This window comes from Lytechinus variegatus, chromosome 5 (assembly GCF_018143015.1).
Source record: "Lytechinus variegatus isolate NC3 chromosome 5, Lvar_3.0, whole genome shotgun sequence".
Taxonomy (NCBI): domain Eukaryota; kingdom Metazoa; phylum Echinodermata; class Echinoidea; order Temnopleuroida; family Toxopneustidae; genus Lytechinus; species Lytechinus variegatus.
In genome coordinates this window covers 18,935,861-19,002,739 of record NC_054744.1, presented here as the reverse complement: position 1 = coordinate 19,002,739, position 66,879 = coordinate 18,935,861, and the positions used below count along the sequence as shown (strand labels likewise).

Below are 66,879 nucleotides of genomic sequence, written 5' to 3'. Positions count from 1 at the left end.
CCCATTGGTAAGGAGCTTGGCCATGCACATTTGACATCCACTTCAGTTCCTTGAACAGTGCCGATGTTCGGTAACATACTCATAAGACACGAAGGTGTTGTATCTGCATCAACGACCACAACACGGGTTTCAAAGATCATCTCAAATTCTCTCTGTTCCGTTTCAAAGCCGCACTGATACCTTCCTGCATCGCTCGTGTGAACGTCAGAGATACGAAGACGACTCCTCGACGAATCGACGACGACGCTTACACGACTAAACATTGATCCTATATTTTCATAGACGACCTCGCCTTTTGCCAACCATACATCGTTGTCGACGAACTTCCAGATAATGTTCCTGTTGGCGGAGTCACTGATGTCACAGATAATTTCAATGGTGTCGGATTTGAAAGTTGATATATATTCCCTTGAATTTTGACAAAGACACATACTGTAAAGGCTAAATAATACGATTAATAATGTTCTAGTGTTTGATGCCATCTTGTTCATCGTATAGGAACAATTAAAGCCTTGGTTAGTGGTAGTCCGGTGTTTATCTTAAATATGCACGAATAGCTTATTCTCTATGTCCATTTAATGGGGCGAATAACTTAAATAGTCTGTCTGGACAAACGAAACACGTTTTATAATCCCTTCTTGGATTCACTGTAGAGATCAAGAAGAACTGTCACATTCTAAAACCACACATCATCCGAAATTACAAGTCAATATTGAATATAGAATTGTATAAACCGCACACCAACGAAGTTAAAACATTGTCAACAGTTGAACAGGTATCCATAAACCACATTCGAAAAGATGCAAGAGTTGTTGACTAGGTTGGCCGTCAGGAATCCTACTGGTCGAGTCTGGTTTGTGATGCACAGCCAGAAAGGTGTTATATTCGATCACTTGTAGCTATCCGGACCTATCCGTGATTCATAGCTATGATAACAATACCAACGAAACCATAGCGGAAATATGAGCAGAGTAAGTAGTCACCTAAGTGTGGCACCACCACTCTTCTTTATTTTGGGATAAAACGTTGACCTGTTGAGTTGAGCTTTATCAAGTTTATCAGGTCAATCGGTATGGGATATTTCCACTGATCACTCCCATTACGTACGAACAGGATAGTAAGATTTTGATTGCTCTCACATTTTTTTGCAATATCACCATGTAAATAATATACCTATGTTTTATTTCAGGGAGGTCGGGATCGCTTTCCTTCCCTCAGTAAGAGCTTGAAGTTATTAATATTTGGCTAACCTACATCCTCGAATAACATGTTTGCATAAGAGTATTTTGGATAGAAAAACATATAGATGCGTATTTATGATTTGGCAAAATTATATGATGTGCTCACCAAGGTCGACCAAAAAGTATGCATCGTGTATACATCATAATCTAGGCCTATACATGATATGTAATAGCGTTAATTCTGAACTAGAGTTTATGAGTCAGTGCTTGATTTTTATGTTCTGGGAAATCGTATTAATTTTAAGCGCAGACATGATAGATATCTGAAGTTTTGAGAAATTCCCGCTTATCAGAACACTGAAGTTTACAACAATGACAGGAAGGCGTGTTACTTCATCTTGATACCAAAGAAAATGCTGCCGAACGAAACGAACAAACGCCATCCCTTGCGCCCCCCCCCCCCCCACTTAAGCGTATTGCTGATCAGAAAATTCGTTGAAGAGGCAAATTTTGCTGGTTAGGGCATACATGTAAAACGAGCTCTTTGATTTTAAGAAGCATAATACCCCCCCCGGATCAGGAAATTGCATATTGTGTATAAAATATACAAAATGTGCGAAAGCAGGCAATATCTGTTTTTGCCTTCATAAATTCCTCATATTTGTCCAAAATTATGACATCGATGTTTGGTGGGTTTATAGTAATTTGTAGGTTATATTTGGGAAGAAAGCCTATGGATACATATGAAAAGCAGTTGGATGACTGTAAAACTTCATCGTGGGGGGGGGGTCTGACGACTAAGAGAAAGATAACTGGAATCCACCTCCCTCAGGTAACCTACCCATAAAAAGGGTATGAATAAAACGCTTGGTCGTGCGTATGCACAACATTACACGATTATTGAGTGCTCCCCCCCCCCCCACCGAGTTAAAGACGTACACTGTACATTGCGAATAAAAAAACGGGACAAATTTTGAAAAGTCTATATGTGTTAATAGGTGCTCTGAAGTCTTATCTTTAAAATGCAATTAAAAAAAAATAGTTTCGTTCATGCTTGAGCAAACACAGAATGTTTTTGTTTGGGGTCAAAAAGGAGGCTTGTGCCAAAATGGCATAGAATTATCAATATGATGATCGGACTTCTTGCTAGTCAGCAGACTTCCTCTTAAACTTTTCATTATCTTGTCGAATTATGTTGAATTATGCGGTCAAAATTCATTTTCAAATCTGTTTATTTGCTTAAATTTTCTGTTGGTGCTCCTTTTTAATATGTTCTCTAAGAGGAATTCTGCTGATTAGCAAGAAGTCTGATTATCAAATTTCTTATTTCCGCCATTTTGGCGCAAGCCTCTTTTTGAACCCCCGACAAAAACGTTTCGTGTTCACTCAAGCATGAACAAAATTTATTTTTAATGGCATTTTAAAGATAAGTTTTCAGAGCATCTATTAGCATCAAAATACAGATATCATGATTCGAAACAAATATTTTACATACTTTTCAAAACTGTCCCGTTTTTATACGCACTGTATAGTCCACTATTCCTCCTCATCATATTCATTTCTTGACAAATGTTTATATTTAGCTATCTGTTTAGGTTCTGACATTTTTATATAATCAAATCGTAATTTGTGAAATTCAGAGCTATCGTGTGTCATTCCTGAATTTCGGACTAACCCGGTTGGGCTATCGGTGTACTAGTCGTTATTATCAGAATGACAGGTGAACCAAATTATTCTATTTTCAAGCTTACTTGTCTAATGAAGTATCTATCTCCTTTTTGAGAGCATGTTTCATCAACCCCCCCCCCCCCCTCCCCCTCTTTCTCCCACTTTCTCCTTCTCTCTCTCATTTTCGATAGTTTTTTTTATCAATCAATAATTCGTCACAATATCGTGACGTGATCTCTATATTTACTTGATATGTCCTGAGTAACTATTCGTTATTGGTAGGTCTGATTGATAGATTGTATTTCACCAGTATTTCCTTTCTTAGTAAAACGTGTTTTGTTGCAATAGCAAGTTATATTGTGGTTATACCTCCTGAAAATAAAAAAAAAAGTCATCAGATTATTTTTATAATCCCAACATTCCCAATATGACCTAAATAGTAATTTAGCCAGGTATGTTGTGATACCGCTTGGATGCTGTTAAAAAATATATTGCCCATTTCAAATCGGTCAAGGCGAAATATCCTTGATGAAGTAAAAAGTGCTATTGCCTTTTTAATTATACTAAACAAAAGTTAACTGTTAGTGTAATGGTCAACTGAGCATTTGGAAAAGTGATATATGCTGCGTCATACTTTAAATCAGAAAAAAATCGTTTAAATAAAACCTATAAACAATTCTTTTAAAATAGATACCGACAAACGCTCCCTTTTCCTCTTCAGAAATTACCGAATGCAAAATAAATAAAGCATATTTCAAAAATAGTTTTAATGTAAGCTTGCAATAATTATGCGTTATCACAGTTATTTATTTTTTTTTTTGGGGGGGGAATAAATACCATTTAGTTTCATTCAATTCGTCAAAAATATAATCATGATTATAATAACGACCAATCATATCACACCGTTTCCAACTATGTTACACAATTACTGCGGACAATTTACCGAACAATGGCTCAAATTTTCGCACTACTACAAACTTGACAATCCTTACACTGCAGTTGTGTATCCACCCAAGACTCAAGGGTGAGATTCGAGGCGCCATGGTTTCGATCCTCGGACCCATGTGTGAGGGTGTGTGTATGTGTGTGTATTTGAGTTTTTTCAGACGTGTATCAATAAGATATGATTATCTACGTCTGGGAACGACCTTTAACGTCACCATCCGAAAGACGTGACCAGGGCTCGAACCTCTGCATCAATTTGTGACTTCCCCACAGCTTGGATTACAGGCACACGCCGCAACGCCAATTCAACCCGATGCAACAGGGTTTTTATACAGACACTGGAAAACGTGGTCACTGATCCATCGCCTGTGTTATTACCTACATGTTGGTAACTATAACATCAATGTCAACGGGTCAATCATTATTATCCGAGGAATTTTTGTTGCAGTGGTAGACCATGCATTTTCCCAAAAAAATTGATATAACTTCTGCCTCTATCCGCCACCTTCTACCCGAAAGTAAAGTATCCTGAAACTTGATCTTGTTGGTAATTTCCAAAGACATAGTCATTCCCTGACCTATTTTGTCATCTTTATTTTTTTCATGTATAGTATAGATATTGACTGAGGTAATGATAGGGTACGATAACCGGAATGGTAACCCCGATCCGGAAGGACGACCAATCATGACAAGAATATCATGAACATGGGTGTCGATCGGTATTCTTGGTTGGGGGGATGATTGACACAAATGTTCTTGTGGATGGGGATCTTCCAACATTATCCCCACTAAAATCACAAGTTAGGACATTTGGGAGTGGTTGATATGCATGGTGTTCTTGGAAATTCCTTCATTGTTGTAATGTAGTGTACTTATAAAGTTTTTTTAACATTCAATTTTTGTTACAAGTTAGCCTATACTAAACTCATACGAAAGAAAAAAATGACAAAAAATAACCATGTACATAGTAATCTGTTTATTGAGCATGATGTATACACAGGGGCGTCGTTCCATTTTTCAGATGGGGGGGGGCAAAATCATGAATCAACGTTCCAAAGGCGCTCGATCACACAAATTGAACAAACTCACCCACACACACCTCACACACACACACACATATATATATATTTATTTATGACTCATGAGAAAGAGACACATATCTCACCCTCACCAACAATGCGAGCGCAAAGCGCGAGCTGAAATTTATTTAGTATGACATGAAAACAGGAAAAATGTACCTGTTTAGGTTTGTTACTCATGAGGAGGATAGATACATGTGTATCACTAGAGAGCGAGCTGAAATTTCTTTATATTCTGACCTGAAGATTGATATTCTCAGCATTTTTGGTACCAATGATTAAGATGGGTATCTAGAAGAACAATAGATGCGAGCGCAAAGCGCGAGCTGAAAATTTTGATATTTCGATCTGGAAAAAAGACAGTTTAATGGACGCTTTTAATAAAGAACAAGATATACATGCGTATCCAACAAAAGATTATTGCAAATCGAAGCGGGAGTTCTTATGAGGTTTATAACTGAAAACGGGACATTCTATTCACCTATTTAATCATGAAAAGTATGGGTTTTTGGTACAGAAATGATGCGAGCGTAAAGCGCGAGCTGAAATTTTTTTTCTCAATCTCGCTTGCTGATTTCAGTGTAGCATTACAATCTTATTTTACATTTTAAACTGCACATGCGGAATTATTGAAGGCAAAACGATGTGTTTGCCCCCCCCCCTATTTTCATCGGTTTGACGATCGCCACTTGCCCCCCCCCCCCAGGATCGACGCCTCTGTGTATACAACTTCTCTCTTAAATCTAACCCGACTGGCAATATCTTTTTTCTTCTTAATGCATGATGATAAAATGCAGATTCGGACCAATTAAGACTAGCACAAACCGTGTGGCTTTTCGTGCGCCATCGGGCTTACCGTCATTCCTTAGATGATTTATCTTGTCACCCTTTTACTCCCGTTTATTTTTCCACCCTTTTGAATTAATTGATTTATTAAAATTAATTTATTCACCACTGGTGGGATGGAACACCCTATCAACAAAAGTTGTTTTTCGTTGGGATCCTTTTATGTTATGTGTTAAAAAAAACATCACATGTATTTCATTCTTTTTCATCTTGAACCGCCACCTATCTTATTTATTTACTGCCATTATCTTTATATTTTCTATGTAACCAAATGTATTTCTTGTATTATGTTAATATTTTTTTATCTTGTGAAGTATGAAAAAAATAAATTCAATTCAATTCATCTGTTTAATAGTCCAGAAAAAGATTGTTTTTATTTAATAACAATATACACAAATTGCGAGGGAAACAAACTGATTGATGGCATACTATAATCATCACTATAATCATCATGATCAAACTTTTCGTTTTTTCATCATCATTATAAATTTTCTACCCTAAATTATTGGGGGAATGATAATACAGGCCATCCCTCACTTGAAATATTGGGGGATATATCCCCCGTGATCGACACCCATGATCATGAATATCAAACATGAACCGCGGAACGAATTTGAAGGGGGGGGGGCTGAACATGCACAAAATGAAATAATTGGTCGTTTTTATGTTTTTGTACATGGTTACTGAAACAAGAGTTTGGAGAGATGAAATTATGGTATCCGTATTTAAAAATGTTGCTTAATAAGCAAATGGGAATCTCGGCAAAATTGAAATAAAAAAAATGAAATATATCATTTATAGAATAATTACGTAAAACTATTTCAACAATTAGATGTCTGTATTGAACAGGTAATAATATGTTCTCGCTCTCTCGCATCTTCATCCCTCCATCCACAATATCTGCCCCCTCAAATATTTTTTATTCATTACGGCTTTTTTGAATAACTATACACATGTTCCATTGAAAACGTCCTAAATTTGTTTTTGTTCTTTTTAAGAAAAAGAAGAAGGAAGAGGGGCATTACAAAAGAGAGAAAAGAGGTAAATAGAGGCCACAAAAAAAACCCGAATGCATTTTCCAGACAACATAATTTGAATTATTTAGGATATTCAGTCGGTAAGTCTTTTCTAAACCAGTAAATTACATTTCTTCATCATAGGTGCTATTGTACAATTCCACAAACACTCCCTCTAATTTCTGTACGCTTGTCTTCGTCCTCGTTTGGCCTTTTATTATCTCGGTTTCTGTTTTGAATATTATTTTTGTCTCTTTTCCTTCTATCTACCCACCTTCAAATAAACCTCTCTGCCCCCCAACCCCACCCCTCTCCATCTACATAACAGTCACTGTATGTATCTATATCTCTATTTTCCACTCTGTCTGAAAATAATTACAGTACATACACTCATCTGACCAGCAATATTTTCTTTGAACTAACAATTAGCTCAGCTATTTGAATCATATGAAAAGTGCCGTGAACTCGTGTTATTATACCCTCATCTTTACTTTGCCAATTGATATTTATTCAAAGTTCAAAATGAGTTTATTTTAGCCCATGTACTATTGACTTAGTGAGGAATTCCACCGGAAACGAAAACCTAGAACTTAGTACTACATCAGAATACTTTTCAGTTGAAAACTAATTATATACTGCAAAAATAATAATAGCACTTTTTAACACTATAGCCCAGAGCATACTATGCGATCCGATACGATGCGGGTTTCTTTTTTAAAAAATCGCATTTCGCATCAAATATGAAAGTTCCGAGAAGAAAACTTACTTTATTCGAAGTTTGGCACCAGTAATTTTGATAATAAAGTATTGTTTTCATTTGACATTAATCATTAAGAAAGATTTTTGAAAGATCGTTATTATGTAATTACTTTAGAAGACCTGGAAAATCATTTGAAATCAATAAAAGATCAGGCTAATGTTGTTATCCTAGAAAAAACTGGAAAATGCTAAAGAGAAATTTAGCAAAATCTTTAGCTATGATAATGAAGGAGTTAAGGTTCGATCTTGGGCCTCTTGGTATGAATGCAGAGAAAGGGACTCGCAATATTTTAACCAGTTGATGCAAAGTAAGAAAAAAATAATCAAGTTGAAGTTCGAAGACAGCGTGCCATAATTGAAGTGACTATTTGAGTATTGCTGACATTTGAATAGAAGACACAATTAAGGTTGTGGTACAGTATTTTAACAGGCAGAACTTATCACCAAAGAACGATTAAAGAACAGTCAAGGCAGGGGTCATGGGTGGCTGCCCAGTCTGATTTCTGGGCAGGGTAAATGAAAAAGAATTCAATTTGATTTTAGATTCTCTCCCTCCCCCCCTTGGTTCTGTCCCTAGTATATGACGATAAAATAACTTAAAACGATTAAGAGTGAAGACACGAAACACCTTGTAGACTTTTCAATGCGCCTTTATTTCCTTTCCAACGTGTCCAGCATCCTGATAAATACCATTCTAAAACATCGTCAACAGCATTTATAGACCTTATGCAGGTGACGTCATACTCTCAGAGAGCCCTCCATTAGAGGATACAGAAACACGCGAAGAAGGAATTATCTAAGGTTCGCCAGTTGCAGATCACCAACCCATGCAAGACAATGGCTTTCGCCTTTAAGATGGCGGCGCGATGACGTATGCATAAGGTCTACTGGCTGTTGACGGACAAATTGTATGGGGCAAGACAATGGTAAAGTCAATTTATTTCCATGAAAGCTGAGCATGTGTACTGACGAGTTGTCAATTCGACAGTTACCGTTTTAACATTCATGTAACCGTGGTAACTGTGAACTTAGCCCATTAAAATCAACGATGGTTGCCATTTTCCTCAGAGAGGTGACATGTATAATCACCATGGTCACATCTGAGTAAAGCATTTCAATACTGTTATGCGTGTTTATATTTCTGACTAAAAAATCCAATATTCTCTTTTGAAAGGGACTTCATACATCTCTAATCGATAACCGCTATCTGAAAATCAAGAAAATCAACATAGTACAAATAAGTTCTTTCAATATGCTCTCATGATTACTGCGAGTACTGTTAATATTACTTTACAAATTTCATTGCTCTTGAGTAGTGTGGGTATTTATGGAAAAAAAATCGTTGATCGTAAACAAATATCATTACCAAATCAGGGACAATACCGCAATCCGTACACATAGTGTAAGTGATGTATCTATACACCCATGTACTAGTACTTCATTGCATATTTGAAATTTAAAAAATAGGATGCTCAATAATTGGCGGGCCATGAGGTCGCATGATCCTTTGTCTACTCGTGAACGGGAAAAACTAAGCCAATTCAATAATTCATCATTCTCCTAATTCATTTTCCATTACATTTTTCGACGAAAAAAATAAAAATCATTAGCCAATTTTTTAAAGCAGATATTAATTAAGAAATCATCTTTTGTAATTTAAACCATAGCAGCAGCATCTCAGGTTTGACGCAGTCACTCAAAAGTCGCATTCATCTATTGAGGTGGCCCCGTATCTATACGTTTTTGTATTGGTGGGACAGGTGTCACATGATCGCTGGCCAGCTTCCGATTGGTAAGATCGACGATCACATGGTATGCAGGGAACCAATCCAGAGGGTGAGAAGGATCCAGGGGAACATTGGTCTGAAAGGTGAAGATGGAAAAAGTTTAAAGAAGTGAAACTTTAAAATTGTATCAGGTACTCTCCCATTGTAATATCCATGGATATCATCTTCAAATAGTGAATTATTTGAGCTACTATTTGAAAACAATATCATTTCGTTAGGGTTTTGAGGGGATATTTAATTAAATTTGTCAGCACTGACAATTGACAATTTGTCATTTTGTCATGCGCCAGTGCTTCTCAGCTGATAAAAATCAAGGATTTCTGACACGTAGTTTTATCAGACTTCACTGCTTAACAGATGACAAAGACAGATGGAAGACCCACCCCCCCCCCCTGTCTAATAGCTGTAAATAACTCATTCGACTTCGTTTAAAAAAATGTTATTGAAACATTATGCATATGTGGGTCTCATTTCGGCTTAATAGTATCATTGCAATGTTACATTGTTTACTAAAGTGACGAACGTCAAAACAAAAAATACAATACATTTCTTTTTCATCCAAACTCAAACTGCACACTGACGTCCTTTTGACATGACTATATAATTACAATTGGTATTCAAGCATTCTTTGAAATTGTTTTAACATTACCTCGACAGTCGTTAATGTGTTTGGCGCCCTCTTCAGACGTTGTTTGACCATATGGACATAGTTTGCACGAAGACTGTGCAGATTCGTCTTGGTAAGACCCACTGGTACATGGGATGCATACATCCTTAGCTCCATCCGAGAAAAACCCTGGCGGACAGGCAACTAGGAAAAAATATGTTTGCCTAGTTAGATACTTGTTGGTTCCCTTTCTCGACATGACTTGTATAAGTTTTTTATCAATTCGTTGACTTTTTGTAATCATGTCTGTATATTGCCAGTACCCCCCCCCCCCGAATGCACTTACCATGTGATTTTGTTCCTGCTACTGAAACGGTATATCTAGGAACATACATACATGTATTCAAGATCAAATCAGCAGCAAGATCAATGATTTGGTTGAATTACTTTTGTATGACACTATGATGAACATTTTAAATAAAGAACCTGTTTATGAATATCTTTTATTATAACATTTGTTTTAAAAATGTTTGAACCTTAACTTACCACACTGATTTGGTGATCCTGTTCTTGAAACATATCCTTTTTCACAGGTAGATATGACCTCGCCAAGAACCAATGATGAGTCATCAATTGGCAGCTGAGCAATCCGTTCCACCGTGTCAGCATCTACACCTGCTACAGTCCCTGTAAGGATAATCTCGTGGACCAGTTGAGCAAGATGCTCCTTGATTTCGACCAAGCTGTCATCGGCGTTTCGGGATGGAACGTCGTCTATGGAATCGTCGACGATGTCGTACCTTGTCGATATGTCGAAAGACACCATCGTCACATTGGAAGCCCAGGAGGCCCTGGGTACGTTAAGACGACCTGCGCCGGACAACCTGTCTGTGGACATCGCATCATTTCTGACCATTCTTCGACGTCTTTGGGCAGGTGGTGGTGACAGGATGTCCAATGGTCCACAAGTGACAGATACGTCCGTGACAGAACACTGCTTGTGTTGGCAAAGATCGCTAAACGTTGAGGCTTGGATCAGGGTGGTTAGGGCCGAAGCAATGTTCTGTTGGGTCACCAACTGACCACAGTCACCTTCGTAATAGATTAGTCCAGCTGGCAGTTGGGACCGCCTCCCTTTGACCTCTTTAGAATCAAGGAAATGAAAACAATACGAAATAACAATATCAAAAATGTAAATATACCCAACATTACATCATGTACCCTTGCGACATACAGGCTATAAAAGTAAACTACACAGGTGAAGAAAGGAACGGCAGCATGCGCTTTGTGGCACCGAGAATATCTTAATAAAAACCACTTTAAAAAGGGACTGTGATGTAATAGTTCTAAATAAAATTTATAATTTTACAATTCAACCCATACTGGATTACTCTTGTTCGGTATGGGGGAACTGTTCTGTCAGTAATAGGAAAATTTTGTTTAGATTACAAAAAAAGAGCAGCAAAATAGTTGAAAAGAATTTTGATTATACTCATAATGGTATTGACATTATTAAGAGATTGAAATGGCAGGTTTTAGAAAAAAGACGAAATTATTTCCTTGCATGTATTATGTATAACTGTGTCTATGGACATGCTCCGATACGTTTATGTAATTCTATTGATATGGTTTTTGATAGGCATCTAATGAATACAAGATTTGCCAATTCGCTCAACGTAGTTACACCTAAACCGAACATTGAGATTTTTAAGAATAGCTTAAGATATGCAGGAGGAAATGTATGGAATAGTTTAGATTCGGAACTCCAGAATGCAACTTCAATTGATACATTTAAAAGGAAATATAAGAAAACACACTTCTCGTAACACTCTCTCCGCTCTCTTTATGCCGGTTTGTGTTTTCAACTTTCAGTTTGGTATTCATTACCTAGTGCACATGTATGATATCTTTTGTTATTTTTATATATCTATGTTTGTTAATACTTATGTTACTCAATTTTGTTTTAACATAATTTACTCTGCCTGAATTTGAATTGTTTAATGCACCTTTTCTGTACATTGTTAGATATTTACTATGTCTACAGGACCATGTTGAAAAACAGTGTATATATTATCTGAACATGCTTATCCTGTATAAATATTTTTAAATAAATAAATAAAACATAAATAAATAAATAGTGAGAAACGGGGAGAAGGTGCGTAACATGGACGGGACTATATCACGGGGAGAATATGAAATGTCTTAATGAGTGAAAATAATAAACCCAGTTTCATACCTGAACAATCCACGACATTGGCATTGGGTTTCCATTCCCTGGATGAACCCTGCAATGCAGAACAAGTGTAGAGTGTTGGAGGTTGTTGTCTTGATGATAAACGAGGAATGTCATAGCCTTCCTTGCAGGACATGCTGCAGATATCGATGGTTTCCCATTTACGGCACGACAATGCGCCATTTAGAGGTGAATCGAGCAAGGGACATGGAAGCGCTATATGGATAACCAAAAAAAAGAAGATGGAATATGAAATGTGTTATTCCATACTCGTGATCAGTTAACAATCACAGTTTGACTGCGCTTTCATTCCCAATTTGTCGTCATAAAGAAAACGTTCGGTATTGAACATTTCAGTTTCTGGGATGCCAATATTCGGACAGTAGTGCAAATTGCAAGGTCCTGCATGATTTGCATATGGAGGCAATGGGTTTTAAGAGCCTGGACAGATTTTCAAGGTGAAACTGGAGTCGGAAAGATAGTAGGCCTATGCTATTTGATTTTTTTAAACGTAAAATTTCTTTATTTCTAATGGATAACACTCTGGGATTATGTTTTGAAGAAAAGAAATGAGAATGCCAGAATGAATCAAACAGCTTTTTCAAAAACTGTACATTTCTGCATTTTAAGAAAAAATCGCAGACTCTCCTGATGCCAAAATCCACGTTCAAAGTTATGCCAAAAGCTGCGTTCCTTAATCAACATTACCAAACTGATTGCTTAGCGGTGCATTCGAAAACTCGCTTGACTTTTATCTGACAGAAACGGGAAACATATCTACAAAATAGGATGTGATTATTCTCACGTTTAACTGTGATATTAAATCGACATGTAGACTCCTTCCCCGTGAATTTATTAACTGCCGTATACTCGATAGGATAGAAGCCAATCTGTAACATTGCTGAGGTGCCATTGATGGAGCTTGTTATCTCTATGTTGGTCAAGTTCTCCCCGCGGAACCTTGGCCGAGGCCACGTTACGTTGGCTTCTTTCTCTGTTTCCACAGTAACTTCTTCTGGACAATATAGGATGTCAACACCAAACTCCTCTAAGAAAGCAAAATGAACATGTTTTCAAGAAATGGATTTGCGTTGGTTAGTTTTACAGTGGAAATAAGACCTCTTGCCAACTAAGGTGATTTTAAGTCACGACTGGGTAAATCGAGATCACAGGGGACAATGTTAATAACAGAAAAGGGAAAACATTCAACATGGAAACGAATTCTGCACAAATAAATACTCAATATTAACATTCTGAAGGTGAAAATTCATCAGTATTCATCCTTACGTAAAACTAACTTTCCAACCTGCTAATTTCCATGATTTGAACGAGTTTTGAACAAGGATTCAAAATGCCCCCTAATAAACCTTACCTTTAACCTGAATGTCGAATGTACATTTCACACTGTTGTTACCACCATCAAAGAACTCAAATGAGAATGATGAATCATGGGAAATGAAATAAGGTGAAGTCAGGTTTTCTGGTGTTGTCACTAGTTTAAGGCTGCCATTACTGTTGTCACGTGCAGATGGTAGGTCAAAGGTCACTTCTACCCCATCAGGATTGGTTTTAGCAACGATGAATGATTCGGGACAAAATAGAAGTTCTGGTGGTTCGATGTCTAGAAAAAAAGTAACATTTTTACATAGAAAGTTAAACGACGGAGAAACAGGTTTCAAACATCAATTTTAACTGTAGCTCCTTTAGCTAATCTATCAATTGTCATGGTTAAGGTTGCTAGTATATTAGCCATGTGAACACGATGAATGCCGAAAGTTCCGGTTTAACCATGCCAATGCCATTATAGATCATTCTGGTAAAGCACTGATAACTTCAATATACATCTTTTTTCATCTTCCTTGAAGCATGGATATCCAGAAGCATCGTCCATGACCATCTAGATGAGATTCTAGCCAACCCCATCTTTACATGGATCGCACAATGCGCGAAAGCATGTGAACCAACACGGGAAGTTTCAGAGTATTAGCCTAGCCTACAAGTAAGAGAACAATACCTGTTCTCAAATCTCAACTACAGAGTTTAACACAAAGTATTCATAAAATGTATTTTGTTAATCGTAACGTTGGCATGGTTGAGAATAATGCACATAAGGGGTGACTTGAAGCATATGTTATATCATCAAGATGAATTGTTCGTTTTTCATGATTTCATTTCTTCTTACCAATGCAAGAGAATTCGTCTAAAGTTTGGTTCCATGTACCATTTTCCATGCACTGGAACTCGGCCAAACCAGGCCCTTGAAGCTGGTAGCCAGGACGAAGACATGACACGACACAGACTTGTTCATATTCAGGGAATCCCAAACACTTGTGTGGCAGAGCGGTAAATATACCATTTCCACCCAGCCCTGTACATTGACGTCCTGGTGGATGAGAGGAAAAGAGGTTTTATGATTGAAGAAGCAAAAATGAGGAGGAGATGACCATACGGGTCCACCATTAATATCAATTTCTATAGGTCAATGTAGCATGTGGCCTCTGATAGGCAAGGTGGAGACGTTCGGTGGAGGCCCTATGTGCCACTAGGCATCTTGAGGATAGGTAATAGGTAAATATGCGAGAGAAGGCACATGACCCTCACTACCTGCACTTGTGACTCCCTTCATTAAAAGGGAGGGTCGACTGATACTTTTCGGAAGATATTTAAGACAATATCTGTCAGACAAATCTGCTTGTGAACGACGAGGATGTCGTTTTTTGTGAGCGATAAACGTTTACTTTTAGTGGTGCCATTGCATTTTAATACTCATCGAAACCCAGGATAAACTGACTTAAAGAATCAAATGATAGCAAGGTTTTTTTTATATAGTTGTCAAGTTCATCATACTTCGGCAAGCAAAATCTGTAGTTGACCACGTTCCATCAGCCTGGCAGTATTTCACAGCTTCTCCTTCTCCGATGTACCCTGCAGGACAGCTGAAAGTACAGTTTGTGCCATAGGTTGAAGAGTTTCCTAGACCTGTCTCGCATCCCGATACAATGACTTCAGGAGGGGTAGGGAGTGATGGGCAGCTACGAGCTTTGTCATGTCAGAAGGTTGAAGTAAAAACAATGAAAGCCAATAAAGTCAAGAAAATACAGTACACTTGCAATATATCGCCAAATGAGAAAAAAAGTTGTATTGATTTCAATGATTAATCATATCTACATTCATTCTTAACGAATTCGTTGGTATTTTACCCGATATAATGTATGGTTCCAATTTTGAATAGAGAATGGAAACATTTCAAATTGAAGTTAGGGACTTTATTGTATTAAATTTAGTTTGGTTGCTCATCCGGATCGAGTTTAGACATGTTTACCGTCTTGCTATAAGAAATTTCAAAGGTGCCATAATAGCATAATGATAGTTCGGTTGCTCAATTTATCCAAAAGTTAGGCACACTTTGTGTGAGATCTTAGAATTGCAAACAAATTCTTATTCTTCCTGAACTACTGTTTTGAATCAGTGAACACTAATTCCTAAATTTTACCTTGACACCTTGGAGGTAATTCTGTGTTCCAGATCCCCATGGGAGTATCATCATCCATCATTACACACGTTGTATTCTGAGAACCAATCAATTCTGAACCAATAGGACAGGAATATACACAGGTAGACCCACGTAGGTTGCCATGGTCACATATCACCTCAACATCCTCATCTACTTCCTGTTCTGGATCAGTACATTGCACAACTGGAGGAAATAACACATGCATTTCGATGTGAAATTAAAGCGGAGCAATCTGGTCATCTGGTCCTTGATCTGAATCCCAAAATCTTTGTCTTAATCTGTTATCGGTTGATTATGCGTGCAGGCACTATAAGCTCCTCTATTGGAGAGTTGAGAAATTATGTTCTTGGCAAGGATATCAGTTCTTAGCCATTATGACCAATGTGTGTTTACTGAGAAAGATATAAGTGTTTTTATAGAAATGATAAAGAAACATTTCTTTCTTTTAAGCATTCACGTTGTAGCCAGTTGTAATATTTATATATAGTAATTCAAGCACCATGTTATCATAATCAGACATTATGAAACGCCGAATGCATTTACAGTGGGGCCAGAACAATCTGAGCTCAAAGATTGGGTGGTCAATCCACTGTGTCATTTAAAAAAAAAAGATTGCCCCTCGAAACCCTTCTCATTCCAGTCCCATTAGTTAATTACAGGTCCAGGAAAGATCAGAAAGATTATCAGACAATGGTTCAATTGACATTTGCCTAGAAAACTTATTACACAAGACATAGTACGTAACTACCTTTTAAAGATCTCGTTCCATTCCTGAACAATGATGTGTGTGATAAGATCAGAAAATATTCCCCAAAGAAAAATATGTAAAAAAAAAGAAAAAAAAGAGAAGAAATCCTTTAACCTTTAACTGTAATATTGAAGGTATACTCCGCTTCATTTCCAGAACTGTCCCGAGCTCTGTACCTCACCAAATAAAAACCTTCGCTTAGCATCAAGTCAGGGTTCGGTCCTGCCATTTGGACTACTTGAACATTTGGATCCTCGTTATCCTGTGCGGTAGGAACCTCCCAGCTTACAACTGCACCCATCGCTAGAGGTGGGGCAGTGACTTCTATTGGCTCTGGTAGACTTGTAAATACCGGTGCTTGGTTATCTGTCAAATAAAATCGGCAATAATTGTTTTGAACGAAAGGTATGTTATAGGATATTGTTTAATAGTCTTGTCAAACTGATGGTATAAATGGTCAAAAGTATCTAAGAAATATTTATCAATCTGAATGGTGACCCATTTGAACTTTGAATGGAGGTCGTGTGCATCTCCATTTCATTTCAAATTTATTGCCTCTATGTTTCGGACTCTATATCTACATCTGTAAGATTTATTTAGTCAATATTGTACAGGAGGAATGGGTTGGATATTTCGTGAATTTACAGCTTCAACGAATACAGGGCTGGCCTACTTCATTCTATCAGAACTTTCCCTCGGTTCTGCCGGACTTGTCGTTACCTTCACGTATACAAATTATATAAAAGATTTCCTGTTCGGGGTGTGCCTAAAGGTCAAGTCCACCCCTGAAAAATGTTGATTTCAACAAATTGAGAAAAAGCAGACTAGAATAATTTTGAAAATGTAATCAAAATATGATGTAAAATTAAAAAGTTATGACATTTTAAAGTTTCGCTCATTTTTCACAATATTCATTTCATTGTTTACAGATTTGACAACAGGGACCAACTTGACTGAACTATATAGTATTAAACAGTGCTTCCACATGTTCAGGAGGGATTCATCGTTGTTCCACTTGACAATAAGGAGGAAATTAGAATATTCGTATAATTAAATACAAAAGAATTAGTCAGGAGGTGACGTTATCAGTCTCCTTATTTGCACACCGACCAGGGTGTGCATATAACTGTTTTGTGAAATTAAGCGAAACTTTGAAATGTAATAACTTTCTTATTTTGCATCCGATTTTGATGACATTTTTAGTGTTATGCTTGTTTTTTGTTGGGGTAAACTTGTCTTAAAGAACATAAACTCTTTCCCTTGTACAAAACATATCTGTAGTCATAGTACCTGAGCATGACGGTGAACCATTCGACCAGATCCCATCAAAACCAATCCGTTGGCAGGTGGTCATGGAATTACCTTGGAGGGTGTGACCATCTGGGCAGGAAAAGTGGCAGACGGATCCCAAGATGGTTCCCGTGCAAGAGGCAATGACATCACCTTGAATCTCAGGACTGGTGCAACGAATCACTGGGGGTGTAAATAATTCGCTGTTATTAATAAAGTTACTACGGTATTAATCGTTATCGATCAATTTGAAATTGAAAAAAAAGCAGCGTACTCACAACATTAACTTGAAATCGTAGGATTTTTACACTAACAAAAAATATTGACGGTAACAAGATCAATTTGAAAAAACCCTCTCTTCTTGTAAATCTAGTTAAACTCAAAGTACCTTCAACGGTTACATTGAAACTACATTCTGCAATATTGCCACTGCCATCTACTGCTTGATAAACTTGTAATGTTGTTCCTTCAGACTGCACGACTCCTGATCCATTTCCAGCAATCATTTCAACGCGTAGATCGTTGTTGGAATTGTCGGTGGCAAGAGGTTCACGCCATGTCACAATAGCTGTCGTCTGGTTCATTTCGGCATATACTATGTGATATATGGGACAGTGGGTAAACACCGGTGCTGTGTAATCTGCATGTATTAAAGAAAAGGAACAATGAAATGATAGCCATGATCATGAATTCACCCACAATTCATATTCTTACAATCATCGGTTTATTACGCAATGTGCACGCGCACACCTGCGCTTAATACAGCCGGATTCAAGGACTTTTTTCGGGAGAAAAAATATGTTATATAACCGAAAATTGACACTGGGAATATAATCAACAATGATCATATGAAAGTTTACAACCGAATACATTTTGTATCATTGATTGATTTTATACCTTTGCAAGGAACTGTGATTTGGGACATGGTCCCCGAACAGAGGGCGCCCTTGGCTCATTGTGGATAGAGTACCTACATGTAGGTACTCTAATTGTGGAGCGTTGTGGCCCAGTGGATAAGTCTTTTGACTTAGAAACAGAGGGTCGTGGGTTCGAATCCCAGCCATGGCGTAATTTCCTTCAGCAAGAATTTATCCACATTGTGCTGCACTAGATCCAGGTGAGGTGAATGGGTACCCGGCAGGATTAATTCCTTGAATGCATGAGCGCTGAAAGGCAGCTCGAGCTAAAGCCGGGGTAATAATAATAATAATAACGTGACTCGGATAGAATATTTCTATATAGATGGCGCTATATAAATGCCTATTAATATTATTATTATTGTTTCTCCTCTGTATTAGAGTGAATTTATGTTTTTTTTCTTCTGTTGACTCTAAGTTCGCGTGGAACCTAGCTCACGCACACACACATGATACACGACACCACACATCCCCTCTCACAACGCACTCTATACTCTCTATAAAGATAAAATATCCACACGCAAACATGGAACTTAATAACGCAATGTTAGCAACTTTTAAGTTTATTTGCGAACCTGTACATGATGGTCTTGTATTGCTCCACACGGCTTCATCTCTAGTCATTACGCATTGAGTGTTTTCATCCCCTACCACTTCATAACCAGCCATAGAGCAAGTGAAAGTGCAGATAGAATCCCGAAGGAATCCATGTTCGCAGTTTACTGTGACTAGACGATCACTTGTCAACTCAGGACATCGAATCACTAGAAAAATATAATATGAATAGATCGTGTTGAATAATTTTGAAGATAAATTTAGTAGATGCATTTGAAATAAGAAAACACCATAATACATTTCTATCATTTAACAAATTTAACAAATTAATTATCATTACATATTTGTCAAAGTAAGTACTTACATTTCCGTAGTCTTTCGAAGTTTAAATCCATAATTTATTATCACCAACTCTTTTTTTTTTCATTATAAATGTATTTATTGCGCTACTTTTTTCTTTCTAAGAAGTTATGGCAGTGGATTATGCAACAAAAAGATGTCGAAAGTTAATAGAGTCTTAGTTTAAAATGACATTACCACTGACAACGACGGTAAATCGACAGTAAGCTAGGTTTCCATTTGTATCCTCAGCTTTATATACCACTGGGTATGAACCACTTCCCAAAGAAGAACCTGGAGTAGGCCCGGAGACATGCACCCCGACGATCTTCTTATTAGCATTGTCCAACGCAGAGGGCGCTCGCCAATTAACCGTAGCCGATTCTAGGTAAGGATCACTGATGAATGTCATCGCATCTGTGGGGCACGTCTGGAAATCGGGTCCTCGACTGTCTGTGGTGATGATAACGTGTGCAGAACGTATTTCAATTGAATATGAATAAAAACTGGTGGTCACAGATTTTTGGTTGAAACCCCGGTTGAAACTCGCATTCTAGTATACTTTTTTTATTGTGACAGTATAAATTAGTACCCTGCAAAGGTTTCATTTATAAAGTTCTCAATTACAATGGAAGTTTACGTTTTCTTGCTTTCTTTGTTTATTGCTATGCCTCTAACCTAATTTCCAGAACAATCGTATTGATTATGACGAAAATCATCACATCATCATCAAACTCACAATCGTAATCATCACTATCATCAACATCATCATCATCTTAATTTACTGCTGTACCTAAGCAGGTTGGTGTTGTTCCTGACCAACCGTTGGCCCCGCATGTCCGTACCATACTGGTGGCTGGAACAAGGTCAAAACCAGTATTGCAACTGTAGGTACAGATTCGAGAAAAGAAGCAGCGCACGTTTCCGTTCTCAGGTGCCTCTAATTCTGGATTGCAAGTAATCCCTAAATATATGGACACAAGTAGGTTATTCGTTAAAATCCATACAATTCATGAACTCTCAACTAGGATTGTTGTGTTAATAACTGTTTCCACAAAATGATTGTTGCATGTTTTATGTTTAGTACTAGTATTTACACTCTTCTCAGTGACCATATACAACCATGTTATATGGTTATATAATATTGCGGTCTTTTGTTAAGGGAGATATTTACAAATCGATAAGTGAACTAAAGTTTCTTTAAGTGAAATCATTACAAGTTCGATATGAGGTTCTTACATTCACAAGTAGGTACATCGTTAGTCCAGGTGCCGTCAGTGTTGCACTCTGTGACATTGCTCCCTCTGACTTGATACCCTATTCCACACGTAGAAGTGCAGACAGAGCCATGTCTGGAGCCTTGAGTACAGGAAAGTGATCCGAAATGAGGAGATGATAGTACAGGACAGCGAATATCTGGGAGAGAAAAGAATACGACCAAAGTATGAAACTGTATTAGGATATACTGTATGTTGGATTTCAATCCCTTTTCGTAATACATTTGAATTGGAGTTTGATATTTTCAGGATATAAAAAAGGCAAAAGATATTTCCCCTAAATTATACCCACTCTCCACCCACTGTCTTCAAAAAACCCATCCCCTCCTCCCCGTCAACTCTTGTAACTTCGTCATTGTGTCATTGTGGCAACTACCATGGTAAATCAATGGGTACCCGAAACGAGCAAAAGTCTATGTGGTTTGCCTAGCAACCGAGTCTTAGAACTCTTGTTGGAATGCTCCCCAGAGAGTGTAGAAAGTGCATGCATTGTGTGCGGGCATGCAAGGATCCGATGTCCGGGGTAATAATAATAGCGATGAAAAGCGCTTAGAAACAAGGTATGACTGTATGATAAACGCTATATAAATATCACTATTACTATGTTGTTGTCATTAGTATTATAATAATCCTGTGGAAACGCGATTTGCGCGTGTCTTTATTAGAAAAAGAAAAATAATGACAAAGAAAGAAAAATACGAATGAAATGAAAATGGAGAAGAGTAGGAGCAAAGAAAAAGAAAGTCTGCAAAGGAAAGAAACTTGAAAATTTCATGATAAATATTTCACACCCTCTTCCCCTCACCAATTAAATGTTATGTTGGAGGGGGGATGATGAAAACAAAATAATCAAAACGTGGACAAAAAAGTAGGGCCGCGTCTCACAAAGGGCTGTGATTAATTCAATCAATGTAATCTATAGAAAGCCAGTGGCATGGTTGCAGAAAACATGCTCCTTCAAATCATGTCCTCTAGATAATGGAAAGTGTTTCTGCTTTTTTCTCGTCATTGTCTTTATTATCACCCTTCTTGTTCCTTAAAAATGCCTATATTTCTCGACAAATATCATGAATAGTACAGCACTGCCGGCTTTTCCATAGTAAAGATTGATCATTGATTGTATCGGTCATATTTCTTTGTAGGGCGGGGACCTGATCATACCTTGACAAACGGGCTGGTACCTGGACCAGGACCCTCTTTGTTCACACTCTCTCGATCCTGGTCCCACCAATTTGAAACCATCGGCACACGTGACCGTACAGGTGGATCCTAAATGCGTACCATTGGTGCATTGCGTAACGCCTTTTGCTACGCTGGGCAGCTCATGACACATTATCACTGCATGTGGAATCATAATAATGGTTTTAGCAATACAAAAACCGTAACTCATAATAAAAATCAAAGGAAAATAGTTAGCGATACGTAATAATAACCATGTAATACTAATTAAAACAAACCCGTTTAATGGAAATGTGGTTGGTAATAACGATAGTGATTGTTGATGATCATCATCATTACTAATTATTTCATTTCATACACTGGACCCATCATCATTATTTACGACTTCTGCATAGTACAAAAGGCATTGGTGAGCAAAGATTCTTTAATGAAAATACGCATGTAACTTAAGCCATTTTACATTGTGATCAGAACATTGTGATCAGAAAGTAATCTATATTTATGACTTCGATAATGCCCGGTATTTTGAAGATACTGGATGTCGAGAGTGACGAATGGAGAGACTCCTCACTTTGTAATGTGTTTCAAATGTCTCTTACTTTGGCAAGTGGGTAACTCCTCGGTCCAATTTCCTGAAGAAGTGCACTGCACAGTACGATGTCCATCTAGTTCATATCCGGGATTACAAATTGGCAGGCATGCTGACAGATACATCCAGTCATTGGTGCAAAGGGTTGTTCCATGGTCCAAAACCAGTGCTGGGCAAGACACATCTGCAAATATCATTGTTTTTTATTACTTTATTATATTACCCATGTTACCATTCTTACGTTCCTCTATTGGAAAAAAAAGTTATGAAATTATTTGTATAGTGAACATGTTATACACCGTTTCCAAACGAGACCAGACTCTCCCATTGTACATGACAAAACTTTAATTCTTATGTGAAGGGAGGCAGAATGTATCGTATAAACAATTAACACCAAATTATCTACAACTTTTTAATTACCTTGGCAGGATGGCATTACTTCTAGGCTTGGACTCCAAGAACCCGATGTTTCACAGGTTCGTTGAGGGCTTCCATTTAGGCTGTAACCTTCAGCACATGCATAGGTGCAAACCGAACCATCTTGGGTGTTATTAGTGCACGATAAAGACATTGGATAAGCTGGTCTTCCTAATGCAGGACATTCGATGATAGGTGGAACTGTCACAATTGCAGCTGAATATACCAAGATAAACATGATAAAGTATGACTTATAAGAACGTGAATTATTTTTTTTAATATGGCATAGAACACAGCCTATCACTGACCACGTTGATACTTCTTCCACACAGACGGCTTCAATAAGACTTTGGTTCCATAATACAGCCCGTATCATATCATTGAAACTAAATAGAAATAAAGACAATAGTCTATAGAATAAATTTGATTGCAATGCGTGTTTATTAATACCACCGCCCCACCTATCCCACTTTCGGATTGCATGAGTTGCATTGAAGAAAACGAGAAAAAAAAATGAGCACGGAACACAATGGTTTATGAGTTTGTATTGGATGACCCCTACTTCTCAGGGAACTTCTGTTTTTCAATTTCATTCTGTTTTTCTGATCATTTCCTGACGTGGAAAGAAGTACACTCCCATCTCATTGCTAGCAGATTAAAGTCCTTTTGTCCTTAATGCAGTAGTCGACTTGACATTCGAGATTCTCTCTACAAACGACCCATACCCCTAAAAGATGTGAACATAAACATTTTAAAATTAGATAAATTATCATCCACAATGAGACGTCACCAAGAATTAAATTTCAAAATTATTGTGTATAGATCACCTTCGCAAGTAGGAGTTCCTTCTCCCTCAGGGTGCCACGAACCGGATGGGTGGCACTTTCTATGCGAGCTTCCGTGCAGGGTGAAGCCATCGACACAGGAGTAGTTACACTGAGAACCCATGAGAGTGCCATTAGTACAGGTAACCTTCAAAGGATGGTTCGCACTAACGAGCAAAGGGCATTCAACAACAGGTGCAGCTGTATATGTTATATCAATGGAACAAGTATGAATATTATCAACATGGATTTCATCCAAATATGTAGTTTATTTCTTTGATAAATGGTCTTTTATTTTATTTAGAAAACTCAGTGGTGAATGTAATGGCATGCCGTCTCTGTAAGATGACATCGGGCCTGTTTCGTAAAACAACTTACACGATTGACATGGATTGCCATGTAACATAGTAACAAAACAACCAAGATTCCAATGGTATGATGGTAGTGGCCATGATGCTCACGTTATCAAATACTCTTTTAACATGTTTCAGAAATGAGCAAATGGATGTAGATGAGTTACTGAAGAACATCTAAAGGACATGCTGCACAAACATATAACGGGGAATGGATTTGTTCATGGCTGTCTCGTAGCAGGCAACTGCCTCTCCACTCTAGCTCAATTAACATCCGATGCTCTGCAAGCACTCAAGAGAAGAGTATGAAAGCAAAGCGATCATCTATGGGGATCCTAGCCGAGCAATTACTTACCTTTTCTATATTTACCTTGATTTTGCATAGGTTGCATTTAAGAAACAGATATCATCTGGCTCTTCGAAAAGGTATTGTCTCGTCTCTCCACTATATATACAAACAAATCTGTGGTGATTTTATCCCGACGCCCTGTTTAAGGGGTCGTTTCAGACGGGTACTCACCAGGTGGTTTACACACAATCCCAACGTCTTCTTGGTGGCCACAGTTGTGCTCGGAAACGTGTGTACAGTCAAGGAGGGATGTTTCACGCCCAGTGCACCTTACGTTGTCCATGTGAATGGCGCCAGAACCTTGGCCAAATACAGCGGTACCTTTAACAGCCAGAGCATTTCCATATCCAAGTTGCCTACATGTAACATTTGCGTCGGTGATATCCCAAAGATCATCACAGACAGTTCCCCATATATCTTCGATGTACACTTCTACTCGTCCTTCGTACTCCGTTGAACCTCCGACCAAACGAACAAGCGCTTTTTGCGTATCTTTAGGATTAGAATTAGAAACATTTAATGTTAATTTTGAGGACAAATAAAATATGGTCTAGAGGTATTTCTGCCTCCATAGATGAAATAAGAAATCTCGACAAACAATGAACTCAAAGGAACCTACTCCAACCACATTTATGATGATGGAGTGACTGCCTTAACAAATAAGATAAATCAAAAATACTTTTCACATGGCATGATCCTAATTTCAAAACAGCAATTAGTAGTTTCAGCCAATGTGGACAGAACGTCAGGTAGTCTCATAGTTAAATCGAAAAGCATTTGGCTACCACTCATGTTCCTAGAACGTTTCATGTGATTTTTGTGTGGGTGTTTACAATGATGCTCGGAGTGAGTGACAAATCTTTTTTTACACCTCTCTCGAATTGGAAGTAACGTGAGCAGAGTCATTAAAACAAAAGATATAGTTTCCATCTCGAGAGAGAGTTTTCATTGACCCAATCAGTCTGAATTTACAAATCGATCTAAACTATGAAAAAATCCTTTAATGCCATCAGCATGTCATCACGTCGTATTACCTTAACCCTTATCTTAAGCAAAACAGCTTAGTAGAATCAAATATTCCCAAGAATAAACGATTCTAAACATTTGTGTTTTCTGTAGCGGGGTATATAAAACTCTAAACAAGCTTCATGGTTTGTATTCCAGATCTAACATGTATACAATTATGTAAAAGCTTGAATCACCTTGTGGTTGGCAGACGATGCCGACATCCTCCTGATGTTGGCAATTATGAGTAGGAGAATGGATGCAAGAGAGCAGGGATGGTTCTGTCCCATCGCACTCCACGTTGTCCATGTAAATGGGATCTGATCCTCGGCCAAAAACGGTAGAGTCTCTGACCGCAGTAGCGAACCCAAAGCCAAGCTGACGACACGCAACGTTTGCATCGGTCATATCCCACAAATCATCACAAACAGTTCCCCACTGGCCATTGATTAAGACTTCAACACGTCCCTCATTAGGTGAAGATCCTCCTACTAGTCGTATATCGACTGTCTGAGTTCCTTCTATAAAGTGAAAATGTGATTTTGTTTCTATACGTATGCACTCATATCAGTACTTACTTCATATCTATAGTAGATGAATAAATATGCATATTGAATAAATGTTGATAGGGATCGGACAAGTGAAATGACTAGTGGATTAATAATTTGGCTATGAATCATATCAATTTTACAGAAAAAGCTTTATTAATACCAACACATTACAGCAACACAGGAAGTACTTACATCGCTTATAAAAAAAAATCAGTTGAGTCATGATAGTCGTGTCACACATGAAACCTAGTAATATGGGGGTTTTTCTGTGAAATGTCATTGTTTCTGTTTTCATAAACTTTTTATTTTTTATTTATCTAGTTCTCTTCTAACGTTTTTACCCTAGCTACATGAAATCAATATAAGTTCCTTCGAGAGTTAGTTAATCATGACATTACCTGGTGCGTTGCAAACAATCCGACATCCTCTGAATGCCTACAATTATGAGACCTAGAATACTGACAAGAAACTAGAGATGCCTCAGTCCCGGAGCACTGAACATCGTCCATGAGTATCTGGCCTGATCCATCCCCATATGTAGACGCTCTAACAGCTCTAGCTGATCCAAAGCCGAGTTGTCTGCATGCAACATCGGTATCAATCAAAGAGAACAAGTCGTCACATACTGTTCCCCATTGCCCGTTGATGAAAACTTCAAGTCGACCCTCGTACGGCGAGAAACCACCAACTAAGCGGATAGTGGTGGCTGGTTCGGTTGGAGGTTCTTCCCCTTCTTCATTTTAGTGAGGCGAGACAAATTACAAACAAAAGAACCATGGCATTAATAGTCGGGAATAAACGCGTTCGGAAAAGGTGACAGTAGGCCTTACAGAGACAGAAACATGCCCACCTGTGCATGGCCAGATACCCTGTCAGAAAGAAAACCTGTCAGACATCATATTTAGAACAAATGCTTCTAAATGTAGCACTCTTGTTCGTGGTAGATACATGATCATTTGTATGCATACATCGACATCAGATTTCATAATACACGGGTGAAGCTATTTATTTCTAAGGTTCTCAACAAAAATATTTCCGAAACACGTGGAAGTTTGGAAATAATTATATTGACTGTATGATTGTATTAGAGTTCTTCATATAATAAAGTTAATAAGAGCGGGGTAATGCATGTAATATACAGTAATGATAATTGCGTTTATGATTGCCAACATTGCTACGCCGAATCAGATGTAAAGAACAGTGAAGCAAACAGACTCCTGTGTCTCAGTCTATATTTGTGACTACTCTATGTAATTTGATTGCTTGCTTAAATGTTCTAATACGCAATTATTCTTACCAGGGGGTAAACATACTACGCCAGCATCTTCACCGTGGTTGCAGTTGTGTGTGTTACCAGCATGGCGGCAAGATATCAGCATACTTTCACCCCCGGCGCATCTCAAATCGTCGAGATGAATGGGACCAGTCCCCTGGCCATAACTCGCCGAGCCCCTGACTGCTGTTGCCCGCCCGTACCCCAATTGATTGCAGGCGACCATACCGTCTTGTATATCCCATAAATCATCGCAAACGGTTCCCCATACGCCAGCTACAAGTATTTCTACTCGACCTTCATAGGGGGAAGAACTTCCTACTAGACGGATAGAGCGTCGATTTACCGAGCTAGAATCTTTTTCAAAGGAGAGGAAAAAAATCGAGATTGCGTTAAAACATTGGCTAATCATTTTGGCACATTCATGCCACTTTTAACTAGAATTGTTGACTTGTAATTCCTTTTTTCCTGACAAACTTTCTTCTGGTAACTAAAATTCTATTGGACTTGATTGAAGGGTGCTTATCGTTGATTTTGGCACTTTCAGAAAAGTTAATGTACTATAACTTCAACATTTTCCTCATGGTTTTGCACTGACAGAGGATTTTTTTTTCTGTTCCTACAATATTCTTATAATATTCTGTTACACGTACCACTTCGAGGTGAGCACACCACCCCTGCATCTTCCTGATGTCCACAGTTGTGACTGGTCAAATGCGGACAGGACTTTAGAGACATTTCATCGCCACTGCATTCCACATTATCCATGAGAATAGGACCTAGACCTTGTCCATACGTGGCAGAACCAGGAGCTAGCGAGGCTGGACCGAAGCCAAGTTGCTTACAAGCAATATTCGCATCAGTTAAGGTCCACAGATCGTCGCAAACTGTCCCCCATTGATCATTAACGTATACTTCCACACGGCCTTCTAGTTCTGTAGAACCTCCAACGAGTCGTATGTTCGACTGATTCTCTTGCGTCTCTGTAGAATCTAGAGAAAGGAGACGGCTAGTGAGAAATGCAGGTGGTCATGTTTCATAATATCTGATACATACCCAATAGACCGTTGGAGTAGTATACTGGAGATAAGTGGCGTATAGATTGGGGTCTGTGCACTAACTATCCCCATGAAATGTTCTACGACCGACTTAATAAGAACAACGAATAAGAAAAGAACAAAGATGACGGGAAAAGGTGAAATATGGAAAAAAATATATATATTTACAGTGGTACAACCTATCACAAAACAAGAATTTCATCTTAAAAAGGCAAAGTCATATGAAATTAAGGGGAAAATATTCAATATCTATTATATTACAGACCTGGCGATGTGCACTTTATGCCGGCATCTTCACTGTGACCGCAGTTGTGCCTGGACGTAAACTCGCAAGAAGTCAGAAATGTCTCGTGTCCATTGCAATTTACATTGTCCATCAAAATAGGACCTGTGCCTTCCCCAAACGTAGCAACACCGAGCGCTGAAATGGCTGACCCGAAACCAAGTTCTCTACATGCAACGTTTGCCTCGTCCAAGGTCCAGAGATCATCACACACCGTACCCCACTGGCCTGCAAGGTATACTTCTACTCGTCCTTCATACTCTGTTGATCCCCCAACTAAACGAATAGTCGACTCCCCTTCAGAAGAATCTGCGTATGAAACGTAAACACGTAGATATATAGATTTCCTATTTCATGTTGGTTGTCCTTGGAGGGAAAGTCAATTGGTTATCATGGCCATTCTTTCATTTTGTCCGGTATGTAGCCTCCATTTGTATGGAAATATGATCACAGTCTGGATGTTTCATATATAGATTACAGGTATTTTAGATGGAAGTATTTGAATTCTCCCCTTGTGAAGACATTTTTACTATACACACAAAGATATCAAAATTATGTACCAGTAATTTACATAAATATTGTGGTTATCTGCATCTTGAATAAGCGCCAAGACGAACCGGGTAGACATCTTTGACTTATTTATGCTAACAAAGTATGTGCAGGATTATCATTGTAAAATTAATGAAGAGAGAATGTTGGTATGAAGTGAGGTTAAAACCTTATCAAAAATAGAAATTTAACTTAACTATAGGAATTCCCCTGTAAATGTGGAAAGTGAATTTTACATACGGCTACTTTTACCATTATCATCTAGGATTTGCATTGGACTTATCCCTTTGATTGAAATAGGCCTACCTGTATACAGGAATGGCTTGCAACTGTCCCACATAAAGATTGCAGTGATATGATGGTAACCTAAGAATATATTAAATGAATGAAATAGTCTTTGTTAAATAGTTTATTATCCAACAGCCTGCTAACCTACCAGGTGGTGCACATTCAATGCCAGCATCTTCCACATGTCCGCAATTATGGCTACTCAGGAACACACAGTTCTCAAGCGATGCCTCATCCCCATTACACTCTACATTGTCCATTAAGATAGGGCCTGTGCCTTGTCCGAAGTCTGCCGAATCCCTGAGCGCAATGGCCTGTCCAAAGCCGAGTTGCCTGCATGCAACATGAGCATCAGGCCAAGACCACAAATCGTCACAGACTGTTCCCCATTGACCGTCGATGAGGACTTCGACTCGACCTTCATACTCTGTAGATCCCCCACTTAGACGAATGGAATGCTGCAGGAACTGCGCTGCAGCAGAATCTAGATCAGGGATTTCAAAGGAACACGATGTAAAAACTACATTACCAGCAATTGCAAGTTGGAAGCTATTGTTCTGTTAATTATATCAATTATTCCAACATTGTGTAATTTTTACTTTATCGTTGAGCTGTGGTGATCCTTCGGCATAATGCTGCTAATAACAAGGCATTTCAAAACGTGATTTTAAACAATTAAGCATCGTTGTGCGACCATGTCCTGAGGTCGGTTTCACATGCAGTTGTCCGTGTTAAGAATAATTTAATGCAATATATGGCATCATGATACGAGAGATAACCATATTGTTGAACAATGGGTGTTCAAGGAATCAGCTGTACGACAATTTAACCACGGAAATGTTCAATTAATGTTGTGTACTAAAAATGAACTTACCTGAAGTATCACACATGACACCTGCATCTTCTGCATGATGACAGTTGTGAGTTTCTTGGTATGGGCAAGTCAGTAGTGATGTCTCATCGCCTTGGCACTCAACATTGTCCATGAGAATAGGACCAGATCCTTGCCCATAGGCAGTCGCGCCTGGTGTTGAAATGGCTGGCCCGAAGCCCAAGTGTCTGCATGCTACATTCGCATCTGTCAGGGACCACAGGTCATCGCATACTGTTCCCCACTCACCATTGATGAATACTTCAACACGACCCTCGTTATTGGAAGGCCCTCCGACTAAGCGAACATTTTCCGCTACTGTCGAACCTAAATTGCAGACATGATACACGTTAATGTTAAAATTAGTAACTTTTGTCCATCAGAGGAAAACTCTTGGAATCCTTGACATTATCATATTTTAGCATTTATCTATGTTAATTTATTACGAAAGGCATTGATAAAACAGTTATGAAAGTACTCAGACCTCATCCTTCGTCCTGAATTTTTATTAGCTCTTAACCTGCAGTAATTAGCCGTTGCGTGTCCCATCAACCTGAAGGAATTGTGTGATAGATATACGGACCTACCCGATCAGCCGATCTTCGTTCACAAGTTAAGAGAGCAGTGCCATTATTCTCCAAGAAGAATATTCATAATTCAAAATGGCATAACTTCGAATATTCTCTTCATAGCTATCAAAATATACTCATCGCTGTTTTCTAAAACAATTAAAGGGCCTAGGTTCTTTTCGAAATCGAAATGTCTTGCCTGAACAGACAACCCCGGCATCTTCCCCGTGATTACAGTTGTGCCTGTCGTTGTAACTGCAAGAAGTTAAAGAACTCTCAGTTCCTGTACATCCAAGGTCATCCAGTAATATAGTTCCACTTCCAGGACCAAACGAACGCACGTCCACTGCCGAACCCATACCGAGTTGTTGACAGGCCACTGTAGCATCGTCCAGATCCCAACGATCATCGCAGACTGTTCCCCACTCTCCTCCGACGTTGATCCGCACCCGTCCTTCTAGAGGGGTTGTACCTCCTTCTAGTTCGATATCTTGAATTCCCGATGTTGCTAAGTGGATAAAATAGCGTAGTCATATTATTAAATATATATATATATTATTTCTATTCTTCAGACAATTGCACAAATAATGGCTGCTTCTTGAAATAACGTTTTGTTATATTGATACATAAAGGTTGATAAAATCAGCTCATTTAAGTGTGAAAAGGAGATTAATGGTTAATGGAAAAGATCTTTACATTGCTGAATTTCACCTTCCTTTATTTTCTGCCACGTCTCTCTATCCCATGTTTAATTCAATCATGAAACTCGAGAATTGCAACTTGGCTTATACCTGTAGAGAAATTCATATTGATTTTGGTCACCGTAACCATGAATAACTCTTTCTGGTGGAAAACTTCAGGGAAAACATTTACAAGGTACAAGGTGTTGAATCATTTCCGAAGATTGCGAACATGGTGTTTACAGTATTTGGTAATGGTTTTTATTATCATGTCAAGAATATAGCTCTTCCAAGGAGAAAGCAAATGTAACTTACGTGTTGATAGAGAGCACCTCACACCTGCATCTTCAGAATGGCCGCAATTATTGTTCCCCAGTCCTCTATGGGTGCAGGCGATTAACGATGGCTCGTCACCAGAACAAGCAACATCATCTAGATGAATAGGGCCTGTACCCTCCCCAAATACGTCAGCATTAACGGTGATACTGTCGGCTGATCCGAACCCGAGTTGACGACATGCCACGGTGGCATCCGACGTACCCCATGCGTCGTCACATACTGTACCCCACTCGCCATCAACTAGGAGTTCAACCCGGCCTTCTCGGTTATTTCTCCCACCAACTAGACGAATGTCGGTCCGCTGACTTCCAACTGTATGAAATTTATGAAAAGATCACTGTTTGCTTTAAATTGATTATTGAGGACAAATTGTGGGGATGAATGAATACCAATCATATGTTTCCATTTTTTCACATATATTGAGGTGGTAGTTTACGAGAAAGTGTACTATTATTATTATTATTACTGCTACTACTACTACTACTACTACTACTACTGCTACTATTACTATTGTTATTATTATTACTATTATGCTAATTGTGAACTTAAGGGGAAAGGTCATATAGAAAATTGCGCTGTAGGGGGGAAATTATCCTTAAGGAGAAATATAACTTTCTCCTCAACGTTATTAAGAGCAGAACACTGATGTTGCAAATGTTTTCAATCTTGCTAATGCGCCCAACAAAAATCATTTTATTTTTCCACATTTTCACATAAATTGAGGTGGCATGTTACGAGAAGGTGTACTATTATTATTATTACTACTACTACTACTACTACTACTACTATTATTATTATTATTATCATTAGTAGTAGTAGTAGTATACATATATGTTATATAGTTTATACAATCAGCAAGTTTATTTCTATTATTTAATATTTTACACTACGTGGAAAGAACCCTTCAACCCGAACCATGAACATGATGAAGTATATAGTATAAACCCCGGTTTTATGATGGACTATCCAATCCATCGAACTTGGAAATTCCAAAGTGTAAGTGACAAGATCCGGATAGGATGTGAACGAATTGAAACAATGGCAATATTATCAAGGTCGATCTCGTCATTTCTTTTCTTACGCTGCTCTTTACAAAATAAATGGTTTTGATTACTTAATGTGATATAGTTCCTATATTCTAATTTATACGTATTATCAATTTGTCAATTGATGTTTTTTAAGCAAATTAAATCAGTCTAACGGAGAGTCTGATAATTTTTTTTTTCATTTACAAAATGGGGAAGTACAGTGTCACACAGAATATTCAGTGTGTTCACATATTAGATTCCTATGTAATTCCCAAGGTAAAAAATACACCAATTATGTGAAGATAATCCCACGCTCTCAGACACCTCGATAATGTGTAACTGTGTGTTCGCACTGTGAATAGTGTGACTAACTTAAAATTCTCGAATAAACAGTATGCTTATGACATCATTTACTATACATTTTTTGTCAGTTTTCAGATTTTTTTTTTTTTTTTGGGGGGGGGGCAACGAACCTGACTTTGGGCAAATGCCCCCCCCCCTCCTCGTGCCGCCATAGTATAGAAGGGACGTACACCAGGAACAAAAATAAAAAGAGAGCTAATCACCTATTCAAATGATCCATACAAAGAGGTAACATAATCTTACGTCAAAGGAGAAACACATATCGTGAAAGCTTTCTATTTATAATACAGCTATTATTTTTAGCATAATAATCTACACATAGCAACGGTATTGCTCTAATTCTATCAGATCCAGGGGTTTTCTGGTATAGTTTATGTCGGTAAAAACTAGTTTATAAAATTCTTAATGAAACGTTCCATATTTTTTTTTATTAAAATGTAAAGAAAGTTTAGTTATGTTCGTCTCCTGGCGAAGCAGAAGGCCGAGTCTGTACATAATTGTTGCTCCAAATATCAGAGGCGTTGTTGGCTATTATTTATCCCGAAAAAAACATAACGTGATTTATTTTGGGAAAAGGGAAATTTGAGTGTCCATGATTTTAGACATTACGGTCCGAACCAAGAACCCTCCCCCCCTTCCATCCAAAATAAACGATTGCATGACAATCCCCAGCACTGGGCTAGCTGTCACCCCGGGGGGCCACTTACATTGACGAGTGGATACCATGCGCGACCAAAAAACACGTAAAAAGGATGTCCTTTTCACGATAGGGCACGTTACGTACGTAACGTGAAAAGGGTGTCAAAAACACAAAAATAATGAAAAAAGGGTATCTATTTCGCTAGTAAAATTACGTGTTTAGGGTCGAATTTGCGGGGATGATACAACAAAATTAAAATGTTTTATAAAGGATGTCCTTTTTGCCCCAACACTACGTGTTTAGAGTCCGATTTGAGCGAGGTGTAGAAGGTGGGTCATACTAAAAGGTAAAGCCGACAACCAAAGGACCCGTAACAATAAAACATGATTCCTGTACTTGTTTAGGGGTTCCTTTCAGGGAATATTTGCCAAGAGTACCGTTTTTTTTCCAATACTTGTTAAGGGTAGGGTTTCACACGCCAATACTTGTTAAGGGGTGCATTTTCAGAATATGGAAATTACGTGTTTAGGGTGCTTTTCGAGACCCCATGGTCGCGCATGGTATCCACTCGTGAATGGAAGTGGCCCCCCCGGGGCTGTCACAACCTAATACTAATATAAACACTGTCGGTGAGTGGAATCTCTTCGTAACTTACCGAATGTTCCGATGAAAAGAAGGGACACGAGCAGACTTTGTTTGACTGTCATGTTTCACTGAATTCGGCCTTCAAGGCCAGATTTCTATATAGAGCCTAATGTATCAGTCAATCAATCCTCTAGCTCCGTATATCCTGGTAGTTTAATATCAAAAATAACAAATTAAAGACGATTTAAAAATTTTCTTAATTAATTCCTCTTCAAATTTTATTAGACATCACCAGTTGTAAGATGACGAGAGGGGTTGAGGGTATGATTGGCAATTGGTAATGAGAGCTATAAAGATATAGCAACATGCTATTCGAGGTAAACCCCATTTAAACAATATATTAAGTAGAATCACAAAAATGAGTGAACATTAAAAATCTGTATATTGAGACATTGCTTCGTTATTTAAAGGTAAAATATTCGAAGACAAATTAACCTCATTATTAATAAGTTAGGTACTGTATTAGTATTAATCCGTATACTAAAAATATCTCCAGAAACAGTTAGATGATTGTAAGAAATACTTCATAAATATTTATTATGGAATGCTAATAATAGCTTAATTACACTTTAGAAATGAAAGAGAAGTCTCATAAAATAATTGATATTCCAATACAAAATGAAACCATTCTTACACTAAATACATTGTAACAATACTAATGAAAACGTATCATACATGCATACTACCAAAGAGAGGGAGAGAGATAGAAAGAGAGAGTTATAAATAAACATGAACATGATCATAGAAAATAAGGTGGTGGTGAAAAGGGAAGAAAATAATGAGAAAGAAATTTACAGGAATTGGAAGTTGTATTGGCTTTCAGGAGAATGATGTAAAGGTAATCTTGCGGGAATTCCCTGCCAAAATTTAAATTCCCTATTTAATACACTATGAAGTAAATCACTGGGTTAATATAAAGAACCGAACTTCACATTACAGACTGACATCCGTATAATATTAATATTAAGTTGTGCGTCTGTTTCTTAAGAGGTATCCATGCAAAATGTACTTTCATATTCTATGCCTATAAAGTGTGGAGTTCCACAGGGGAGCATAGGCCTATTAGGTCCCATTCTTTTTCTGTGCTATATCAATGATATGTGTATTTGTGTTAATGAAAGTAAATTACTTTTAAATGCAGACGACAGTGTTTTACTCTATTCCGATACAAGTCCTAAGCTGATCGGTGAAAAACTTAGCTTAGAATTATCAAATTGTGTTAAAGCTGGCCTTCTTCGCATAGACTTGAGGTCGCAACAACTTATACTTCGCCATGTTCATAAAATTTTCTATTCAAACGAATATCATTACATATCAAAAAACTTTACACGGTCATCTAATATTCACGGGCATGAAACAAGAAATGGTCTGTTTAACTTTGTTGTACCTATGAGAAAAGGTCAAACTGGTAACAAATTTTATTATAAAGGTATACATTTTTTTTAATTCCCTCCCTAATCATGTTAAAACGGTTAAGACTTTTACACAATTTAAAAGAGTATTGAAACAACACTTAAAAAATGTCCCCACTCTTTAGTGTTAAATATTCTTTCTATTTTCATGTGTATCATGTAGTCTTATATATAACTATTTAGTTATGATTTATTTAATCAACTTGTTTTACATTGTTTCATCATCTTTTGTTGTTTGCGTGAAAGTTTGATGTCAAACTTATTGTGTTCATACACACACATTTCATTCTTCATCAAGTCACCCTCTCATTCTGTCATTCAATCATGTTATTCATCCACACCATTATCTCAACTGCTGTTATACCTCCGTTCACAGGATCACCTCCATCCCTGTCTCCATCCTCCAGACTTGTTATGTAAACATTGACCATACCCTATTAACCACATCATGAACAACCCCTTGTTCTCTCCATCTGGTTTATACTTCCTTATCAATATCATCCTGCCCCACAGAGTTATGTACAGTGTATAATATATATAGTGGACTAGTAGAAATAAAGTCAGTCTTGATTGTAACACCAACGAATTCAGTCATGCTCAGTTATTTATCGAGTACTGTGTGTATCTAAGTTAGACTACACATATACAAAAAAACTTATTGGTACTTTTTCGTATCTTAGGTTTTACGATTCATGAATCTTGTATTAGTTACGATGCATTTAGTGCTACTTAAAAACTGATTATAGTATAATTCTCATATGTAACTTAGAAGTAATTATCGTTTACTCAACCTGTTTTACAATTATTTTAATCATATTTTGTTAACTGCGTAAATGTTTTTCATGGCAAACTTATTTGTTTTTGTCTTTTTATATATTAAGTTTTACAATTCATCGTGTTAATTTAGTGGTCTAGACTTAATTGATGTAGTTTGTAGATTTCTATAAGTGTTTTTTTCATAGATGTACATTGTTTTCAATTAGGCCTACTGATGTAAAGACCCCATTGGAAATAAGCCATCTCGGCTTTTATGGGCAATCATGTCAAGGTATACACTACTGTTCATATTTTCTTGTACTTGTTCATAGTTACCTGACAAATAAAATCAATCAATCAATAAATCGTCTGTTTCATCGATTGTATTACATGTAATACTTATAATATGTAATGTAATATTATGCAGAACAATGCAGATTATCATAAAGATTTGAACTGAAGGTAAAGTTCACCACAAACAATTTGATTCAATTAAATAGTTAAAGGGACAGCTCACCCTGACAAAAAGTTAATTGTAAAAATAGCAGAAAAGATAACAAAAATTGAGCAAAATCCATCAAAAAATAATAAAAAAAAGTTATTAGAATTTCAATGATATGATTTGTGATATCATTCACTTTAAAAAATGAAGTGTTAATTTAGCACTTAAAGTGCAATCACTATAAAAGCACTGTAAGTGCTAAATTAGCACTTCATTTTTTACAGTATATATATATATATATATATATATATATATATATGCTAGCAGCTTTCCTACATTTTCGCAGCACACCCCCGGTTATGGTTAAAAAAAATCAATGAAATGTCATTTTCTCAGAAAAGTTAAAATGGTTTTGATTTTGCCTTGAACAGTATATCAATACACAAGTCATTTCACACTTGCTCATTAACGAAAACAAAAATGATTCATCACGAATCATATAAGAATAAATGTAGGCCTATGCATATTATATTACATGACATTATGACGTCACGAATCAGAAACTTGACATTTTAATAATTTTCTAGATATTTTATGCATTTTCTTCAAACCTTCGCCAATATCTTTTTTTTTCCTGCTATTTTTACAACAAACTTTTCTTCAGGGTGAACTTCCTCTTTGAGAATACCACTAGAAAATGATGTCATCAAAATAGAGTGTGCAATATAGAAAAGAAAAAGTTACGACACTTAGGCCAATAGAGTAAAAAAGACAAAAATATTGGAGGGGATAGAGTTTTGAAAGCGGTACACTATTTCGGAGAATACGAGAGTAAGCAGAGCGAGTGAACAAGCGGGCCAAAAGTCTACATCCAAATAGTGATACCATCATTAGATTTACAGGCACATGTACATACTTTACAATACTATACAATGAATTGGTCAGGAAAACATTAACAAACCTTCAAAACAAGTTTGAACATTCTCACACCGTTTAATAAATGCGTAAATTTGTTCACACATTGTTCACACAAAATAGCGCAGGAACTTGCAAGATCCGACCCCCAAATTACTGTATCATGTGTGCATGTTATATCATACATTAAAATGGGAGGAGCAAATAAGACACCCTTCACTCACCTCTTATAAGCAGTTATAACAGATCTTACTCGAATTACTGACAATTCCACATTTGCAACCCCTCCTCTATCCACAGATCGTTCGACGTCGAAGTATAAAACCACAATAATCACTTTGATTTTATTCCCCACTTGATATACATGGGTCAGTTTTTTAACCTGTGACGTCACAGGAAATACGAGTATCCTGAGTATTTACATCGATATCCAGAAATTGGGAAAAGGAAAAGTTTGGGGTTTTTTTACCAATCTTCAACTTCATGGCTACCAATCGTCATGCCTAGCTTGGACTATTGGCATAAGATACAATTCTGCTGCCTTTCATGTCTTGTTATTTGCCATTTTCTTTAATAATACCTGTCTTATTAATTGCATCGATCTGTCTTTGTCAGAATTATTTTATTTCGCATTAGGTGTTAGTATTTTATACCAGTTTCTCGGGAAATAAAAAAAAACCATGCTTTGAACTTGGGGATTATCGATAACAAAAAGAATAATTAAACATGTTTTAAAGAATGAATTCTAGAAGATTTGCGAATTTCTTTCTTTTCTGTTCAGGGAGTGGATGGGGGGTAGTTTGTACAGATCTGAAAATGGCACCTCAGGGGAATGTGTGCACGGTGCGACATTGTATTAAATCTTTGATTTGCCGAAAAAGATCAGTTTAATAATGGGCAATATTCGGCACAGTATCTCTATTACGGGCACGTCTTTTCAATTTGTCTTACCATCTTATACTCACTACTCTGAGAATAGTAGGTCCATTGGTTTTCAAAAATTATTGACATGATGGAGGATGTTGATTTATCATGATGACATTATTAATTCAAACATTGAGCTATAAAACACAGATTTTATAGCTTCATGATTCAAACAAGACTTAATAATTTTCATTTGTATGTTGGATAGCATCAGGTCAAATAAACAGATTCTTCAAATCTTTAGGTAGGATTTCAGTCATTGCCTTTATAAACTCTCATAGAGAGGAGGGGGTGACGACAAAGGGAGAGGAGATGAGATGATTACTAATAATGAGATACGTATGCTTTTCATGGATTCCTAAAAATAGTCTATAAAATGCCAATTTTCAGAATCGCGCTGGAATTTATTTGATTAGTAATTCTATTCATGAATTTATATGAGCATTCAATAAATTTGTCCCTTTTTCAATTCTGAATGTAAACAATTTCCAGCTCGTGCTCCTCGCTCGCAATATCTGATTAGTGAGAGATCTAGCTCTCTTCCTTATGATTACAATGCTTAAAAGTGCTAAGATTTTTGCCTGAGTTTAGGTCTCAAACTAAAAGAAAATCAGCTCGCGTTTCGCGGACGCAAAGTTTGATCAGTGAGATACCTGTCTAGCTTATGATTGCCAGCTCATTCTGAATATAAGAAATTTCCATATTGGGCTTCGCGCTCACAATATTGGTGAGATACTTTTCTTTTTTATCGATTACACTGCTGAGAGGTGCTTAGAATTTTCCTCCTTTTAGGAAATGAGCCTGTGTATCTAGCTCGTAATATTATTATAATTTAGATATGCACTGTACCATCTTCATCACAATCATACTGTTAGAAAATTTATCCTTAAACTAAAAGAAGTTCCTGCAGCAGAGTCTCGAGAACACCTATAATCTTACCAGATTGCGTAATCTTACAGGAAATTGGTATTTGGTGTGTGTAATCTTACAAATTTCCTTAAATAAAACACTCTTTTCCCCTTTTTCTAACAGACCTGTTCTGTTAAATTGCAGAAAAATTCCTGTTTCATGAATTTAAAGAATGATTCTGGTATTGCTTTCTGCAAAATCTTCTTTTATTTTTCTGTAAAATCAGGGTTTTTTTAACAGTGCACACATGTCAATCAGTGCTTATTAAGGAACATTTCTAGCTCGCCGCGCTTCGCCTTCATTTCATTAGTAAGATACTCATTAGTATATAAGATACGTAGGCCCTATGCTCTTTAAGGATTCCTGCTAATGGCGCTGTCACCCGGGGGGGGGGGGGCACTCGACCAAAAAAGTGGTGGGGGTGTGCCGCGGGCGAGACAAAAAACGGGGGCCTTGGAGCGGGCTTATTGTAAAAAGGAGGGTCCTCGGAACGGGCTTCGGAACGACAAATGTTTGTGAAAACGGGGGTCCTTGGAACGGATCGCCAGCGTGTGAGCGCGTCTGCATCCGGTCATGTGTGCATGATGCAGCTAGCGCGGCCTCCGCCGGGGAGCTCTGCGGCCGCTTTTCACCAAAATTGCAGCTCATTCAACGCGATCGGAGCGGCGTAACGAAAAATATGCGAAGCTTTGGAGCGAATTTCTCTCTTCTTTTTTCTCGATAAGAAGAAAATGCTATGCCTTGGAGCGGCTTTCTTTGTTCTTTTTCTCAACAAGGCAAAAATGCTATGCCTTGGAACGGAAATTTGAGTGTAAAAATGGGGGTCCCCTCCGCGGCACATACCCACTATGCATTATATACTGAGTGCCCCCCCCCCCCCGCGCTGTCACACCTTGGCGTTTTAGACAGCGTATGCCCGACGTATAAAAATTTCTCTAAAACGTCGGAATACCCTGAACTTTGATTTTTTTCAACTCTGGGCGCATACTTAACGTATTCATAACGAGTTGGACGTATACATAACGTATTAGTAACTTATATCGAACGCTTCGTTAACTTATAAGTAACGTATTCCAGCGAATGCTTAGCGTATTGCTGGCGTACACAACTTATGCCCTACGATAGCCTAACTTACGCATAGCGCGCGGCAGCGTATCGCTGACGAACACGTGTCGTAGCCTATAAAAGGCTGCTGCTCGACTATTTAAATCATAACCGCACGAACATCATCTCTCGAATGGCATGGGCATCTGTTCACCATGAAGTCTTCATGAGTTCTGATGGGTTCCTCCTGTGAACCCCACCTTTATATACCAATTCCTATAAACGTTGTCAATACGCCATTATATATACGGTAGCTGTAAGTTATATAAACACGTTCAGTAAGTTTAGTGGTCGTCCGGAGCACGTCTTCATAAGTCTTCATACGTCAATATACGTTGGATTTAAGTTACACATACGTTCAAAGCACGTTACTCATAGGTTAGAAGTAAGTTTTAGGGTACGCTGGACATTATCTCGGCTTATGAATAACTTACGAGTAACGTGTGTCAACGTGTATCAACGATCGCGTAACTTGCCTACAACTTATGGCCCGCGTATATGCGTGACGTATGAGCCATACGCTGGCATACGTCGAAAAATTTTGTGCTTGCACAAAATTTTTCGACGACCTTGCTTGCTGCAAAACAAGTAGTTTTGTTTTTTTCCTCATTTTTTGTGTTGAAACCAAGTGAAATTATATTTCTTGTAGATAATGAGGCCTCATGGTATTTCCTTTCAAGTGGCGTCATGACACAATATTAAAAATTGTAAAAATCCAAGAATAAGATCAATGAAAGTTTGAGAGAAAATTGGACAAATAATGATAAAGTTATGAACATTTTCAATTTCGAAATCACTTACAATGCTATGGAGATCCTGTCATTAGCTATGCGACCAGGTTTTGTGATGTCATAACTGTATACTCTCAGCTAAACTCTTTGTTTCATTAAATCTGTATATCTTCCTCCCATGAAAACTCACCATCTATGAATAGAATTCAAATATGCAGAACAGGTGAGTTGTACAAGGGTGACATCACACATTGTGGTCTCATTGCAAATGGAGGATGGCCACATCATTAGGGATCTTCACATAACTTTCGATTTTGGGGGGATCATTTTTTTTTCAATCTTTCACCGATGTCTCTGTTTCACACGAGCTAACTTGATTCCTTAGTGTAAACTCAAAGAAACTTCAAATTCTTGCTGCTCACAATTACGACAAGTTTTGTTTCTAAAATACTTTTTTGTGGGTGAGGGGTATCAATCCCCTTATGCATGTTATGACTCCATCAGTTTGGCAGTATACCCGTTTATTCCCGTGTTGTGGACGCAGTCGTAAATTCATAAACACTTTAAACAGCGGGTTGGTAAATATGTGAAGTAAAATATAAATACTAACTGTAAGTACTCTCAGCTAAACTCTTTGTTTCATGAAATCTGTATATCTTCCTCCCATGAAAAACTCACCATCTAGTGGATTGCAGAAAAAAGATATTGCATTATTAATACAATACTCATTTAATCTTAATAATATGCATTTTAGTGATCACTCTTGTTAATTGTATTGGCCCCCATTGCCATTGTACGCAATACTGTTTGGGCCAGTGGCGGCTATTCTATAGATATCAAAATACAGAAATGTTCCCATATGACGTAATAAATGATATATCTCGTTAGTAATGATGATTTGCATATATTACTTCGTTCATACATTGCGATCTTTTGCACTTTAGTGCTCATTTTTGTGAAAATTAGTTTTCCCTATTCATATTGTACATAATAGAGTATACAAGGGCCTTTGCCGGCCATTTTGAATATCAGGAAAATAAATATTTTGTCAAAAATTATTTTTCAGATAGTATTTCACTCCTGCCACACAATTTCATGGATTTCATAGCCAATGTGTGGACAATTTTATGATTTTCATGGGTAATTTGCATTTTGGCGGCCATATTGGATTTTGCCAATTTTCGGAAAATGCTCAAGGTTACACGAGTGGCATCATCCAGATTCGTAATCAGCACCCTCGATTTAACAAGAAACCATCAAAAAATATTGTATATATAAAAAACAAGGTTATGCCTCTTCTATCCTGGACTATTACTATAAATATCATGCTTCACGACCTCCCCTTTATGCGACCTCTTGGTGCACAATTGACTACCCCATCTACGTCAGTTGGCTTATGCAACCAACAAACTCCGATCGGTGCCCCTTAGAAAACTATTAACTTTCTTCTGTTGAGTTCAATTTGTATATGTATCCCAGTTTCATGCGAGGAGGGTGTTCGAACCCTCACAAATCAGGGCCTTTTTCATGCCAAGGTTCTTTGAAGTCGATTGCAGTAAACATTGTAATAAAATGAAGACACCGTTTTCCGTTTACTTATATCGTTATAAGTCTAATCTAAAAAAAATTACGTTTCCTAAAGATATAATACACTGTACTCATAAAATAGACATGACGATACGATATTACCAGCACACTACTACAGATCAAAATAAAAATGAAAGGCGCATATATCTATACATCTAGCTGTTAGCAGTCACGGGGCCCATTTCGAACCCCCGACGACCCATGCGTTTGAAGTTAACGGAATTAAGTGGACCTCAGCTCGTATAAGCAATGTATGCCTATATTATTTTTTTAAATCCCCAAAACTTGTAATTCTCCTAGATCTAGCTCTGCTTGGATTGAAATCTTTCAAATGTCTAGTTTTGCATTCACATGCAGTGTTGAAAAAAAACAATCAGAATCCCTTTAAATTCGCTTTAACTTTATGCCGGATTCCAAGAGCTAGAGCTGAAACTAAAACGTATCCGTATAAAAGAAAACCCCACTAAGTATTGTTATTTTGAACTATAGACGTGCACGTAGAAAGATGAATACATTATGTTGTCAAATTAGGGGCAGCGGAACCGGCCGGGCATGGGGGGGGGGGGAACTTTCAATGAATGTTCAATATACTCAAGTAATCGGTTAAAAATTGCTGTAATATGTTATGCCATGATGGTCAGCCTCTTATTAAGACACACAAGACCTATAATGACCGAAATGGATTTACCTCCTTTTAAAATGAAACCTTTAGAAGTTCTTTTTTTTTTCTTCAACAGTCATGAATATTTCAATGCAATGTGAAAAAAATTCCTACAGGGATTTTTTTTCTGGGAGGATGCAAGTGTCCTGCCCCCCCCCCCCCGGTTTCGCCGAACTTGACGTTTCCTCTTTTGACAGTGCTAAAGTAAAATTGTAAATAGAAGAGTTCCCCTATATATATTTCTGTGAAATTGTTGATTTTATTTTTAGGAGGGCCGGGTCACCTCACACCAATTTATTGTATATCAACTGATCAATGTTTCTCGAGATGTTTCCTTATTTTTTTAAATATTTTTTTAGTATTGTTTTGTCTGCATGTCAAATAAGTTTATGTTAAAAATGAATGCAATAAGGAAATGGGAATTTAGATCATGTTCATTAAACTTTGTATTTTTCATGGTCTGTATAGAACAATGTCATGTTGCATATAAGTTTACACGAGTTGAAGATGACTGTATATGTAATATCTATTCGTATATCTTTACATGGATATAAGCTGCTTTTTTGTATGCATTACGCAAATGTCTTGTTTTATTTAATTTTTTTGCTGATTACAATTATTTTTAAAATCATTGGTATTTTTATGTTTTTATTTTGTTGATTCAATAAAACAACGTGAAAAAAAATGTTTACATCATATCACCGAGATTGATCCTACGATCATTAGTCTCGTTCCTAATCATGTAAAATATATAATCTAAAAAGCATAGCCAGGATTTCAAAAAAATATGTTTTGCACCTATAAAAATTATTTATTTATCATAATATAGTACAAAAATAATTATATATTTAGTGTTTTTTTTTACTAGATAAACAGTCTGATTATTTTTAGCTTGTAAAAATTGTATGTAAATGAGATAAGAGTATCTGATTATCGTAGATTATGTATAGAAACCTTATTAACCGAGATAATTTTCTTTCGAAAATTTTGTTTAAAAATTCAGTTCAAATTTTCAAAAAGAATTCGAAATATTTATATCTTTATGGCATTTATTCATTTTCATTGTCATTTTCCCCTTCAACTTCATGGTTACCGGATCATCTGAGATTCGAGGTCTCGGAAAACTCAGTTTTGAAATAAGGTCTAGAATAGTAGACTTTAAAAGCGTGTGACGTAGCGTTACGTATGTTATTATATATGCTGTGTAATTTTGGACGGAGTGCTGGATGTACATGTAACTGCTGGAAGACCGTCCTGGAACTTAGTTAAGTTGTGTGAAAATATACGCCAATACTTGAGAAAACTACAAGTTCCTGTATCTTGGAGAGATCTTTGTAATATAAAGAAAATAAACTCTATTTAAAGCAGTTTCAGAAAAGAAATATCTGATGTGAAACCTCCTTCCTACGGCCAGTTTGATTCAACTGTGTTCAGCAGTTGTTTGCACTTGACCAGCCCAACCGCCTCGGCACCGATCCGGCGAGCGTACGGGGAGGACTGCACGGAGTTCACGTACAGCTCGGATCACACACGCATGCCATAGGCCTATCTGCCTATTACGATCTCGGAATCGGGGTTAAGCATTTGCTCAAAAATAGTAAAAATCATTTTGATTTCCATGAAATAATATAATTGATGAATAAGAACTGATGAGATAAATAGTAGGACAGCATAAATCCTTTGAACTTAGAATAGAGAAGTGGAACAAGTCTCGGAAAATGCCACCGTTATTACGTCAGCCTGCCGCTGTGGTTCGGGTTGCCTTGTCCGGATCAAAACGAGCACAACGTCTAATTTCAACTTCAGGTAATTCTAATATTGCGTTACGTGTACATGTAAAAGAGGTGTGTAAAGGGAAAGTTCACCCTGAAGAAGAGTTTGTTGCATAAATGGCAGAAAGAAAATTATTGAAAAATATTGGTGAAGGTTTGAGGAAAATCCATCAAGAAAGTTCAGAAACTTAAGTTTGGGATTTTTTACGTCAGTGTCAGATTCATGCATGGTCATGATCGCGATGTTCAGAAAACCAGTGGGCATATATAATCTAGTCTTGTGGACTTCATGCATGATGTTTCTTTTTTATATTTTGACATACCGTATACTTCTTCATCATGGAGTCTTGATGAACTACCCGCCATGTATAACAAAGATGGATTTCCCTAGGAAATCCAAAGTTAGAGGGTGAAATAGGTTTGTAAGGTTGAATTTTATGAACTGTGATGCACCTAATGCCTAAAGGGATAAAACTTATTTCACTATAAATGGTAAAAATTAGACGTTTCTTACCAGACTGATCTCCTGTACATGTAGATCCCTTGATCTATTTGTCAACAAAGCAAATACAATTATACAGCCTGACCCTTGAACCGCTTCATTATGACGTACATCCGATTAGCGATGCCGTTTTGAAGAACAATTTATAGATAAAAATTATTACATGTATTTCCCCCCCAAAAAAAATTAATATGTGATTATAAATAATAAGTACATGTAGTATTATACTAATTATTTATTTCACCTTATCTCCTCCTGACCTTGACATATGTGATGTGAATTAAATTTTCCCATGCCATGTTGTGATCAGAAGGAGGCAAAATGCAGTTTGAAAGATCTGAAAATTTGTGTACAAAACGAATTGAGAGTTGTCCACAAAATCAGCCATTTTGAAGCATGTTTGCCAATTTGAGGATCCCCATAAAAAGTGCAACAAGAGTTTTCAAACTCCCATAACTTGCTTAAATTCTATAACCGATTTGATAAAAAGAGTGTAGATTGCTCCCCTCATTTTATTCTATCCGATAAGATGGATTTTCTCCTTGCATTTTGGTTTCCTTTAATGTACATAATGTTATAGTACTGGAGGTTTACATACATGTACTGTATTTTACTACATGTACTTAAGTACATGTAGTACATCAAACTTTCTATAGGATGAATACATTTCAGTATACAATTTTGTAAATTTACAGGAGCCTAGACAATTCAGATTTGTTGATACAGTACAAGTTTTGGCTTGCCAAACTGTGCTTTCACTCTATCATTGTATCTTACTTTCCTTTTTTCTTTACAACAGTTTGCTCCAGACATCTTATACAAAGGAACTGCCTTAAATCACATCATCTGAGTAGGTTAGCGATACCTGTGCAATGCAGAGCATTGAGTACTTCTCTACCCCATCTTTCCACCTCGGGAGATGATGATGGGTCAAAGAATGACCCACCTCCACCAGCCAGGAGATCATCCAGGGGTGGAGGAAGCAGCAGCAGCGGGGACGGCGGAAACAAATCAAACCAGCTTAGTTGTCCGAAGTGTGGTGATCCATGTACCCATGTTGAAACATTTGTCTGTGAGTACAGTACAGTAAATGAATTTAAAAAAAAAAGTATAATACTGTATATAGTTCTATAAAATAGCCAAAAACTATGCCAGTGATATATATGGATATGAAAGAAGTTTTTGCAAATGGTAGCACGACATTTGAAGCAGAAAATTCTTTACATGTAATAAGTTATAGAGTAAAGAGGAACTGCCATATGATTATGAGTACTATTTTTTATTATTATTACTTGCTTGTTTTTAAAATTTGAAAGATTAATTATATGTACATCCATTTGTAACAAGTTTCTGAAATACATACATGTTCATGTATAATGGATGCAAACAACAACTGCGGTGTACGTGTATGAAAGAAACTGTAATAACCTGAATATGTCAACCTCCTTGAACACATAATCTGATTACTATGTTTGATATCTTGTTTTATCTCTGCAGCTTCTACACGTTTTGTAAAGTGTGAAAAGTGCCATCATTTCTTTGTGGTGTTGTCCGAATCAGATAGTAAGAAGAGTATGAAAGAAACTGTCGCTCCTAAATCAGATAGACCACCTCCACCACCACCAAAGAAGGTAATACATGTAATACATGCCTGTATTGCAATATGCCGTATGTACATGACTATACAAGTATTCAAGCAACTAGGGAGGGGCTGAATGCAACATTTTATTTCAACAAGAATTATCCATTAGGGCTATAAATTTCTTGCTAAATTATACCTTGGTTTACTCTACGGCGGCTGTAGGTCGAGTCCAAAACGGCCGTTTTATTGATTTTAATTCAAACCAACTATATGTAGTTGGTACAAAAATGTTAAAACCGCTGTTTTCGACTCGCCGTACGGCCGCCGTAGAGCAAATGTGACCATGGTATTAGTCACACAGAAAGATAGAAAGAGAACATATTAAAGTGCAGTGTACACAAGTATGTTTAAAACCTACATGTGCATGTGTTTTAAGACCTTTCGTCTGACTTCTGGGATTGACCTTCCCCCTTTAGGTTTCACATGTGTAAACTAAAACCTAATAAAGTTAAACCACTCTTCTGACTTCTGAAAATATCCCCCAACTACCCCCCCCCCCTCTCTCTCTCTCTCTTCTTTAAATATTTCAAGTTAACATGACAAAGTATGTGTAGAGGAACAATAAATAAGAAAGTGCTTGAGAGACTTAAGAAAAACAACCTGTCAGAGTCATCAATATACCCCAGGTCATCGATAGATGGCGCATGGTATTGTGTATCCACCGAATTGATTGCAAGTATTTTCTTGCAACACCCCCTAACATTTATGTTGTACATGTACATGTAGCCTGATTGGCCCAGTACCTATGTGTACATACATGTATGTATATACATGTACTCTGAAACCTGCCCTATTGTTAACATGTACTTCCAACAACATGTACATGTACCCAGTGAAGTTGCATAGTTAGTTCCCCGATATCACTGTATACACAAAAGTATTGATAGTTGGATACCCAATGAAAATACATATAAATTGGACATGTACTTGTGTACATGAACTGTCAAATGCTCAGGATACTGATAATCATACATGTACACATAATGTTGTATGTCTTTGGGTGTTGGAAGAATCTTGCAATCAATTGCAAGCATATTTATCAATTATATGTCTTGCAATTAATTGCAACTTTGCGATTACCAGTAGCTGCTAATCAGCTTCTTGTGACAAAGGAGTGTTGTTGCTACAGCTAAAATTAATATTTTGTAAAATTGCAAAAGAATATTTGCCATTGATTGCAAATATTTTCTTGCAACACCCCTAACAAAATACACATGCATATGCAGCCTGATTTGCCCAATACCTAAGCTACTCGGAAGCCTGCCCTATTTTTTTCTTTGCTATTTATCACTTTTCGTTTGATAGCATTTTTTTTTCCATTCATCTCATATCAATCTTTTTAACATAATTTTTTTTTAAATAAGAGTTGATGAAAGTGATATTTTTCTTAATTGCAAATTTGAGTAAGATGCAGATTATTGAAGAAAATTATGGCTGTAGAAATAAAAATTACATGTACTGATGTATATATATTTGGTCTGTACAATTGTACATTTCGAGAAATATCATTAATATAAGGACACGTTAATTGTGTTTTATCATGATCGATTGGTACTTCACCAATATCAGTAGCACTGTCTTTTTGGATGTTTACCATATTAGTCTGCTGGGCAAACCCTTCACTCGAAATAAGGGTCTGAATGTGCAGCCTACTCATGCCTTGTGTACTGAAGGCTCTGAACAGCAAGTTTTGTATGTGCTAGTCTTTGCGTGGAGGCACACTTGTTGATCAAAGTTCCATTCAGGGTCTGTGCCTGCAGACTCTTACCATATCCAGGTCAGAAGTGTGTACATTGCCGTCCTAATCTGTGTTTAGTACACATTGAGTATTAAAAAGTCACCTTCATCATGAAAGGAAATACATTTTCAGTGTACAAAGGAAATGTTTGTCCGTTGAATTTCCTTCTAACTGCAGACTGTTCAGAATAGAGAGGTCGGTTTAAATACTGTTTTCTTTAATACTGCCTTATAGTTTCATTATGAAAAAAAAACAGTAATGCTATAAAAGTATGATGAAAATCTCCCCAAAGACAAGTGTTTAAATTTCAATAGCTTTAAAACCTGCATACATGTAAGCCCTATGCCCAAGATAACCCTACATGTAGCTACATGTAGGTTTGACAAGAATTGAAAACTAAATGTACTTACATGTATCAAAAATCAAATTGCATGCCACAGGTGCATTGTAACTGGGCTCTTTCAATGATTTGTAATACATGTATGTATTTAAATGAATATTGAAATTGCATATGATCTACAATTACAATCTGCATGAACATGTATTAAGGTAACAAGACAAATTGAGATCATTTGCATTTTGAAGTGGATTTTAATAAACAACAACTCTTTGTGAGACATGGCCCAGGGTCCTGTTTCACAAAGATTTATAACTTTGGCAAATTTACTTTGAGCATACATTTGTACATATTGGTTTTAGGAGCTTAATGCGAATTTCAATATTAACAATTTTTTCATGAAACAGGGTGGTGTTTCATAAAGCAGTTTGTAAAGTTACGCACAACTTTACCAACGACTGGAACATGTTCTTATGCAGAAGTCAGCTACATAGGGATATCATATAGCACAATAAAGGATCACCGGTCGTGCGTAAAGTCATTCGTAACTTACGAACATCTTTATGAAACGGGCCCCTGGATCCCAGATGTAAACTTGCATTCATGTACAGTATAGGCCTACATGTACATGTACATGTAGGCCTACTGTATGTGTACATTTACATGTATGTGGTACAAGATAAACACAAGCAAAATTGAATAATTTTGAAAATAAAGGAACTATTTTTTAATTTTTTCTGTAACACAGAGTGAGACAATATTTGTTTATGCATTGATTATAGCTTTTTTTTCTGGTTTCTTCCATTCTCAGATTTTTGAGTACTTGGACAAGTACGTTGTTGGTCAGTCACAAGCCAAGAAAGTGTTGTCAGTAGCTGTATATAATCATTACAAGAGAATTTACAACAACATCCCAGCACCAGCCCAGAAGAATGGAGGAGATGCTGAGGGCAAAGGTCAGAGTGGAAACTTCACTCCCAGGGGTGAGTTTTTTATTGCCAGTGTAACCTAAATATGACATTTTTTCCCATATATGTGGGTACTCTCATGATTGTCTTCTTTGTATTTCTATCAAGAACTGGGCAAAGATTAAAGTAGATTATTCATGATAAATATGCAGAGGGGAATTTTTGGAAGGGCACATGCCTGACTGGCTGTGTTTTGCAGTGACTGTTAATTGCCATTCTATAGAACACCAAAGATACAGATGTGATTTAATTTTACATGTACATACATGTACATGATTGTACACTGTATCTAAAGATTTGCTTTTCTTGTTATTGAATTCTGTCTCCTATACATGACTGAATTCAATATACATGTACATGGGTAAACTGCCGATTTGTCTAATATTGCCAACTCATCCACTCATCACATGGTTTACCTTCATTTACAATTAATGATGCCATTCCATCCTTCAACATTTCGTCTAACAATCATTTGGTCCAATAATCACTTCATCTAATCACCAGTTCATCTACATGTATGACCATTTCGTCTAATAACCAGTTGGTCTAATATCCATTTTCTTTCCATTCATTTCGCCCAATTAACACTCATCAAATTTAAAGACCAAATGGTTTACGGACTACATGGAAATGGCTATTGGACCAACTGGTTATTAGACAAAATGGTGAGTGGACAAAATGGCAATAAGAGCATGCATACGGACAGTGGAGAAATTGATGATAGACCAAATGATAGAAAGATGAGTTGGTAATTAGATAAATTGGCATTAGACTGATAGGAGATAAACCTGTACTGTCTGTACATACAGTATGTAGTACATACTACCTGAATGCACACGCATACATGTACATGTACCTGTATACATGTATTTAGAATTCCCAGGCTGTTTTTAGACTTGCATAATTTCTTAAGGATTATGTAATCATGATGTTGATGTCATACATGTACATCCTAGTTAGTAATATATGTAAAACTGATGTATGTTTTGATTCTTCCAGGAAAAGTCAAATTACGATGGAAAAAATAAATCTATTCATCTGGACTTACTTTGATCGAAACAGAGGACAGTTTCACATCCAATCCGGGACGCTTCTTCAGCTCTTCTGAATTGGCGGGAAATCGTTGTTGTTGATTGGCGCTGAAGCACCATCAATGTTATTGTTTTGGAGACATCGAGGAATTTTTCAGATAACGATTTCCCGCCAATTCAGAAGGGCTGAAGAAGCGTCCCAGATCGGACGTGAAACTGTCCTCTGTTTCAATCAAAGTAAGTCCAGATGAATAGATTTATTTTTTCCATCGTAATACATGTACTACAGTGTATACCTGAGTTAAGTAACCGACATGCCATTGGACTTTGTTCTCCCTTGTCAATATTTTGCACTTTTGTTTGTTTGGTCAGTATTTATACTGTGATTAAATGTCGGTCAAAAAAAAACAACTGACAACTCCCCCCAGGGCATAGACCTCTTTTGAAAGGATTGGAAATCCCAGATGAAAATTATGAACAATCTACAGTACACATGCATATGCTGCTCAAGCTGGGGAGTGGAGCATGACTGGGTGTACTGGAGATGTTATAATACATTTTTTTGTGGAGTCTGTGCCTTTGATATTTTTAAATGGCTATACTGTACATGTAGAGTACTGGAGTGTGACTTCAGTTGCCATGGTGTCATCATCATGACGGGCTTGTTCTAAACAGAGTCACGGCGGACGATCGTCTGTACACGGGCTCATCTGAAAAATAGGTTGCACGAGGTCAAATTCCGATAGCAGCCATTTTCTTTTATAAGAAACACATAGTGGGTTCATTTGTTTAATACCAGGCCGCCATGAAACCATGGCAACTGACGTCATCGCTTCGGTACTCTATAGTACATGTATACATGTAAATGTATGGCACCATTTGGATGCCATTCACCATCATAAACAATGGCAAAACTTTGCTGTAAAATGTTTCTGCAAAAAGCAAACAAACAAAAGAAAGGGCACTTAATATTTCCAAAGGGAAAAGCAAATAGGCATGGTGAAAAACATGCTGTATGTGTGTACAGGGTTCAGACAAGAGCTACTTGAAGAGTGCTGCCAATATGAACTTACGTTATTGTGGCTAACATGGTATGATGGGTACTGGTTTTGCTCTACATGTAGTTTATCACAAGTTTATTTATATTCAAAACATACATGTACTTGTACATGGAATAGAATGTATATAAATTACCAAAACCCACTATAGGCAATAGCCTTGGATGTCCTACATGTGAGCCTTGTTACATTACGGTAACTTTGCCATCCAATGGTATCTTAATAAAATCCTTGATTCTGATCAGCTGTTGAGCTGTGTTGCCATGGTAATTACGTGTACAATTGGATGGCAAAGTTACCATAATGGTTCTTGTAACAGGGCCCAGGTCTCCTTGCCCCTACATGTATATTCTCTTGTGATGTATGTAATGGAGATGCAGGGTGTATGCCTTCTTTAAAAGAGTGTCATACATGTACATGTAGTTCTAAGAAAATTATTAAATTTACTTCTGTGTGTAGACAACATATTGCAGTTCCCATTTTCTGTATTATTTATTAACAGGCCTTGTGATATGCATTTGTTTTTTTTTATCCAGAACTCTTACAGCTTGCTGGTATCAGCAACCAGGGCAATGCATTAGGAGCTTCATCTGGTCAACAAGGAGGCCAAGGTCCAACTGAAACGGACCATCAACACAGAGGCAGTGAACTTCTCTACGCCAATGTCTTTGATTTGAAGCTGGACAAAAGCAATATCCTCATGCTTGGACCAACTGGATCAGGTAAGAGTGTTTCCTTGCCCTTGTGAAGGGGTTCAAATAGTTACGTGATAAATCCAGTTACCATTGATTGGCACTTGCAAGTTTAATGAAATCTTGCTCAGAAGTTTAGTTTGCACACCGGATGTAAAATATATGTAACTACTTTATGTGTGCGTATAACCTGAATCTTTCAGGAGCACAGAAATCATAAGAGGATCTTCTTAAAAGAGGTCAATAACTCGTATCTTTACATAATTTTTACAAATTTTTTTTTTTTTACTTTGGTGATTATTGGACGTACAAGTTAGACTTCCTCGGACTTGACACTATGGATGTACATGTACGTGTAGATTTACATGTACTGTACATGTACATGAATACATAGTTGCTTATTTTGCTATCCAGGCACTTTGTGATGGTATAGATGTATTTTGGCTTTCTTACATGTAAATAAATACATGTATGGGCCTGAGTACAGATTTTTTTACCCAAACCAAGTCTGAAAAGCTGACTTAGTAAATGCATAGTGTGAATGTAAAGTATTCAGACACTTTTCTCAATAGATACTTGTATAAATTTGTCTTATGATGATACACTTTCCATTTTTGTTGGATATCACAGGGAAAACCTTATTAGCACAGACGATAGCCACTTGTCTTGATGTGCCCTTTGCCATCTGTGACTGCACCACTCTGACACAGGCTGGGTATGTAGGTGAAGACATCGAGTCTGTTATAGCCAAACTTCTCGCTGATGCCAACTTCAATGTAGAAAAAGCACAACAAGGTAGGAATGAACATTTTCACTGTACAGGTTGCAATTTTTACAGCTATGCTCAGACTACACACATAAATTAAGGCTGATATTAGATATTTCTCAGTCATCTCATATCATATTGTTGATTCAGAATAATCTGCTGTTCATGCATGGGTTAATTGGGTTGTCTTTCTGTGTTACAAGAACCCCTCCCCCCCCAGAACAAAAAAAAAAATAATAATAATAATAATGATAAAAATCCCCCAAAATTAAATGCATGTTTATACTGGCCAAATCAATCAAGGCTTCTATAAAAATGGGATAGTTTAGGATTAATTGTGTTTATGTACATGTAGTTTTCTTCACATATACAGGATGTTTTGAATTAAAATTATTCATACATGTGGGTTGTAACTGATACAAGTTCCTTTTATTTTGTATGATTGATTATCATTTGCCTAACATCAAGCCCCCCCCCAAAAAAAAAAAAAAAAATTGACTAGTCACTGACTGTATGTTTGGTTCTGTGAGAGACTACTTGGGAACCATTAACTTAACTCTTGTTTGCTCTTTTAAAAAATTCTTTCTGAAGGTATAATCTTCCTGGATGAAGTAGACAAGATTGGAGCCGTCCCTGGGATCCATCAGCTCCGGGATGTAGGTGGAGAAGGCGTCCAGCAGGGTCTCCTGAAGCTCCTTGAAGGAACCGTTGTCAATGTCCCTGAGAGGAGTTCAAGGAAGCTAAGAGGAGAGAGTGTCCCTGTGGATACTACTAACATCCTCTTCGTTGCTTCGGGTGCCTTCAATGGACTTGACAGGATAATCAGTAGGAGGAAACAACAAAAGGTAAATAATACCATCCAAACTTTCTTTAATCAATAACTGTATAAAGAAGTATGGAAAAAATATTGATAGACTGTGAAAGTAGAGGGTCCATTATCGGTTTTCAGTTGTGTTTGAACCTTTCCTGTTACAGTTAAGTTGTGTCATTAGTTTAATCTTGCTTTGTTAAATCCGCCCAAACAAAAGAACTAGTGCTTATTCAACAGTATTGACTGCACGGATGCTGTCATCCTTCACTGTCTTCATAGCTCATAAAGATTGTGCTTGTTTTTTCGATCTTTTTATAATAGGCTTTGCAAACTTATTATCATTTGCAGCGCACAAATGCGGGATGGGGTTTTGCAGCAGGACAGTTGAAGCAATACAGTTTTGATGCTGGTTAATATTTCTCTTGAAGAGCAGATATCTTGATCAATGTGCCATGTCTCATCCTGCTGTGATGGAGCAACGTTTATGTGTAGTTTGGACATGCACTGATATTTACATAAGATTGATTTTAATACTGAATTACCATAAGATTTATGGTTGCCGGATCAAATTTGAAAAGAATCCAGCAGCATTTAGTTTCATAATACTCCAGACAGGAAGCTACACAATTCAAAAAAAAGTATATTCATGGTACATGTATTTTCTTACCCAAGAAATTTTTACATGAACTGGTTAATGATAAAATTAAATCAAAACAAGCAATATTTGCCAATGCACAGTCCCACACACTGATGGTATGCTACATGTAATGTAATACTGAAGCCACATGTCTAGAGACTACCTGTGTGATGTTCCAGATTCATTATGTAGAAATAGTGGAGTATTCCAGATTACATTTGAAACGATTTTACAATCTCGTAATTGATACCTTGAATGCAGTACCTCGGTTTTGGTGCTCCAGCGAACGTGAGTCCAGGCCGCCGAGCGGCTTCCATCGCTGACCAAACCAACCAATCAGAAGGCTCCAGTGCCAAGGAAGATAACGAGGAGAAGGACGCAATGCTGCGATTGGTGGAGTCCAGGGACATGATTGAGTTTGGTATGATCCCTGAGTTTGTGGGTCGTTTCCCAATCTTTGTCAGCCTGGGCTCGTTAGACGAGGCGATGCTACAGCGTATCCTGACTGAGCCGCGCAATGCCATCATACCTCAATTTGAAGCCCTCTTCAAGATGGATTCGGTAAGTAAATATTTTTTATTATCATAGCAATAAAACATGAAATTACTGGGAGTGTTGCATTCGCACCTGTCTCTTTTGATATGAAATGAATGCGCCATTTCCTGAACTTGATGGTGCTTGAATCCCTTTTCTTATAGTTTTTTGTTTCTGTTCCAAGTGATAGAAGATGGGTACTAAAATGTTTTAATAATCAACACTAATCCCATGCTTTGAAAGTCATTATATTACAGCATATTTGGGTGAAAATTACAGGCCTGGTATTGAACATGTGTGTTACAGAACTAAATTTTATTTTTCTACTGTATTACCATTATTTTTCTTTTATTTTGTCTTGATACAGTGTCAGCTAACCATTACCGATGATGCCTTGAAAGCTGTCGCTCAGTTAGCCTTAGAAAGAAAGACAGGTGCACGTGGTCTCAGGTCTATCATGGTAAGATTCGTCCATTCTTCCTCTTTCCTTCTACGCTGATCCAGTTTCTCACAGCCCCACCTCTTTTCATCTTTTATCCATCTCCCCTCTTACTTTTATCATCTTATCTGTCCTTTCCTCCTCATTCTTATCTTTTTCCCAGCCTCCCCTCATTCCTTTCCTTCTCTTTCCATGTTTCATGTCTTTCCCTCCTCTCCTTTTATTTTTTTGTTTTTTAGAACACTCATCTCTTCATGATTAAATTTCGAAAATCTGTTTATGATACATTTATACCTACATGCAAAGTAAAGATTAAAAACAGTAAATAAATGAATAAACAGTAAATAGATCCATGCACCAGCTGAATAATCTTTATGTCACTTTTCCTAAAAGACTGACCTTTTAGTCTTACCTTTTATCGTATCTTACCTTCACAGGAGAATATCTTGCTAGATTCAATGTTTGAGATCCCAGGGTCGGACATCGAGGAGGTGATCGTTGATGCCGAGGTCGTCCAGGGTAGGAAGCAGCCAGAGTTCATTCAAAAGACAACCAGACCCATAGACTCAGCTCCACCCATACAAGTAGAAGCCGTCAAAGTTTGATCATCACTTCAAACCAAATCATACATTTCCTTTAACATAAGTTGCCTCAAACTGAAACCTATTTTAAACATACAGGTAGCACCTTGCAAAGTGCTGAATCAACTGTATTATCCTCTTATCATAGTTATATATTATTTTATAGCTGAAATTGCACATTCTTTTCATACATTCTTCTTTGAATTACTTTTGTGTAACAAGATTATAAGAATACATTACGTGGAAATCATCTTTGAGATTGTGCTGATTGTCTTTTCAGTGTGATGTTAATTTGTTAGGAACATCATATTTTCCTCTTCTTCATTTGATGTGAGCCCAGTTTAATGTGATCAAATATAGTTTTCCTAAAATCAAATTTTTCTTAGATTCTTCAATATAGGTTTATGAATTCCATTTGATTTGTTAAAAACTGTCTATTCCCACAATGCATCTGGACCTACAAAGCAAGCCTATAATTTACATGTCTAACACTAAGTTAGTGGTGTTAAAACCTACATGTAAGTAGTAGTTTCATTCATCCTATGCTGGGGCTATTTTCGTGAGCAGAGGTCAAAAGCGAATGATAGATGATTATCCCAAGGTGTACATCTTTTGTTTATTCAGGGCAATTCTTGTACAATGGTGCTGGAGAGGCTGACTACTCTCATGGGTTTGAATCTTCTTTACTGCCATGCAGTGCGCCTCCTTGTGTTTTGCTTGACTAGGATTTTACTTACGTTGCATTCAATTACATATGACTTTACTTTACCTAGGTGAATTCAATACCTCTTCATAGAAGCATTATGACATGACATTTTGTGGGGACCCCAAAGAATTTAATATCAAGCTTACCCTTTCCATTGTTTTTTGTAGCAAATATGATGGAGCTCCTTTTATGTTCCTTAAATGTTCATTGTGAGCTTTGATTTAGCCAGTACCTCTGTCCAATGTTTCCTATTAACATTTTCAATGGATGATTTCCATCAAACTACATGTAGCTTTTATTATTTGTATATTGTGTATATTGTATCCTTGCAATTCAGCCTCTGTAAATATCTATAAGTAGTTCCATGAATAACACGCATTTACCTGTATAATTTTATGTCCAATGGAATGATATGATATGTACATAAGATTAACTCTGATTTACACTTTACAAGCGAGGAATTAAACATTAATTGGCTTGGCAGCATTCAGTAGATGTAAATCATAGGAAAAAAGTATGTTATTCGTGTGTGAGCAGTTACCCTCTGTTTCCCTGCTTGTTTCTCTTCATTATGATATTTGGTATTCTTAAATGAATTATGTTTATTTTCCATTTCATAAGGATGCCTCTTTCTCAATAATTTGCCAGTGATTTGCCAGTGATGGAATATGTATCTTACTTTGGCGAAGCTGATTGACTAGGGTCACTGTGGTTGCACAGCATTTGACAAGGACATGATTTCATAGTGTTTATGGAGACTACTTTTGAAAAAAAATTGCTGCGTTTCATTTGTAAGTTAGGGATTAGTCCTCATTAAATGCTCTCTTTTTTTCTTTTCTTTTTATTATTTCAAGATGAATATTGTATGTGAATGTACACTAGTGGCAATTCTTTTTGTTATGGGAAATTGTGTCCATGTCCTGATGATAAACGTTATGTAAAACGATAATGGTGTACTGTATAATGCTGTATATTCATGCAGTATTATGTTTTATGTATGATTCTGTATGAAAGAATTACTGCAATATGCACTTGATTTGTTTTATGAAATCAGGAGATACTATTTTTCTACACATAGTTTTTTGTAGACAGGTTTGTAACTGATGACATGTCTGTTTGTACAAAAAAAAAGATGATAGAATTCAACAACATTGCATTTTCAATGTTCACATAATCTATGTCAAAGAGTTGACCTACTAATACAGTGCACAGACATATTAAATGTACTTCAGTGGGGACTGCACTTGCCTAATTTATAATAATGATAAAAATTTCATTTTTTATGTAGTGATTAATACATTAGACAGCATATGTAGTGCTTTATTACCCCAGCCATTGGAGTCTGCTTGCTGGCACACGCTGTATAGATATTACACGACAAAAGTGTACTATTTCCCTGGGGAATACATGCCTTAACCAAATACATTCAATTTCTTTTTTATGGGAACCTTTTTGCAAATCAGTTGGTCATCTAAGACTTAATACAACAAGTTATTATCCGAAACTCCATAGCACAAACCATGCCTTTCCTTTTGGTAGAGTAGATGTAGATGTAGAATTTTCAGGAAGTGAGGTCTAAAAATCATTAGAAAGATTCTACCTCACATTTGATGTATCGAAAACAGAACTAGTTTTATACACTGTTAAAAAAATTTATCCTTAAAATAGTAGAACTTCCTGCAGCAGAGTCTCGAGAACACCTGTAATCTTACCAGATTGCATAATCTTACGTTATATTGTGTAAAATTACAGGAAATTGGTATTTGGTGTATGGAACGTTACATATTTCCTTTAATAAAACACCCTTTTCAGCTTTTTTAACAGACCTGTTCTGTTCAATTACAGAAAAATTCCTGTATTATGAATGTACAGAATGATTCTGTTATTGCTTTCTGCAAAATCTTATTTTCTGTAAAATCAGGGGTTTTTTTTTTTTAAGTGTACCAAACATGCAGTATTGTCTAATTTGGGCCTTAAAATATTCAGGCCCGAATTCACAAAGGTGGTATTGAAAACCCACGGTTGAGTCCATGGTTTATGCAGATTTCCTATATAAATAACGCCTAATTTAGCTCGTATCGGGCGCGTGTATAAGAAATGTCCAATGCTGATGCGCGCTTTTGTCACAATGCTAGCATCTTTAAAGAATTTCTCTGGTTTCAATCACAACCACCAATAGGATGAGGTCATGTTTAAAATCAATTTTGGATTGCAATGAGCTATTGAGCAGTTGTTTGAATTGGAAATGGTTTTCTCAAGCTTCTTTCTTTTTCATGATTTCGATTTATTCATAGCCTTTGAATAAATTGTTGATTTAAAATTTAATGATCTTACTTGCTTAATTTCATTTCTGTACAATGATATATATGTACCATTAGAAGTTTGACGCTATTGATAAGTCATGGTCCAGAAATTTTAAGATAAATTCATTTCAATACAATGATTACATGTACATGTAGTAGGTAGATAGTACACCATTCTATTTGGTTTGATTTCTTATCTTTATAGCAGATTTTGATTTTTGTCAGTCATGAAATTCCTGACAATAATGGACCTCTCTTGTGATAGGGCAAGCATTGAAGAATCTATTTGAAGTGCCATTAGTATAGCTAGTATACATGGTGACCATTTGCTGTATTCTTAATCCGTTCTAACTGTTACCTCTGTATAGTTTACATGGTAAGAAAGTCAAATATATATTATGATTATGGTGGTCTCCATATTTCGTTTTTGATGGTCTAACAGTGAACAGATTGTAGTTATTCCAAAACGAATTTGAACAGTTACAGTGCCAAATGTAGTTATAAGTTGAGAATTCACTGAGATTTTGTGAAACATTTGGCTGCCCTCGTGTAAAGCACAGGTCTAACCCACTATTTGGGTTAGACATATGTTCAGAATACAGGCCTGTATGTGCATATGATCTGGGCCAGGTTACATAAAATATTCTATTATAGTAACTTTGCCATCCAATCTAACTACCATGGTAACATGGCCCAATAGCCAATCAAAATCAAGGATTCCATGCAAGTTACCATTGCTTGGCAATACAACGGGGGTCCTGCACCTTTTATTATCATTATTTTTTTTAAAGTATTGTAGCTATAAAGAAATTTAACATCAGGTTTATTGTATCCCTCTGACATAGGATGTATTGTTTAGCGCTATCCACATCAGCACTGCCTTATTCTCATCAATATTTTGAATTCAATAAGAGCAGAAACTCCAGGAAACAGTCATTGAGAATCCATAAATTAGTAAATTGAAGTGACAATTTAAGCATATCAAATGTAGAAGAATTGTTTGCAATAGATCGAGAGATGTACTGTTCCTCATCCTAGTATGTTTCCGACTATACCTAAATTTTTATTTTAATCCAACTTGAAAATTAATGTAACAGGGCTCTCGTATGTACAGTTTGTAGGTTTCTATTTCTAATTCCTTCTTGGGTGATGATATCAGAATAGAAGCAAACAAGGTATTGATGTCATTTGTATATATTTTACTTATTTCAGAGATACTGTATGGTATATCATGGTATAATACTCTTAATAAAAACAGATGAAAATTTAATTTGTGTGATTGCCGTGATATTCTCTAGTGTCTGTGGCAGAATTTGTTTGTTGAAAATTGATGTATGTTCGGTTGATCTCTGTGGCCTCACTTTCATGACCATTTGCCTGTAAATGAATTTGCAAACGGAGAATATACCACATTCTAACAACCATGTTTAGCTTCTTAATTTCTGTGGAAAATTGTTTGCCCGTTGACTACTAGATGATATATGATAGTATACATAGTATACTGGTGCCACAGTGACAACGAGGAAACTGACTCTAGACTGTCCAACGACATACGATCATGATCGATGATCGATCGGTTTGGAGTCGGAATCGTTGGTGTTACTGCGCATGGCAGTCGATAAAAACCTGCCAGGGAGATGGTTTCATAAAGCTCTTCAGAAGTTACTAGCACCATGGACCTATCTCTAATAGGTCTTTGCTTGCACTGACTTAATACGAATGACTGGTGATCCTTTCTTGTGGTAAATGGTACCAGAGTTTCATTGGTGTCGATGTAGTTCCTAACTAAAAAAAGGATCACACATCGTTTTTAAAACACCCACATGGTGCATCATTTTCTTCTGCACCTAACAAGTCGGTAACCAATTCGAAGTTGGTTACAATCTGGACAGTTCTCTGGACATCACCGTTGATCAGGCCTTCGAGTTAATTATGAATTGCGCCATCTTCAGCTTGAGATTGGCAAGTAAAGGAACTAAGGGATACCTATCATGTTTTACTTGTTAGCCACTTGGGTGCAGTGATTGCTTTTCTCTGGGGCTGTGGAACAACGAAAAAACAAATCGTCTTTCTTTTATTTCTCTGTTTTCTCCATTCGTCTCCTTAGGTTTCTTACCCTTTGTTAATTTTCTTTCTTCCTTTCTTTCCCTCTTTTTGCCTCTTGAAAAATTGTATAAATCCGACCTACAACAAAGGACTGTGATCTAAATGCAGATGGTGATCGTTAAGATGGTTGTGTTGTTGATATAGGCCTATCTGGTAGGAATATGCATTGTATCACCTTAATTATCTCATGAAAACTGGGTATTTTAACAATTAATGTTCATTTACTTACACATTGCAGAGGAGGACCAATGATATTGTCCAGTTGTGTATATTTTATTGTGTGCAGGGCTGACGAGAGCTTTAAGACTGTACATAAGCTTTGAAATTGTGGAACATGATGGAAAACGTATGTTTCGAATGTGGGTAAACCACATCATATTCCATCGCGGTAGGACGTCATCAACTGCCCCCATTCCACCTTCCCCTTCCCGTTTCTCTTTGCCCCTATACCACCATGTTTTCTATGTAGTAAAATCTTAAATTAAAGTGATTCATTTTGCAATAAAGGGGCAATAAAGAGAATTCTTATCTCATATATGATCGGAACTTGTGATTAATCTTAAAATAGACGAACTTGCTTCTTGAGCGTTGGAAACGGATGTGAGTGAAAGTTGAACATTTCCACAACGAGAAAAACTTCATGAGGTATCATGCCCCAGGGGTATGCCTATAAAATAATTGAAAATTATTATCAGGGTGATGCATGGAAGGCTTTCAAGCGGTGATTCTCCATGGGATCTAGATAAAGTATGATCATGGACCTATTACGAAGGTACGATGGAAAGAAAACTCCAGAAATAGCTTTTTGATTTATTATTTGGCTAATGATATCATTTCGAATTCAGTACAGTCGCCATCATTATCATTTTCAGTTTGCAAGCTGTGTATTGGCATGAATTTCATCAAGTGAATTACTGGACATTAATCAGCTACACCATGACACATCGACATGAGCGATCCTGGCCTAGAGCCGGGGGCACAGTGCCCCCACCCCACACTTTTTGAAGCACTGAAAAAGTGCCCTTTTTATGCAAGAAAAATACCCCTAACAAATGGTACTGTGTCACTTGAGGAGGACCCGTTTTAGGTGTTACAAAAGTGCGCTTTCTCGTATACATTTAAGTGCTATTTTTTTAAACCAAACATAAGGTGCCCCCTCTCGAACGTGTTCTGTGCCCCTTTTTCCTTAAAAGGACCGATTTTATGTGCTAGCAATTGCCATTTCTCGTATCAGTGGCAATGTTTTAACCCAAAACGATGCCTCCTGATGAACGTGTTCTGTGCCACTTTCACAATTCTTGTAAGTGCCTTTTCTCATATCAGTGCCCCTTTTTAAGTGCCCCTTGCCCTCTTATAAGTGCTCTTTCTCGTATCCCTTGCCTTCTTGTAAGTACCCCAATTCTCATTTTTGTATGTTACTGCTTGTGAAGGAAAAATTCTACAAGTTTCATGAGTCAAGTGAGTGGGTACAGATGGGGGCGCCCCCCAAAAAAAATCACAAGCAAGAAAAAAGGGAACGAGCGAAGGGTGAAATACACTTTTTTTTATAATTATGTCAAAATCTATCCCAAAGTTTTTTTTTTTGGGGGGGGTCGCTTCGCTAGCAGCTTCTTAAACATTTTACGTGATACGATATAAGATCTAGCCCCTCAATTTATTATTGCTCATCACACCACTTTTTTCTTTGTTATAAGAGAGTGTCTTTTTTCCCTGTGCCCCCCCCCCCCCCCACCTTTCAATTTTGCTCCACCTCCCCTGTTTTAATTGCTTATACAATTACGACTAGAACGAATCGAAATCGCTTTTGGTTATGGTTATGCTAACTCAAATTGCATTGCACAACTTGGTTAAGTTGGTAAGCTAATCGGTGTTCAATCATTAATTAAAATTTCTAGATTTACACACTGCCTACTAGTAAAATCAACTTTTAATAACGGACAATCACAATTAAAAGTTGATTTGATTAGAAAGAGAAGAATCCAACAATCATGTACACAGACGATTTCTTCAAAATCAGATTAGTGTAAAATAAAAAAAATATGACATTATTGGTATGCAAATGAGGAGACTGATGACATCACCCACTTATTTGTCTGTGATTCACTAAATACTTAATATATTTATTTTTTCATCATTGTCATGATGTGAAACAAAGTTTTATTTCCCCCCGAACATGTGGAATTACCAATGTTTTAATATGTTGCCGTTCTGTGAAGTTGGTTATTATTGTCAAATCTGTAAAAATTGAATTATTGTATGATCCAAACAAAAACAAAAGAAATAAGAAAAAAAATAATCGACTCTTCTCATATGCATATTACTGAGTTACGCATTTAATTGTTTTGTGAAAAAAAATGAAAATTAACAAAACGTTATAACTTAATTATTCAACATCCGATTTCGATGATATTTTCAGCGTTGTACTTGATATACTTGATTCATTTTTCCCTAATAATTCAAACAACTTCTCCCCCATTTTTTGTGTGTGGGGGGGGGAGCTTGACCTTTCAAAGCGAAATGATGCATTGTGTCGAATGTTGCATTCATCCTGTATGTGAAGAAAATAAAGTCACCCCTGGTCTTTTTTCTCTTCAATCTAACCAACTTCTCTAGTTTACTCCCATTTCAAAATCTCAAGCCTAACCCCCGCCCGCTTAACTATCTTGAGAACAGGCCCCCGTCTTACAAAGAGTTGAGATTGATCCGATCAATCGCAACTATGGACGGCCAGCAACGTCAACATGAAATTCATGTTTGTTCAAAAAAATCTAGATATGAATGTATATCCATAAATTCATTGATTTCTTGACAATTCGGTGTGTTCTCCTTTGTTTACAAAGGACATTTTACAAATTTCCTGAAGAAGAAATTATGACACTGATGGATTTCCATAGAGTTACGATTGATTGGATCGATCGTAACTCTTTGTAAGACGGGGCCCAAGATCTTAACAGCAAGATTGGTCGTCGGTTAAGTGGCCTCGACACTGTAGCCCCCACTCGATCAACACCTGTAAAGAGGGCGGATAGAGAATTTGTTAAAATAGAGTTATAGATCCGGCTCACAACTCCCACGGGTTTTATCCAGACAGGTAAAGCTTGATGCCTATGCATACCGAATTCACACCGACAAACCATGCCGTTTGAAATAACCAGGGACGTGCGAGGGTCCGTCTGGAGTTGGTTCAATAATTGGTGTGGCAGCAGTAACAATAAGCGACTTGTGATAGGGATCGATAGCTAGGGGAAGCTATGCAGTAATTCCTTCGGAAAAATGAATATAGGCCTACTTAAATCTAGATTGGCAATCATACTGCTGGTATACAATCGAAATTGCATTCTTTTGACGTGTAATCCGTATAAAGCAGACTTTTTTTCGTCTGCCGAGTCTTAAGTTTGCTAATCAACTGCTTAGGTTTTTAAAGTGTGTTATGTCTCGTCATGTTATTTTGAAAAGGAGCGTCCCACAAAAAATGAAACCGAGATTTATCGATGATTTATCATAACCCAATCACAAATGCAATAGACAAATGACCCACCATTGTAAAGCTATAATTAGAATCCCCTCTTTCATTTGAAACTACTAGAATATTCCTCATTTACGCACGAGTGAGCAAAAACAATTTGAAGAAAGGATACCAAAAATTTATTTGGCGGGGGTATCTGAATTTCAAAATGAAAAAAACACATGCCTAAAAAGTTTAATATCTGCTCTTTCATTTGATACCTTAATCACAGAAAATGGTCCAGAAGTAAAAAAGTTCTGTTCCCTCAAAACGATGCTTGTATTTCCTTAATTTCATTAAATAAATGTGTTTTCACAGGTTTCCCACCGAAGCTATCGCACGATTAACTCGTCAACAAGACGGAGTCTTGAGTGAGTCTGGACGATAGCCTGTAAAACCTCTTCATTTTATGAAATCGTTGAAATTCAAGCCTTATTTAAAAATAACCAGAACTTTGTTATTTCTTGACCATTTTCTGTAATTGATTTATCAAATCAAAGAGCAGATATTGAACTTTTTAAAATGTGGTTTTCTTTTTGAAACCCAGATACAGCCCGCCACGCGACTTTTTTTGTATCCCCTCTTCAAATTATTTTTGCTCACTCATCATGCGTGAAGGAGAAATAATCTAAGTAATTTCAGATGAAAGAGGAGATTCTAAGCTTTACAATGGTAGGTCATTTGTCTAACGTATTT

General features: G+C 37.1%; 2 protein-coding genes across 2 annotated transcripts; one reads left to right on the top strand and one right to left on the bottom strand.

Annotated features, from left to right (window-relative positions):
- Positions 1–8,137: 8,137 nt before the first annotated feature.
- On the bottom strand, positions 8,138–38,483 carry LOC121415649 (sushi, von Willebrand factor type A, EGF and pentraxin domain-containing protein 1-like). The gene is given in 33 exon segments (XM_041608936.1): positions 8,138–9,357; positions 9,931–10,092; positions 10,435–11,031; positions 12,125–12,337; positions 12,927–13,169; positions 13,494–13,742; positions 14,304–14,504; positions 14,969–15,160; positions 15,615–15,818; positions 16,498–16,749; positions 17,674–17,856; positions 18,062–18,313; positions 19,166–19,354; positions 19,683–19,937; positions 20,278–20,448; positions 20,724–20,900; positions 21,923–22,099; positions 22,540–22,713; positions 22,950–23,162; positions 23,774–23,971; positions 24,644–24,964; positions 25,675–25,998; positions 26,427–26,444; positions 26,447–26,761; positions 27,326–27,658; positions 27,955–28,293; positions 28,625–28,951; positions 29,628–29,963; positions 30,354–30,677; positions 31,119–31,427; positions 31,915–32,250; positions 34,625–34,759; positions 38,364–38,483. Coding segments are annotated over 32 exon segments (7,803 nt in total). The 5' UTR covers positions 34,677–34,759; positions 38,364–38,483; the 3' UTR covers positions 8,138–9,190.
- A 7,129-nt stretch (positions 38,484–45,612) lies between these two features.
- Positions 45,613–61,840, top strand: LOC121415647 (ATP-dependent Clp protease ATP-binding subunit clpX-like, mitochondrial). The gene is made up of 10 exons (XM_041608935.1): positions 45,613–45,861; positions 47,129–47,401; positions 47,827–47,960; positions 50,858–51,029; positions 53,640–53,825; positions 54,426–54,590; positions 55,153–55,406; positions 56,271–56,570; positions 56,911–57,003; positions 57,420–61,840. The coding sequence occupies exons 1-10, from the start codon at positions 45,774–45,776 to the stop codon at positions 57,585–57,587; spliced, it is 1,833 nt and encodes a 610-aa protein (XP_041464869.1). The 5' UTR covers positions 45,613–45,773; the 3' UTR covers positions 57,588–61,840.
- The last annotated feature ends 5,039 nt before the right edge of the window (positions 61,841–66,879 follow it).

What these genes read in the sequence shown, in the direction of transcription:
- LOC121415647 (XM_041608935.1), top strand. Translation starts at nt 45,774, where the DNA reads ATGCCACCGTTATTACGTCAGCCTGCCGCTGTGGTTCGGGTTGCCTTG. An exon ending in CTCCACCACCACCAAAGAAG is followed by an intron (nt 47,961 to 50,857) that starts GTAATACATGTA and finishes TTCCATTCTCAG; the next exon opens with ATTTTTGAGTACTTGGACAA. An exon ending in GTGGTCTCAGGTCTATCATG is followed by an intron (nt 57,004 to 57,419) that starts GTAAGATTCGTC and finishes TTACCTTCACAG; the next exon opens with GAGAATATCTTGCTAGATTC.